The 53,384-nt window shown below is 39.7% G+C and overlaps 1 protein-coding gene and 1 non-coding gene across 3 annotated transcripts; one reads left to right on the top strand and one right to left on the bottom strand.

Moving 5' to 3' along the window:
• Nucleotides 1-650: 650 nt before the first annotated feature.
• anapc1 (anaphase promoting complex subunit 1) lies at nucleotides 651-50,411 on the bottom strand. Of its 2 annotated transcripts, none has more exons than XM_056396142.1 (53): nucleotides 50,259-50,411; nucleotides 48,979-49,218; nucleotides 48,548-48,712; nucleotides 48,346-48,388; nucleotides 48,131-48,228; nucleotides 47,497-47,579; nucleotides 47,257-47,318; nucleotides 47,023-47,168; nucleotides 46,783-46,940; nucleotides 46,536-46,667; nucleotides 45,903-46,121; nucleotides 45,394-45,489; nucleotides 45,031-45,121; nucleotides 43,806-43,871; nucleotides 43,554-43,691; nucleotides 43,055-43,198; nucleotides 41,837-41,897; nucleotides 40,153-40,208; nucleotides 39,589-39,720; nucleotides 39,386-39,460; nucleotides 37,979-38,101; nucleotides 36,883-37,052; nucleotides 35,321-35,412; nucleotides 34,584-34,732; nucleotides 31,748-31,826; nucleotides 31,009-31,045; nucleotides 30,582-30,655; nucleotides 30,028-30,206; nucleotides 29,429-29,515; nucleotides 28,774-28,913; nucleotides 28,285-28,403; nucleotides 27,661-27,791; nucleotides 27,160-27,300; nucleotides 24,577-24,729; nucleotides 24,320-24,401; nucleotides 23,520-23,611; nucleotides 22,777-22,911; nucleotides 22,446-22,528; nucleotides 21,335-21,413; nucleotides 21,099-21,173; nucleotides 20,065-20,117; nucleotides 19,768-19,915; nucleotides 19,399-19,595; nucleotides 15,444-15,530; nucleotides 14,835-14,952; nucleotides 10,427-10,504; nucleotides 10,187-10,254; nucleotides 9,868-10,006; nucleotides 7,910-7,996; nucleotides 4,993-5,088; nucleotides 3,869-4,058; nucleotides 1,855-1,986; nucleotides 651-1,353 (listed from the first exon to the last, which is right to left on the bottom strand). In XM_056396142.1, the coding sequence occupies exons 2-53, from the start codon at nucleotides 49,192-49,194 to the stop codon at nucleotides 1,211-1,213; spliced, it is 5,937 nt and encodes a 1,978-aa protein (XP_056252117.1). In that variant the 5' UTR covers nucleotides 49,195-49,218; nucleotides 50,259-50,411; the 3' UTR covers nucleotides 651-1,210. The 2 variants fall into 2 exon arrangements, with proteins under 2 accessions (XP_056252117.1, XP_056252118.1); XM_056396143.1 differs by having other exon boundaries at nucleotides 19,399-19,592.
• A 1,729-nt stretch (nucleotides 50,412-52,140) lies between these two features.
• trnar-ccg (transfer RNA arginine (anticodon CCG)) lies at nucleotides 52,141-52,213 on the top strand. The gene has a single exon. It is a non-coding gene; the product is annotated as a tRNA-Arg (tRNA).
• The last annotated feature ends 1,171 nt before the right edge of the window (nucleotides 52,214-53,384 follow it).

Genomic DNA, 53,384 nt, shown 5'->3' with positions numbered 1-53,384 from the left:
GGTATTTTTGGTCATTTCCTGTCTTTTTATGGTCGTTTTTGTTTTTGATCTGCATCTTTTTGTGGATATTTTGTGTCTTTTAGTTGAGCTCTATGACTTTCAAGCAAGAAATGTAAACCATTACACAATTTACAGAGGCTCTGGCTCCAGCCTCAGGCCCCTGGTTCTCTCAGGCACAGGTGCAGGGGTCTGAGAGGTCAGAGGTCAGGATTTGCCTTGATGCCATCACTTTTGGCAAATTGGTCAAAGATTAACACTCTTGTTCAAATACTGGCAAAAATATCTGTTCTGATATCGTTATCACCAGTATGTCATAAAAACCTGGCAGACAAACAAAATAAGGGCTGTCGAAATTTGACACCATTAACCTATAATATTTCAATTCTGTTTTCAGCTCAGTCCTTGGTTTCCGTAGCAACATCAAGTCCGTTTTATTATTTCATTTGGCAAAATATAGTTAGAACTAATTTCTTTATCGTCTTCATTGAATATTTTGATTTTCATTTTCTCCCATGGATTTCATCCTTCATTATACAGAGTCTGTTCTTTGTTATAACACTTTATGAACCTAAATAAGATTAAACATCTTGATCAGAGGCCACAGGAGAAGGTCACTGCTCCAGAGTTGTTATACAGAATCACAGAACAAATTAAAGGCATCATTTGGTTTATTTAACTTGTCAAGTGTAAGACACAAAAACAGTCAATGTTTTCTAAGTGCAAAAGTTGAATTTATTAAGTCTTATCTGCGCTGGACATTACTTTATTACAAAAACACCACTGGAAGATTATGGGATTCCTTTCATGTGGGGTCCGCCCAAAGTAAACCAACAGCCCGTTTTGATGTTCGACTCAATTCAAAAGATCTACATGCCGGCACCACCACAATCACATCTGTGTTAAACAATTAAAGACACGATGGACAATGAGCCAATGAGAGAATACAGCAGAACAAAAAATAGAGTTCAGTTCTCTTAGTGGTTTAATGAGCAGCAAGACCTCAGCTGGTCTTTGTCAAACGTAAAAATAACACCCAGGAAAAACGCAGGCCTAGATTGTCACATTTGGTCCCACTTGCCGAACACACACCTGAAGGACTCACAGGTAGAAATCCGCTATCCGTCCTACCTGTGCTCGCAGTGGGAACGTAAGGCTATGAGCTGCTTCTCTGAGACGTTACCATCCAGCTGAGTAGCTCTGAGCATCAGGGTCAAGATACTTGCAGAGGGAAGCCTGGCAGTGTCTGTGGTCTGGATGCAGAGTCCAGCAGGACCGGTACCAGCCTCAGAAGGTCTCTGAGAGGGATGCCGAAGTGTCTGCTACGTGACAACAAATCCCCGAGTGAGCTGCAGCCTGCAGAGAGAGAGAGAGCGCAGAGCTTCAGACGAGTTCAACATCAGTTACAAAAGTGATTTTATTCTATGGTTCAGTTGTTGTTAAGGTTTGGGTAAAAGAGACTCAAATATAATTTGATGAAGATAAATCCAGTGGTGGAAGAAACACTCAAATGCTTTAATTAAAATAAAATGCTGATATGCATTAGATTTTACAAGCTCATAATGTGTTTTTATATAACCTCTTAATCTGAAAAGAAATTTGTGACTTTAGCTGTCAGGTAAATGTAGTTCTGTAAAAACTACAATATTTCCTTCTGAAATGTAGTGAAGAAAAATATAAAGTAGAACAGACTACAGTAGTTGAGTAAATGTCCATAGGTACTTTCCAACACTGTCTATAGCAGTGTGTTTTTGAAGCTGCATGATGGAGTTAAACTCCAGTGTACTGAGCATTTACATGCAAATATACTGTAAGTGTATTCAGGTCCAGTTCAGTGTGAACATGTGTTTGTCTTACCCTCCAGCTGAGTGTGTGTGTTCCTGAGGCAGGGGATCGAGCGGTACACCAGGAAGCAGGCCAGCGTGATGGACTGGGTGTCCTTAGGGAGGGCCTCGCCCCTCATGTAGGACCTCAAAACTGAGCCGGTGTCTAGAGGAGAAGACACACACAAAAGCTTACAGGTGTGTTTATTTACAGTAGGTAGTAAATGTTTTATGTTTCAGGTAACTTCAGCTGTCATAAAAATAAATGTTTTACTTTGAAAAGGCAACAAATCCAAATCAAATGTTCTGTATCCAAAACAAATTTAAAACAACATTCAAGACACAGAAACTGATTTAACGTAATAAGAACTAGAGAGCAAGAAACAAAAAGGAAAAATTTGAAAGAAATATGCTTTATGTTATTTATGTTATGTGCACTTGTTTCATTTCAGCTCAGTGTGACAGTCTCTACTGCGTTTGCCATCGCTTACAGTGGCGTTTCTCTCCTCTCCTCTAATGTCTGTTTCACCATGTGTTTGTCTTAGCCCCTCCCCCACACACACACACACACAGCAGAGACGCTGAGCGCAATAAAAACTTTCCAACAAGTGTTATAAATCCCTCTAAAACCAAATACAGACATTCTGCGACCACTAACAACTGAAAGTCAAGCCAAAATATCAGCGTTTTTTTTTCTTTTATTTTAACACACAATCTGGCTGCAGCGGTGAGGATGCTAGCGGCTCTGGGAAGCTAGTCCTGGTCAGAGCACGGGCATCTCACCTGCTGTTTCAGATACAAAGCTGCATTTTTTTGAATGAAACTTGCCCAAACAGGGAACAGAACAAACGGCCTTATATGGCAGTTGTAGGGCTGTCGATTATCCCAATGCTGAAATCTCATGAACAGGTGACAGTCATCAGGCTGAAACAAGCTATAATGAACAAGTTTGTCTAGTTAAGAGAGTTAGTGACGACTTAATCCGACTTGAGCTTGAAAATCAGTGAGAACTGACTTCTGACCAAGTCAAGGGGCAGGGAGAGCAGAGGAGTAGAAACAAGAATCATAAAAACATAACAAGGATACAGATGTAGACACATATTTCAATCATGGGTGAGCTCCACAGAACAGTAACATTCCTGATGCTTGAGGTCAAGTTAGTTTGGTTTTTCTTTGAAACGTCTGCCAGAGCCGAGAGGCTTCACGAAACATGAAAGTGTGGGATCATTTCAACTGTTTACATGATCACAGTCTCGTCCAACTACTTCACCTGTTTCCCACGCCTCTCAGTGTGCCTTTAATACTGTAAATATGTGTGCGTGTGTGTGTGTGTGTGTGTGTACGTGCGTGTGTGCATGTACAAATGATGGAATGTGTGTTTGTTTGAGTGTATACACAGCCTGTTTAACTTCTAAACTATGACATTAGTGTGCTACACCCAGTACAGGGAAACAAGCTGAAACACATCCAGCCTGAGAAATACTCGAGCGGTGACACTGCTGCTCAACAGAGCCAACACTGGAATCCAAGCACAGTGTCAAAGAATGTTTGTCTATGTGACACTTTTTGCGTTGCCATTTTGGACGGGTCTCTATTTTTAAAACAGATGATGTAAAACAGCAAATAAACAGCATCTCCTTGCCGCCGTAGCCCCAATATCAAAAACATATATTTATCAATACGTCATGCACACTTACGTCTTATAACTGGCTGGATTTAGTCGTATCATGTTTTTTTCACTCTAGGTCGGCAAATAATAATCTTTCAATCATTTACTTGGTCTAGAGAATATGGGAAAGTAATAATAAAAAAAAAGTCTATTGCAATTCCAAAAGCACAATATGTGAATTAATTGAATTTTTGTCACCTCTCTACTTTCAAGGTTCTCAGGTTGAAATCTCCTTACTTAACTTTTATCAACATCTGTGCTTGAACATGTTCACATCGCAACCGTAGATGGAGTATCTGATATTATTACTGGAAAACTGACACAAACTACTGTTAGATTATCATTGAAGTAATTTCAGCACCATCCATCCTCTCCTCACCTTTGAGCCAGCTGTCCAGTGCTACATCCACCATGTTCTTCATGACGGGCAGAAACTCTGAGGTGAGCAGGGTGTCATGGCGATTAGCGGCACCCCGCAGCACCCTGTTGTCCCACAACTCCACCACCAGGCGCAGCTGCCACAGGGGGAAGGTCTGCAGCAGGTCACCGCGACGGAGAGCACCAACCACCTGAGAGACACACACGAAGACATGGGTTAACACCAGTTATTTCAAACCCCCATGAACAGATTTCTATTACATCTGATTGTCAAATGGGCCATTGACAAAGAAAAGCACGTTAAGATTTTGGTGGTGATTCAGACCTGGGATTCCTGCCAACGGAACATTATTGTTCGTTTTCTTTCTTTCATCCTTTCTTTAATAATTAGCTTATTACCTTCATTTTTGTGGTTTGTTGTGTTGTTCAGTGTGTTAGTCATGTAATATCTGTATTTCACAAGAAAAAGTTAAGTGTAAGCAGGTCTGCAAAACTGAAGGTTAAGCAGAGAAACATCATGTTCACAGATCTGGTATAGCACCAAGTAATACTAAAGCAACAAGTTATTTTCATTTAAATCGATTAATCCTTTCGTCAATAAGATGTCAGAAGACGTTTAAAAAAAGGCCTTTATAATTTCCCACAGCCCAATGTGACATTTTCAAATGTTTTGTCTAGATTTTCAGTTCACCATCATGTGTAACAAAGAAAGAATCAAATCGTCACATTTGTGAAACTGGAACCAGCAAATATTTTCCATGTTTGTTTAAAAAAATGAGTTTCAGATTAATTTTCTGTTGATCAACTAATTGATTAATCAACTAATCATTGCAGCTTTAACTAAAGGAGTAGAGCACCAGAGCAAAGCATATCATACTGATTAAAATGAACTTATGGACCTACAAAGAACTGGAGGTAGATAATCTTTCTTATGTATTCATTCAATGGAACATCTTTGCTCGGTAATATAACTGAACTACACATAAAACAATGATAGGTACGAGTCAGGTGGACTCAACGATTCAACAGTGTCATCAAACAGCACAGTGTGTGTGTGTGTGTGTGTGTGTGTGTGTGTGTGTGTGTGTGTGTGTGTGTGTGTGTGTGTGTGTGTGTGTGTGTCACCTGCTCGATAGCGATATATGTGGGCAGCATCTCTGGACACTCTTGCGTCACACATTCATACAGCATGGATGAGAACAACACCAGAGTATCCTCCCTCTGAAAAAAACACAACGGAGTGTGTGAGTAAGTGTGAATGTGGATTAACTGAATAAAAACACAAACATAAATTCTTTGTAAAATAACATAATTCCCTACAACATGTAGATATATCCGTGACACCAGAAACTCAAACGCTCTCCCTCTTAATCCAAGCTTATTTAGGTTTATTAAGCAGCTACAGCATTTCATTATTTTAGTAAATTTATTCAACATTTATTATTATAACAATTATTATTTTTCTCTCCGTGTCTTGGTGGGTTACAGTTTTTTAAGTTCTTGATTATGATCAGTTTTCCAGATTCATGTCTGGTTGTATTTTGCATAAATATGCAGTACTGATGATGGTGAAATCTGGAAACAGTTTGCACTTCTCCGTCTGAGCTCAAATCATAGTGTTAGTCAGAGCCTTTTGATAAATTTGCATTCAAACACCCCGATTAATTTGTGCGTGAGAGCTCCTATTTGATGTTGTTTTTTTGCATTTAAGCACAAACACTCCCTGTGTTTCCTACACACAGAATTAATGACTTTCAAATGACTTGAAGGTCGTGCACATGAACCTGAAGCAATGGAACGGGGTCAAAAAAAAAAAAGAAAAAAAGGAAATCGTCAAACCTCTACACTGTGGAGAGCCTCGCTTATTACTCCTTATCTTTTCCAGTCACAAAATCAGACTTACTGTAAGTGATTTATTTTTCCTCATAACGCGAAGCACTAATCTGGACACAGCCAGAGCTAAGGCGTAGTAATATATTTAGAAGCTGTAAAAACTAAATTAAATATTTTCAATGACACCTATTCGTTTTCACAAGCCTTTAAGAACTAGGAGAAGTACGAAGTCAGATAGGATGCAGCCAGTACATCCAGGTCTACACATGGAGCTATTTCACGCCAAATTAACAAAACCAGACAGCAACAAATCTTGCAATTACCTGCCAGGAATAACAATGTCCTAATTGTAAATACAAAGAACGTGTTTACATTTAATAAACAAGGAGGGGGAGGAGAAGCAGGAGAGGCAGAGCTGGTGTGATAATAACAGATAAACAGCAAAGAAATCTCGTCCTGTTGTCGTTAAATTCGATTACAGAAGGTTACGCTGCACAATGACTTAATTTCCTTCCATTTCACTGTGCGAGCTGAAACCAGCGACCCAACCAATTAACCTGAAGCTGTGATGAAGCAGCCTCTTCACTCACAAAATAGGAGTCAAGTGATTAACAAGCAGAAGCAGCACTGGTCATGGCAATCTATACAATCTAACTCTTAAAATTACCCAGTGTATGACACGTGCTTTACATATAAGTTGCTCCTGTTTAAAGCTGAAGGAATCTGCCACGTTGCAGCACAACAACCTCAAGTGCCCGCTTTTTTTCCTCCCATGAAATCTTGTTTGCAAATCTGGCTTTGGCATAGACTGTATACATGATGGTCTCTTGTTGAGTCTACCACTTTGGTGTGGACATTAAATTTTGCACAGACATTCTGGGTTGCTGACTGATGAGTCCTGATGACTGTGGTGACTGCTTGACTTTTCATTAAGCCAAAGTAATGACATTCCCATCAGCCTCAGCTGTATTTTGTGTTTAGTGTTAATTAGCAAATGTTGGCAAAACGATAAACTAAGATGTCGAACATGATAAACATGACAACTCCCTTCGTTAGCATCCTGACGTTAACATTTAGCTCAAGTACAGCCTCACAGAGACTTTACCACAGGTGGACTCCAGTCGAGGTGTCGAAATAACTTAAAGATGATCAAGAGAAATCGGTCAAAGAGTCTGAATACATATATCAATGTGATATTTCAGTTTTTCCAATTCTGTTTGTGCTTTGTCATTATGGGCTATTGACTGTAGATTGATGAGTTTTTTTGTTTTATTATTTTAGCAAACAGCTGCAACATAAAATAATGTGAAAAAATTGAAATGTGCTGTAAGTGTTTACAAAGTGCTGATTTACACATCACTAACTTGAAAAAGGTTTCACCACACACACACACACACACACACACACACACACACACACACACACACACACACACAAACTAGTTTTCACTTATGAGAATACCATGAAAATAATAATTAGTTGCAGCCGTACTAAAAACAAAACCTTTTACCAGTGCTGTGACAATATTTAGCTAAATGAACCAAACTGACCAAACTAAAGCTGTTAGCACCTGTTTACATCAAAAAATGGAATATGGAATGTGGTCAATATATCTTATTAATTATTTTAACTGGGTAGATTTAAATTACATTTCATCAAAATAACAGTGTGTACTGGTTAACAGCTAACACTGGTTAGGTTAGTGTAGTAGGAAATTTTCATCATTCCTCATTCAACTGTAGGAACACCACTATTAACTCACTTATTTCTCTCTGTACACATAAAAATAAAAGAAAGTAATACCCTCTGTTTACATAGTTGCTTTTGATTAGAACACACCAGACATTTCCTAACAACTGATTCACACAGTACTAAAGTGTTCACTCGCTAAGACCTGACTTAAGCAAATTGATTGTGTAAATCATTAGTTTGAAACAAGCTAACACTTGCTAAGAACTAAAAGTATTAAACAACAACTTGGGAATGGATTGACCTGGTGCAACCCAATCTTGGCTGTTTGAACCAAGCATATTATATTATATGTTGTTTACATTATCTTAAAAATAAACACTTATAGTTAATATTTTTTAGGATAGGATGGTGCAAGTATCAGTATAATACATTTCTTTAGTCTCTCAGGATGTTAAAAATGGCTGCAAGGATGTGGAATCAAGGAGCCCACATCTATTTCTATGTGTTAAAAACTCACGTATTTCATTCCTTCCGATGTTTTGCAGAAGAACTCGGCAAAGGAGACCAAGACGGGCTCAGAGGTGAACGTAGAGATGGCCTCAGGCTGCGAAAAATACATGAGGAAATTGTAAAATTATTTTGATTAACCAACATGTAAGGGAAGTATAGTGAAACAGGGAAGGATAAACAGGACAGTCAAGGCAGAGTAAGAGGAAAGTAAGAAAAAAGGGTCAGAGGGGTGAATGGGAGAGAATGGCAGAAGGAGAAGTGATCAAGAGAAGGAAGAAAGGAGGGAATGATGAATGCACAAGAAGAAAAAGATGAAGGGGAAGGACAGTAATGTGTGTTTTGTGGACCTGCAGGTGTATTGACAGCATATACTAAGGCCATCAGGAAACCAGTAATAGTCTGTCAACCACACAGCTGCCTGCTGAACCTGTAGTGACAACCTGCCACGACTGGACACAGCCAGCCACAGGGGAGGAGGTCAATTCAATTCCACTCTTTTCTATTTATAGTCTGTTGTTGGTGCAGAGTCATCTCTTAAAATGCATTGGTCTGTTTTCAAACTCAATTATTAAAGGAAAAGTACTCTATAAGCGATAAAAAAACATTGTGATTTTGGGTCTATTTTGTCAGTATATCAAGATATTTCCAGCAGCTGCAATGGAGTTTGACAGCAGGAAATGTTCCAGTGATTCAAGTGATCCACGGTAAATGTGAAGTTCTGGGCTATTAACAATCAAAGTGTGAAATCCATGGAAGAAAAAGCACAGACACAAATTTCTAGATGCAAAAAAGACCCACCGGAGGGCTCAACCACACACATATACTGTAGATGGTCATAAATCATATATCCCACCACTAACTTACTGCCTGTTTTCTGCGGTTGATAGAAGTCACTTTGGCAGATGTGGGAAATCACTAACAGAGGTACTTGAAGCAGGTTTTGGGAAGCTGGGTTTACCGCAGGGACTTCATCTTAACTGAATGACTGAACATTATAAATCTATAAAACCATCTTGCATCTGTGGGGCGACAGAATCTGATTAGCTACTGAGAGCTAAGGCAAACTTTCCTCAGGCTTCCTAAAAGATGTGTGCAGACTAAACACTAAGCACATGTTAGAGCCAGCTTGTTTAGATGCTAACTCAAAGGAAAAATGTCAACAGATGCAAATAGCAGAGTTTTGATGTGGTGGAAATTGTTGTGATCTCTGTCTGTGTGGCTTGACCAAAGTATTTGCACTTATCCTGTGCAGCATGACTTCATGAATATACGGAGACAAGAGTGAAAACAAGACGTTAAATTTGAGCATAAAACTGCTGTTCTCCACACGGGAGACAACCTGTAAGGTAAGGTCCAGCTGGGCAGTAATAAGTGGGCTAGTTACGCAGCTTTGCTTCTTTGTATTATAAACAAGTATTATAGGAGAAAGTAAACAGTGAATTACAGTAATCAGAGGAAATACAAATGCAGCAATGAGTCTATTAATCGATTAATAGATTAGAACCAGACACTGTCCTATCCAGACCCGGACCTATAACTTATAAATTGAGTGTTTATATTTTAAGTTGCGCAGCTTTTCTAGCCTTTATGGCACTGATTTAGTGGCCCAGGAAACAATTACTGCAACTCGAGTGACTCTCGCCTTGTAAGTCGTAGTGGCATATAGAGTCTCCTGTGTGGTGTGTGACAACTTTTTTTTTCCCCTCTTACGTTCCTCCTTTTTAACACCGTCTCAGTTTGTTCTTTAAGTATCATTACTTCACCACAGAAACTCTCAGTAGTGTGGGTGGATACTTCGGCAGTTTGTAGTAAATAAACACAGCCTGCAAATAAAAAAAATTTAAAAAAGGAGGAAGTGAATGGCCAAGCTCTCCAGATCAATCCCTCAGCTCTATAGAAACTAAATGGAACTCAAGTGACGAATGTTGGTTGTACTGGGTACGTGTGACATCTCCATGTGTTTACCTTGAAGGCTCGCACTCCGGAGTTGCGGTGGTTGACGGAGGAGGCCAGCAGGCTCTTCCAGCCCTGGGGGTCATCTTTGTAGGGCAGCTGGCCGGCCCGTAGTTTTACATACAACACCCCATCTCTTGACAGGATGGACCTGAGGGAGATGGAAAGAGAAATTGTCCTTTAAATCAGTTGATCAAATCAATGCATGAGATCAGATTCCACTAATCCATCTGTCACTTTCACACACTTGTTTAGTGGTTTCATTTGATTGATTACCTTTGAACCTTCGGCTTCAGTTTCAAAGAGATGCAAAGACGCTCTCCATACTTACTTCAGATGCTGCGTTTCTTTGCTGAGGTCTATGGACAGTTCCCAGTAGCGTGGCCCCTTCACCTTTACCTGCAACAAATAAATATCAAAAAATAAAAAAGGATGAAGATGACTTCACTGCAAATAGTTTGGGTGGCATGAGGAATTATGCACATCACACATCGTTAGTAGAGAGGGTGCTACTCATTCCACACTGGACGATCTAGTTTCCATTGGGCTACAAAGTGTTTTCAGGCTTTACCCGTTTGAGATGGTGCAGCTCAGGAAGCATGGTGGGAGCCATCAGTTCTACTGTCGTCTCATCGTACCACTTGGTCTCCTGAAACAAGTAGGAAAATATGTCATCACGACATACGCAACAACAAAGGCTCATACATACGCAGTGCCACACTCTCGCAGATAGTTAAATCTAACAATGGAGGCCTTAAAATTGATCAGCAAGAATTCAACACACAGCCTATGTAAAGGGGCTAATAAACTTGCATCCTGGAATTAATTAGGAGAAGTCTAGAGGAATGAATTCTGCACAGGATGCAGGCGATAGTGAGAGTCTTAACTTTCAAACTGCAGATAATTAGTAGTGTTCAGAAAAAGAACAAATCCCTTTCAGTAAGAGAATATATTACTACAGAGAGGCTCCTGAGTCATCTTAACTGAGTAGGAGAGGCTGTGGACTTATTTGTATTCAGGTAAAGGAAGTTAATATTTGACAGAGAGTACATGGCTGTACAGTGCATAGGAGCAGGAGTCATTTTCAAGTGTACACATAGCTGCTTATTGTTCATGTAGCATTAAAAACAGGTTTTTGTAGCGATACACAAGTCAATAATTGAACCTCAAAATATAATATAGAATAATAAATACATTTAGAGCCTATAAATATGCACGAATGTTTGAATTCCTCTCACAGAGTCACATAATGAGTGACTGACGGTCACAGTGTCAATCTGAGTTTTCTGCTGTGAATTAAATTAAAGTGAGGAACTCAGAGGTGGTCCTCACTGTGGATAACAACCTCCATCTTTAACCTTCAACCATCCTTCACCTGCAGAAATACTGAAAAATCGAGACTCCCCCGAAGCCAAAGCACCCAAAGCAGTCACAAATAAATTATGACATTTCATTACAATCTGCGCAGCATACAGCACCATCTGTCCTTAGACCCTCAAATGGCAAAAGAAAATCTCCCCCAAAAATTGTCTTTAGTGGGGAAAAACAGAAGAAACCCCAGGGAGGGCAACAGAGGAGGGATCCCTCTTTCAGGGCAGACAGACACGCTCTAGCTGTCATGTGTTAATAGATGTTAAACAACTTCATATTCATACTATGAGTTCCTCACATTCAGAATTGGAACCTGTCATTGGCTGGTGCAGCTTAAGCGCCCTTCATTTTCGCAGGAAACTGAGCTGCTGCTCCTCCACTTCACATATTTTTCCAGATGATCTGGGATTTAAATTCACAAATTTTCAATCACAAGTTCTCTTGCTTCAATAAAACTCAACCACCTACCCTCCCGCCTGATCTGCACATTTTTACTCTTCTCAATGTTTCCCATTCCTACATGTCACACAAAGCAGTGCACAGTGGTCTGTTTTTATTGAAAGAAGATTTCATAAATACATAATTTCTTTAATGGTTGAAATCAAAATTCTTAATGACAACAAAGCCACAAACAATACGACAAATAATGTAACTGGGACTCAGAGCAGCAGAAAAACTGGAGAACAAAGTGAGATCTCTATAAGCGCAACATCTAAACAGAGCAGCAACAAAAACTCAGAGGGAGATTGAGAAATTACTGCTCATATAATTCAGGAGCTATTTACTGCATCTGTAAAGACACAGCTATGGTATTGCAACAAAGACTGTTGAATGTACATGTCTGAAAAACTGGGGCACTCCAAATAGACTCAGAGAAAATAATAGCTGAGTAAATATGGGACAGTGGAAAAACATCTACACTTATTTTCATCTAAGCATCTAATTTTCTGGTTAAAAATTATAATGGAGGGTTATTGTTTTTTGTTTTTAAGATGATAAACCTGTCAGTTTATGCCTATTTCCTGCTTCACATGGAAATGGACGTGACAGAGCACATGATCCATATGACATAACTGTGGCTAAAATGAATGGACACACTGTAGTCTTGTGCACAGTCATGCGACACCGGATGTCTGCACCACAGTGGCTTCTCTCCAGGACGGGCTGATCAAAGACAAACCAGAACCAGTGGCTGGATTCACATTTTGTTTTTTTGGATTTGGAAAGCTACAGTTATGCAGAGTAATCCCAAAAAGGTTTCTCCGATTTACACCAATTTTGAATATTTGGCCGAGATGTGGCCTGTCAGGTGGTAGTCATTTCCTGCATTGCCTTCTGCAAAGTCAACATTTCCTTGGCACGTGTTTTGCATTATGTACCTCAGCTGAAATTGTGCAAAGCTGATATAATCTAGACCCATCAAAACCTCAATCTGACCTACAATTATGCTGGTAAAAGCATTTTATATAGCCTTAGTGAACTGAAGCTAGGCAGCTTCCTGTCCTGCAAGATGGAAGGATCCACTTATTTCTAGGGGTGTATTGAGAAGCTACTATCTGCATCTGTTTATGTCACTAAAATATCTGTACTTGTATCTTTAATTGGATCTATAGCCTGTTTAATTTTCTGCATTTAATTGTTTTCCACTGCGATTTATGCTTCTTATACATTCATGTAGCTGGAAACAAAACAACAATATTTCAATCATGTACATGTATTAATCAGATAATAAAATATGACTTGCATACAGAGTCAGAATATGTGTTTCTTTAAACACTGTAGGTTGTGTATATAATTGGAGAACCTCCAGTTAATGTTTGTGGTTTTAAAAAAGAGTCTATGGGAAAAAAAAGTGAAAGCTATTGACAAGCTCGAAAAGCTTGTATGCACTTTTAACATGTTCCATGACAGTTTCCAGGAGGGACGGGGTGAATATTACAGCAAAAATTCATGTGTTTTTAAGATCTTTTCAGGATGCACTTTTATGCATATAAAATATATACATTTGTTTACAATCCTACTCACTACCTAGAGAAGTCATATTTCACCATCATTAATAAAAAGCATTCCAAGTTCAATAAATGCACGCAAGCATTTTATTGTACCAGAAACACTAAGTAAAGTCAATTATGTCCTTCAGAATCTAAAATAAATTATTTGAAATACACAGTTCTTTATAGAGCTCCCTCTGACTGGAACCACTGGAAATGTTTAACAGGTTTTAATTTATGCCGTTTTATTCCTGTTGATTTGATCTTATTCATTTTATAGTTTTTACTTCCTCTGTGCTCATGTTCTTTTGGTTTTGTCTGGTTTCGTTTCCTTTTGTAAAGCACTTCGTAGCATGGTTAAGAAAAGTACTATAGAAATAAAGTTCATTATTATAAGTATTATTATACCAAACATCAAATAATTACTAATCAAAACAGTTTCAAACTAAACTGAAATATACTTGGTCTAATGTAAACCTTTTCGATTTTCATCTCTTTCTAGGGAATATAACAATGTGGCCTTATTTAATAATTGCATTAATAATTATTTAATATTTGTTTTATATCATATTTATGTTTTCTTCTCTCTTTTGGAACTGTTAATGTCTAGATTTTGTCCCATGTATATTTGTGTATTTACAGACCCCAGGACGGCCAGCAACCAGATCAGCTGAAGTAAAAGGAGATCCTATAAACAATTAACAATAAACAATAAACAACACTTCAGCTGGTTAGAAAATGGTGCTAAAAATGTAAAAAACACCTGCTCTCACGATGCGCTTCAGTGCATAAATGAAATGCCACTAATGTAGTTGTTTTTACAGCGGTAGGAAGTTACATTGGTTTCTACAATTTTCTATGTTTGGAACTAATTAAAAAAAAAAAAAGAAAAAAAAGAAAGTTCATTCATGAACCATGTTCATCTGATCGGAAACAGAGAACTGGCCATGACTGAGGGGCGTGAGCAGGTTGCAGAAAGTACACCTCAAATGTTGTAGTGGAGGAAGCGGCCCAGCTGACAGCAGTACCACTGACGAAAAGAAGAATGTGGTGGTTTGGTGGGCAGGAGTTTTTTTGTTTTTTTTTTTCCTGAAATGAACGACACTAGCACATTCATGTTCACGTTAGAGAGAGAAAGAGAGAGAGAGAGAGAGAGAGAGAGAGAGAGAGAGAGAGCGAGAGAGCGAGAGAGAGTGAGAGTGTGTGTGTGTGTGTGTGTGGTGTGTGTGTGTGTGTGTGGTGTGTGTGTGTGTGTGTGTGTGTGCGTGCGTTTCAAGAGGAAGTGTAGAGATGGACGATTTTACAAGTGTGACAGAGAGTGAGAGAGATAGAGGGAGGAACTTCACAGTTATGGAACAGAACATTCTTTACAAATTGCATTTACGGACATAAAGCTAATGCTAATGCTACGTTTCAGTCTATAATATTAAAGATTTTGAGCTTGTGATTTTGGATGTTGTCTGACCTCCATGATTAGTCATCCAACCACTAAACAATATTCAATGATTATTGTCCTGGCTGCTTTACATCTGACTTCTTTGACTCCAGTGGGAGCGCTTCCTTCATTCACAGGTTTGTGGCTACCTGTGTCAGCCAGATCAACCTTGATGACCTTACCTTGTAGGTGACCTCTAAGAGGGCGTAGCAGGGCTTCAGTGAGTCCACGTCCACGGGGACCAGCAGGCGTGGCTCAGCAGCCAGCACGGCCAGGTGCCGCAGGGCCTGCAGGTGGTAGCTGCAGCAACAAGGGCGACATCAACAAAAAAGGCTTCTGATTTACTTCTCCTGTATGATGGAAGCTCCTCTTTTACCAAACCTGATGAATTTATAAATAAGTTTACTTATATTGTCAATTTCATTTATTGATTTAACTTCACATTATGTTTTTGTTAAGGGTCATCTACAACTTCCACTATGATTAAATAGGTGAGGTGTGTCACCTCGCATTAAAGAAGCCATGATCCACACTAAGGTCTTCTCACCATAGAAGTTTCTATGGAGCAGTAGGGAGTTTTAATGTCCCATGATGTTGTGAACGTGGTTTAAAAAGTTTCTACACTGACAGGACCTAAATTCAGTCTAAATTTTTCAGAAATTAGATTTCAAAAGCGTGTCCTGATGCAGTGTTTTGTGTCTAAGACCATGTACAGCATCTACCTGTGTGTGTGTATTTATGAGCAACAATCAATTATTAATTGCAAATTAATTAGTGTGTGTCAGTCTCACCGGTTGTCAGTACTGTGAGCAGGGAAGTGTGGGTACAGGGCACACAGCAGCGCAGCGATGGCTGAATTGGAGGTGCTCAGGGTGTACCTAACATGAGACATTAAACAAAATCATGATCATGCTTTCTTCTCTCTCTTTTTTGATCTCTTACACACACACACACACACACACACACACACACACACACACACAAACTTACTCAACTTTCCACAAGCAACAGTAGTTTTGCATTAAAACTGTTGTAGCAGTTTAAATCAAAAAATACCGACCAACTGACACAATAACACAGTGACGGCTGAGTAAAGAGTGAGTGGGACAGGAGAATAAAAATAACAAAATGACAGTGTTCACGATGACAACAAGCCGCGGTCAACATTGCAATATTGCTCAAAATTAAACACTTTTTTATAAACCCTCTGTTCTCTGTTAACGAAACCAGGTGTGTGCTGTAATCTAGTGAACGTCATCACAGGCCACAACAGAGCCTATTAAACATAATAGTTGGCAGTTAAGCTCGCACTTTGACTAATGGAGTCATTATAATAAAGTTGGGTCAGGCAATAAAGGCTGCTCGCACATGGACGGGTACTTGTGAGAGCACTTATTAACGGTCAACTGAGGTAAATTATGTTGCTCTTCACTGAAATGGCTGCTTGGGTCATGTTTAGCATGTTTAAAAACCTCAACTTCACTGAACATGACATTCTTTTACCACAAGTTTACAATTAAAAAAAGACCTCAAATAGAGACTCGCAGTCAGTAAAGATGATGAAAAACAGGCAATCCTTGGGAGCAGATCTTGGCCAAATTCACTGGAATCGCGCAATGAATTCCAACGACTGACAAATGGAGATGGTTAACTGACAACTTTGATGTTGGGAAGAGTGAAATATTAATCAAACAGCAAATGCTGCTGCCATCACTACATTGGTACTTTATTGTTATCCAACAGCTAGTGAAATGTTGAGACTGTATGCACCAGTTGTTTCAAAATCAAGGATGAGGGAGAGAATCGGTAACAAAGAGAGGGTTACAAGGGTGACTAAAACTAAGTAAAATGAAGTCAATTGACAGAAAATTAATGTGATAATCAATTGATTTTCATTTATCAAGCAAACATATTGAACCTTACTTAGTACCAGCTTCTTAAATTCTAAGAATTTGTTGCTTTTCGTTGCCTTGTGTCCTATGAAACCGATCTTTGAAATTCGGGCCATCAGCATGACAAAACAGACGTTACCTTGCGCTCTTGGTGAAATGTGCAACTTTACAACTGAAGTTCAAACTGACAAACGGTAACACCAGTGACAGAAACTTCCTGCTCTGAGGGTTCGGTGCACTGCTGTTACAAAAACAGGACGATGGAGTCCTGAGTCACCTTCCTTTTATGCTGGACTTCAACTTCTGATGAATCAACTTCCAGTGTGTGCAGCAAAAGAAAAAAAAAAAAAGAACATCTGTTTTATTCTTTTCAGTCCTTGAGGGGAAAATCTGTCCTCTACATTTGACCCACACTAACTATTTTACGAGCAGGGAGCAGTATCCAGCTCTGAAGCCAGTGTCTTGGTCAAGGGCAGTGGCAGGAATAATTCATAATACCTGCACCACGTATTCATAACTTGATTTGGGAGGAAACCAGAGCACTCACAGGAAAACACGAGAAGAACATGTAAACCTGAACAATGAAAAGCGTCTTTCAGATATAGCGGCCGTTAGTCCGAATGCTATGTGTGACTTTAGGTGGAAGAACTTAACTTTCACTTCAGTTTCCTGCTAAAAAAAAAACGGAATAAATGGGAAGAGAAACTAACTAAGCAAACAGAAAGAGCGGCAGGACGGAAGGGTTAGATGAGGGAATCTCACCATGTGACAGAGATTATCAGTAAAGAGGAAAAACAAAAGGTGAGAAAATTTATGAGAAAAATACACAACAGCAATATAGCGATGAGGAAATGTGTGGAAAGAATTGTGCGGAAAGAATTGTGCGATACGCATAGTCATTTAAATAGAAAAATGTGTTAGAGCGACTGAATGACCAACGAGCAGAGGGAGCCACTGAGGGAAATAAAACAATGGCATGGCATAACTGTGCTCTCCAGCATCACCTTTACCCTCTGCAGACCCACATTTAAACACACTCACAGTAACACACCACAATGCATGACATTCAAAACTGAGGCCCTGCAGTTGCGTGGGCTTACAGCTGGCAGGCCGAAAATAAAACTCAACCCAAATAAAATCAAAAGGTTCATCTGATTGTGGCTGTAGGTGGAGAAACATTTGCAACATGTAATGAGAGAGCGCGAGCCGTTGTTTCCCTTGCAAATATACAGGCCAAGGTCAGCAGTTGGAGGAACCTGGTTTGGGTGTGTTCGTGTGAGTGCGTGTGTATGTGTGTGTAAATGTCATTCATTATGCTCAACGCAGCACTCAAAACAGACTTGTGTGTTATTTGTGTGGCTAACCCATGCACTGTGTGTGCGTACGTAGTGTACCTGGTCCTTCCCAGAAACAGACGTCCCAAACCTGGTGGGTGTGTTCTGGTATATGTGTGTTTTTGATTTGTTGTCACACAGCAATTCAGGTGCCACATGACAGGCTACACCTAGAATATAATTAACTTCAGTGTCCTCATTCAGTCATTAGCGTCGATCCAAAGTATATGTGTGTGTCAACATTAAAATATTTGATCAATTCCAGTGATGTTTGCATGTAATTTGGTGACTGAAACCAGGGAGTCAGATTCACAGAGACAGTTTGATGCTCAGTGCTTTGCTCAAAGGCTCCTCAGAGATCATTTGTGATAGGTTTTAAAACAATGATCACTTTTAACTTCTCTTCCTGTCCATGTTCTGCATTTGGTCTTACATACACACAAAATGCTAAGGGTGGAAAACTGTCCTGCAACAGTCAACAATCCTCCAGCAGTTGGGTGCAGTTGACAAAACATACTGTATTGCTCAAATGAGTAGTTACAGTCAGTGTTTCACCCCGTTTCCGCCTACAGCACAATTTAGAAAAGTGCTGGTTCAGCCTGGTGAAGGAGCGAGGAAGGCTTGTAATGATGGGGGTGTGTCTTTGAATCAAACATCTGTCGATCTGACGCAGTACTGGACATGAATCATTGTGGACTTTAAGAGATCCAGGAAGACCACACATCCCCCTCTGCACATAAACGGTGAGGAGTTTCAGAGTGTCAACGACATCAAATTCCTGGGAATCCATACAACAAAACATCTCATGCTCCCGACTCCCTTCAGCACCTGGTGAAGAAAGTTCAACTGAGGCTTTTCCTCCCCAGAAAACTCAAAAAACAGGCCAAACCTTACTCTCAGCTTCTGGTACACTTTTACAGAGGCACGTCAGCCGCACTGCCAAGAACCTGAGGGTCCAGGTGGTAAAAATGGTACAGAGGATCATGGGATCTGTGGACACAGTGAATGCTAGCCGTCTACACAAGACGTACTGTAACATCAGTCGAGTCTCACCAAACCCAGGTCACAGTCTGTTTGTCCCCTTGCCATCAGGGAAGAGATATAAAGCCATCAAAGCCCGATCTAACAAACTGAACAACAGCTTCTTCCCTAGAGCTTTAGCCTCCATCATATTTATTTATTATACACAAATAGAAAACACTACTTCTATGCTACCATCTATCTAATTTATTCTGCAATGTCATATACATAGAGGTTGCTACCTCTTCATAATTATCTTGTTTTATCTTGATTTCTATTACGGCTGGTCTCTGACAGTAACCAAACATCATTTCTTTGTATACGAATAAAGTGTGTTATGGTTTATGGATTAATATAGATAATTGTGAAGAATGCATACAAACATGTTTAATTTTCTCTGTGGGGAATCAGCTATTTTGTAACTAAATGTATAACAGTTTTCAAATCACTGATTAATTAAAAGCATTTCAAATGTCAACATGTGCGTGGGTATAGCTCACCTGCCCCCTCCCAGGAAGAGCAGGCCCAGTGCCATGTGATGAGCCATGTGGAAGCCGTAGTTCATCTCACCGCCAGTTCGCTTGTGGAAGAAGCGACAGAGCTGCAGCACCTTCAGGTTCCCGGTGCCGGACATCACCATGGACATGGCCAGCAGGATCATCGACAGACCGGTCTGCAGATTGTAATAACCTGTCTGCTGGGGGAGCCAGCACACATGTTGACAGACAGAGAAAGAAAGAGAGAACAAAGGGGAAATATTAGAAATCATTATTGTCAAATGAATTTCTCAAAGTAGAAGTTCGTGAAAACATCACAGCACTTTCCATAACTGTGACAAAGTCCAAATTAAAACATATAAAAACACTTACAACAGCAGCTGTACCAGTGAAGGACATGATCTTCATGAATGTCCTGGCAAACTCGTAGAGGCAGTCAAAGGCATCGGAGTTGGCAGAGCCAGCGAAGCGTAAGCCCAGTGCCATACAGGCCCCGGCTGTAATGTAGTCTTGGGCTTGGCTGAGAGACACATATATCATGACATGATCAGTCATGGTGGAGGGACAACCACAGAGGGCAGTGATATAAATTTACTTCCCTGAGGAGCTACAGTATTCAAAGTTTAAAGTAAAGAAACTTAAACGCCAGTTTTTGTCTTAAATACTCACGCCATTGTCTCCATGTTGATGTCCTCTGAAGGGTCAAAAGTCCCCCTCATGATCTGAAAACAAAATAAATGTAGAAAACAAAAAAACAGAAGTGAGTGGTCACTTTTCAGCAGCAACAGTCTTATTGATGCTTCACTTACATGCTGTATTGAAAACAGTTGTATCGTTTACTGTAAAAGACACAGTCACCTAGAATAAAATTATTTTTACCAGTGTTGGTAATGAAGTTCTCTTTTGGATTATGGATCAATTTTACAAAAGGTTTGGTTACTAGCATTTCATTTTGATAGATTTTTTAAGCAACAGCTTTTACATTACTCCAATAATATTACATAACTCTAAGAGACTCCCATGTTTACAGAGGAGACAAATATGCCCGGCATGTCGTTACTTCATCAGCGGAACCATTTCCTGACAACAACCCCATGAAACTCAACAATCATTACAGAAGACTAACTGGAACAGTATGAGGATCACTGCCTCTCTCCTCTGCGATAGCTGTAAACGAAGAACAAAGTTGTTTCTCCATAAGATCTGTGTTTTTTTATTATCATAGCTTGTGTGTCAGTTCCTAAGCAAACATTACAGAGGTGTTTTTCACACCACACTATCGCCAGAGACCTGTCAAACAAACATTCTTCAGGGGATTTTCTTTTTTCTTACAAAGTAGCTCTTGTCTTGTTTATCCAGGGTGGCCAGTTTCTTCTTTGTGTGCATCAGGGAACAGCTACTACACAGTGAGTGCAAAGCTTCCCTGAAGTGAGTAGAGCTGGTGTAACCATTATGTTACAACAACCATCACAGACAAAGTAACAAAAGCAGTGCATCTTCTGACACAAATCAGCCACTGGAATCGACTAAATGACCGAACCGAAAGGTAAACCTGCCTCCCTCCACAGATATGGACCAAACCTCACAGCTGGGAAGTCTTTCCAAATCATTATTGACTTGTTACCAGGTCTGGTGCTACATCACAGCTCCAAATATGTCCGCTCAGTAATGCTGTGTATGTGCATATGTGTGCAATTTCTCACCTGGGGTATGTTACTCTTGACCCACTCGGTATTAGGGAGGATTTCATCCCACATGATAATACACCGAGCAAGAGTCTGTGAGGGCAGAGAGGCAAGAAGAAAAAAGGGGGGGGGGGGGGGGGGGGTACCACATTAAGAGGAAGGTGAGAAAAATGATCTGTCACACACACACACACACAAATATATATACACACATACACACACACACACACACACAAAACTAGCGCCACACTAACCCTCAGCAGCAGAAACTCTGGCTTGATGAAATCCAGCAAGAACCAAGTGTCTGGAGGTTTCAGCCAATCAGCAATCGACCTAGGGGACAGAATCGCAAAAAGAGACAAGGAGGTGTTAATACCCTCTTTCAACGCCCACTGCACCAATAGACAGCCGGCATCAGATGAGCCCTGAAAAAGACGGGAACTTCTTGACCAATAGTAGAAAGCCAGGAGATGGAGAAGTCTTACTCTTCTGTAGAATAATGTGACAACTGGAGTCACTGAGGGATGAGATTTTTCACTAAGCAGGTTACGATGCTCTGCTCGATGATATAGAAAGCACCACACTTATTTATAATAAATTCATATAAACTAGACACAAGGGTTAACACAGTAATGGTGGAAAATTCTATGGTTGTTGTAAACTTTCTTATTCATAAATGTCATGTTCTGTATTTGCATAATGAACTGTACATTCTAACATCATTTTTTAATTGTTTTGTCTAAAAATAAAGCATCTATCACATCAAGGGTTAGCAATTATGTTCGACTGTGGGCCAGTTTTCTATTCTTTGTGTTGCCTTACAAGCTTGTTATCCACATTAAATGAACAGTAGCCTGTTTCATTTGTGGTGAAATGAAAGTAGTTTTTTATCAGCACACCATGTCTATTAGACTGTGATCCATTTGTGTGCGAGTGGCAAATCATCAATCATCATTAAAGATTATGAGGTTTCATTTATTTGGATTAACACAAGCCCTGTATTTTCATTTGTTGCCTCCAGCAGATTTGTGAAAAATAATGCAAATTTTTTTTATGCAAACTATAAAAAGGGAAAACATTCAGCTTTTGTTGTGGAGACAGATTCAGCCCAAGGGCAACTATTTACCTGCTACTGTAATAGACTGTTTAAACCTTTTACTGTAGGGTGGTAGGAACAATAATCAGTACATTATGACATATATACATGGCAACTGAAAGAGAAAAGAGGTACAAATTAATAACAGTGTCAAATACCAACACATGGAAAGAATAAGGAGCCATTAATATTATCTATAAAATTAGTTCCTTGTTTAGTTCTATGCTTGAAAAGATGGGTGGATTGATCAGCTGTTCGTCTCGTCTCACCTGTTGTTGGTCTTGAGGTAAATCATGGCGAGGGCCAGCGTGGCCCCTGGACACGTCACATCCACATTGATTGTATCACCTTCCTGGAATGACCATTAATAATGTTTGAAGAAAACTTAAGCTGTTGGTTAAATTAAATGCAATAACAACAGTGATATGTTGTGTTATTAGTTCGGAAGATTCATAAAAATGTTCTCAAGAGTTATTAAGCTGTGAAATGCAACTGCAGTTATATAGGTGTAGAGTTTTCAGTATTATATGAATACAATGAAATAACGCTGTTGAACATTTGAGAAATGAAACAGAAAAAGAAAATGATTTGTCCATCTACCTTGATTTGGTAGCTGGGGGACTTGTGTCTCTCTCGGTTGGCCCCAGCCTGAGCTCTGCGATGGCCCCCAACCATGTACTGATACAACTGCTCAGGAACATTCAGATCTGTCATCCCAATCAGGTTACTGCCATGCTGCAAGGACAGAGAGGAGAGAGAGGATGGTGATGAAGAAAATGGGAGGAAGAATGGAGATATGAGGCAGGATGGGAAGAGAGAAAATGATGAGACAAAAGTGGGAAGAGATAGGAGAAGAATCAAAAGGTGAGTTAATTCACAACATATTTACATGCAGCTTCTCTTACAGGAGGTAGCACGTGACTTTACAGTCAAGAAAAATCGTCTTCATCTTCCGTTACTGTTAAAAAACAACTACAGGTCTTTCTAGTGGAAGGATATTGTGGATCACTCTTCTTATTGAGGATACCTGACCGAATGCAGAAATTAAGCCCAAAACAGGTCAACAACAATGACTTTAAATGGCAGAAATGGCCTCTGTTCTTAAACATCAATGACAAACCAGAGGAAGAAATCCAGAGGAAAGTGGCGCTACCACAGTAAAAAAAAACAAAGTATTTAAAGTTCAAGTTCATGTCACACCCTGTCACCAACAATTTCCATGAAAACAATCTGATTCATTCTGAAATGAGCCCCACCCATCTGCAACTTTCAGCAGGTTAAAACAACAGCAACACAACAACATTTGTTTGACAAGCAGAGTGTTTTTATGTGCGGTGACTTACCCCCAGACAGACCATGCCCAGGGCTAGTCCAGCAGCTAGTGAATAGGACTCTCTGTCTGTACAGTACTCCATCTCCGGACCAGGGGGTCGACCTAAGAGACACACACACACAATCACAATTTTAGCAACTATCCATGACGATAAAACGCACTCGAAGCGAGATCAAAGGTCGAGAGGGGAGCACCATGGCACAGAGGCTCAACCACTTCCACCTGAATGCAAATAAAGGATATATTTTAGAGTTTGACTGTTTATAATACAAAGACAGTGCAGAAAATACAAGGTAAAGGAAAGTTTTTGTTAACTTTTACCAATGTTTCAAGCTGCAATCAACAATTATTTTCATTATCTACTAATCTGACCATTATTTTCCCGATCAATCGATTAGTTGGTCTATAAAATATCATAATATAAAATATAAAAAAGTGAAAAATGCTATATTTGCCACAGCCCAATGAAATGCATTAAAATTTTATTCAACCAACCAGAAACGACAGATATTCATTTTACTCATATCTGAGAAACAGAAAAACAATCTTGAGAAGGTGGGAGCAGTTTGGTATTTTTGCTTGAAAAGTGACTGAAATGACTGATTATGAAAACAGATTCTTGCAAATTGACTAATCAATGCAGCTCTATGTGTGCTGATGCAGCATTGTGTCAACTAAAAATCATGTGTGGATCTTTAATTGAAAGTTTGAGTTTACTTATATAAACTATAAACTTATAGTCAATCCGGGTCTTGTTTGAAAAAGTGTCATCCATCTGTCTTTCATGCACACACACACACACACACCTACCTATCTCAGACAACAGGACTTCAGCATTGTGTCTGTGTCCCGTTCCCTGGTACACCAGCCCGATGCCAATTACAGCAGCAACCTGCAGAACAGACCAAGAGAATCAAATGCTTTTATTTTTTCCCCTTTCCCCTTCAAAAGTCCAAAGTGCTTTACTGAGAGAAATAAAAAATACAATCCACAAATTAAAACAAGATACAAGAGTAGCAAATATTAAAATTTAATTAAATATTGACAGTATACACACTCACTCATACCTGAACATTGTGCGGTACGTCCAGCTCAGTAGAGGTGGGTGGGAGCAGGGCAGGGATGTGTATACTAAGCAGGCGGGTAATTGACATGTCCATGGTGCCCAGTTTGGCTGAAGACACACCCAGTAGGAGCCCAATACTGGTCATCTCATGGCCCTGACAAAGTGGAGGGAAAACAGAAAAGACAAAGAGACAGCCGAACAGTCGTCAGCAATAAATACGAATGACAATAATAACTTCCTGTCACAATATTAACACACAATACAGTCAGTGGAAATTTTGATAGCTGAGATCTGAGGGATTTCTTTCTTCACAACAGTGTTTTCCTCAAAGGAGTGGTCATTTTTTAATAAAATGTAGACATCAGTTTACATCAGACCATGCAGCACAATGTGTGTCCCTGTGGACTAGATACCTGCTGCAGCAGAACAAATGACTTCCAATGTAATCAGCTCTAACTGTAACTCTGGAGTCTGAGGAGACCAATCAGCTTCCACACCAGCTCCCCATGACCGACAGCCTTCATTAGACCCCTGTGGATCACCTGTGTGTATGTGTGTGTGTGTTTAGTAATTACAAAGGGAGACCATGTTCTACTTACGTGTTACAACACAAACACTCTGGAATAGTTCATAAATAATTTGACATTTTGAGTGTGAAGTAAAACACTGGACATTTTTGCTCATTTTGAAGAGGACAGTCAGAGATCAGTCACTATGTTTAAGACCGTAACTGATTGTCAGGTTAATCAGTTAAGATGCCAATGAACCAACTGCATCATCAAACACTCAGCAAATGAGTTAATGCCTCCATCAGGAAACTTTAAAAACCATAGTTTTCATCAACGCAAACCTGCCAATTTATTATAGAACACTGAAAAATACCAAGGAAAATATCAAATAACAAAATTTTGAATTTGAAGAAATCACCTCCCAGTGTGACTAGTTTCATTTCTCTAGTGGCTTCACTGACAATAGATTTTAAAAGACACATTTTTTTTTTTTTTTGTTTCCAAGACTGAGTGAACAGCACCACTCAGATGAATTTGTCTTTGTAAAAGGCTGCAGCAACAAAACGAACACACTGGGATGCTTAAAAGACGAGGGACGCACACACACACACATACACACATATGTATATGCAAACACACATCCTCTCTAAAACCACAACCATACAGAATTCTGATGAACTGATCCAAAGTATGTCAGTGTAATTTCTCTTTTACAGCGAGAATAGAAACCAACAGAAAACCACCAGCTACAAACAGGCTTCACTGTCAACCACGTTCATCACATTCATTCAGACTGGAGGCTGTTAGTTACACACAACTGTCTATCATGTTCTACTGTGCAACTACATAATGTTTGATGCAGTGTTATTTGGACTATAAATCAGTGTGTGTTACACTGAACTGTTAATATCTCCGTCCGAACGGTACTTGTGTATTAACTGTAATCAATGAACGAGCGATTGAAGATTTTAAATTGCACATGGTTATTTCACATATAAGTAATGGCTCTTCATTTCGACTAAAATATAATAATAATGAAACAAAAAATATGTATCATTGGTGAAATTTATACTGTACAAGGTGATATGAGCTGGTTAAGGGCTTTGATGTGTCACTCAACACACCAGGACATTAAGTCCTTATCTATAGCACTGTGCAAAAGGTAATTTGGACCAATTTCAGCATCAGATACATACAATCACTTTTATGGTCATTAGTAAATAAAGCCATCTTGTGCCTTACAAAAACAATTCTTTTTAAGCTGGAACGAAAGAAGAAAAGAAATCAAATCTAAGATCAAATGAGTATTTTGGACCCAAAGTTTAAACCTTTTTTTCCTGCAGCTTATCGAAGGGATCTGGGTTTAGACAGTCAAATCTTAATTCAGCCACTTTGAACTTTAAAATCTATATGAGAACACTCTCACATCTCATTTATAGAGAAATGACTGGTATAGAAAGCTCACCCGTCTTTATGAACTGCTGCTCGTACCTTGAATCAAAATGGGAACTGAAAATGAATCAATCTCAAACCCACTGTGGACACTCTATGTGGATTTGGTGCAAGGGTTCCTCATTATCTTCAACCACATCTTTACACTGACTTTTTAATTGAGCAGAAATAAGGTTTGGCTTGCAGCATCCTGTTGTTTTTCTCACCTGAAAGTGGGAAGGACTCATCTCGTTTCAAAGTTCTCAGAGGGCAGAGTTTCGTTTTGACTGGCTGCCTGGCTCTGATGCGAGTTTACATCTCTCATTTACAGTCATCTAGAGAAAAAATGTGTGTTTGTAGGGGTGTGTGTGCTTGAGTGTGTGTGCATGTTAATGAGAATAGATGGGAGGTACCTTTGCGTAAACTGTATTTAAGTTCATTTTTGTTTTACCTACAGTGGGTCTGTTTATACCACAGTAAGAAACAGTAATTTAGAGCACCGCCTACAGTAAACTGAGCATTAAGGTAGCAGACGCAGGTCTGCCACCCGGGGTTATAAATAAAATGTGTGTATTTGCTTTTTTTGTGCTGTGAAACTCAAAGGTGTGAAACCTTGAAACGCTTCTCTGTACAGGTGTGTGTACCTTGGTGAGGTAGTCATGTATGTTGAGCGTGGCCAGCTTGGTGAGGTGTCCATTGAGGCCCAAGGCCATAAGGAAGCCTGCATACTCATTAGCCAGCTCAGGGCTCTTTGGCTTGTTGTAAGCAATCCAGGCTGAGTCCACCTTAACAAACAAAGAGAGAGTTTATTTGTACAAGAATAAGCAAGGTGTGTTTATGAAGTTTACAATCCAAGATCAAACAACTGTGACCAGAGTTTCTATGAGTTTGTCTGAGTATTTATGAGTATTATTTAAAGTTTTAAGAGATCATGAATGTCCTGAATATATTTCATGTTAATTATTTTTTCTTGTATACAAGTATAAATTTCAGCTTCATGGAGACATTGGAGGACATGTTAAAGCTTCAACAAAAGCAAAAAAGTCCAACAGGGCAGACTGAGGAAACAAGTGAGTAATCAGCTGCAGGTATGTAAAACTAAACACAAGGCCTGATGAGGAGGTCACACACACAGGAAGACTGACCTGTGAAGCTGGGGCTATTTTGAGTCCAGCAGCTACTCCATTATGGAAGCTCGGCCAGCCAGTCATATTAGGAGGAACATCAATATTTCCACTGTTCAGATCAACCATAGTGTTCCTAGGAGGGGCGCGGCCTGGAGTAGAACAAGAGAAATAAAGAGTGAAAACTAGAAATAAAGAAGTACACAAACTCTGAGCAGCCTTCGTATAAGACATTATAACATCACATTCAAAAAATGTTTCACGGGAAATGCCTTTGTTTCAAACAGTCAGGTTTTGTCTCTCATGTATCCCAGGTCCTTTTTTGTTTTCTTTTGTTGTGTTGTATGTGATTGTTGTGCAGCTATATGACACTTATCTTGCATTGCCATTTTGGACAGGTCTCTATTGTAAAAGTCCTGGTTGAACAAATAAAATACAACTTAGGGGGAATATTTAAACTTCATTGCAGTGTGTTAACAACAAAACTCACTGTTCTTGTATTCTTATTAGGTTATCACCTCCCTAATATAACTTGAGCTACCCTGGGAATTCATCAAAATGGTTTCAGTCTTCCTGTCTAGAAAAACAGTCAGCCAATGCATAGACACAGGTGAGCATGTTCCCATTTCAACATTATCACATTACCCGTCAGGTTGAGTTTGGGGACAGGTAAAGGTTCAGTCGGTACAGGGTGATAGGAGAAGAGAGTGAAGAGACCTCGGCCAACTGGTAGAGCCATGGTCCTTTGACACAACTGCAGGAGTCTGGGGGGATTTTAAAAAAACAGTGCAGGGGATTAAAACTAAGGAAAAATTACAGACTGAGTCAGAAAGCAATATGTAATTTATATAAATCCTGGATTACAGCAGCCAGAGACAAATGGAGGACAGAGCATGAGACAAACAAAGGAAAACAGTGAAAATAGAAAAGTCAGCAGAAGAACATTGTTGAGAAACACAGAGCGATTTGAAACAGTACAAAAGAAAAAAGAAACCTCAAAAGAATGAGAATAAAAGGCACCAGTGGACAGAAAAACACATTCTGCATATATCCCATGAAACCGCAGTGTTGCTGTCCGTGTGCATCTATGTTCTGAGACCAGAGACCGTCAGGACACACATACATTACACTCACTTGTTCTCTTTCTCCTCTATGTACTCGTGGTCTGAAACCTCCGGTAGCTGGACAACACTGACTCGGACGGGTCTGGAACTCTGCAGGAGCCTCCTGACCTCCTGGACCCTCAGATCCTGACTCCAGATCAGCCCTGTGACCTGGAGAAGAGAGAGGGCATGAAAACCATAAATTCAAACAGCTTCAATTAATGGCTGCGTCTCAAGTTATAAATGGAGGCATGGTTTACCTGAAAGAGCCTTTAAAAAAAAAAAACAATCAGACTATATTTATAAACAGGCAACATCCTGGTATTAACAGCTAGACTTGTCTAGATCAGTGATCTCCAACCAGAGGTACTTGTACACCAGGGGGTACTGCAGTTGCCATGGTGTAGCTAATATGCTAATAAGAAAAAGAACAGAAATAAACACCTGAACTAGAAGGTGTAGTATTAACAGTTAGCTAAACTAAGTAAAGGCGGATGAAATGGACAACTGAAACATTAGATTGTTAGCTAAAAGTAATGGATAAATGGTTGACATATAAGTCATAAGTAAATAAGTATAAGTCCTGAAAGCCACTTCTCTGGATAACTAACAAAGGTACGAGAACATGATCTATTGAGTGGAGACAGACTAATATGGCAAAACAAGAGGTTTATTGAGTCTGTTACCTCTTGAATTATGTCCGACATCCCGTCTTCCTCCTCATCTGCTTCTGTGGTCGCTTGAGGCTCCAAGGACAGACCTGAACCGACAGACTGGGGAGAGACACACACACAAACACATATTTATACACATATTTACATACATACAACAATAGCTCTACACCTTTAGACAAAATTGTGGACAGTTTTCAGTGACTCGTATTTTATCTCAACAACCTCACTGATTTTAAGATTTACTCCAAAGATGAATGTCTATTCATTTGAGGGGAAACAATGGAAGGATAAATCTACAATGAATTTGGCACTTTTTTGAATCTTGCGAGGACTGTGCTGAGCTGCAAGCCCTCTGCAAACTGCACAAATCCCTGCAATATATCTTACATTGCGCTCACAAATGTTATAATTGCAAACACCTGGGGGATAAAGGTTTGGACAGAAATCCTTCACCAGCTTGGAGCAATACAAGGTCAGTTGCAATAAAATATCATGATATTGTCCATGATAAGATTTATAGTTTTATAGCCAGCTGAGATGAAACGGTGTCTCCTAATCTAACTCTTAATGAATAATAAAAGGCTCTGGTTTTTAATTTATTTCACACTCACAGCTTTGCTCTTGGCCAGGGTCATCTTGTGGGCTTGTTTGGTCAAATCCTGTCTCCCAATCAGCATACAGACCTCCTCAGACCAATCAGAACACGGCTGCTCCCGGCAGCGGTAGATGGCCTCCCGGATGGGCAAAGCCACGCCAAACGGGACTGACTCCAGGTCCTTCAGGGTGAAACCTAAACCAATGAAATGAGAATGATGAGTATTTGCACAAGATGCTGTGGCTTAATTTAGAGGCTGCCTCATCTGAGCTTACCAACAAACTCACCATAACAGGTAACAAAGCTTCTTATTTCATAAGAAATTTTAGTTTTGTTTAATGAGGCACTTAAGCCTTTAAAACCACTGTTTTTGTTTTGTTTGGAAATGCTTTACACCACTCTTAAATCATTTTTGTAAACTTTAAATCCTGTAAACTTTCATAGGTTTTATTTTGTATCTAGTTTGTGATAAGTGTCCAGTCATAAACAAAACCTCTAACATTCCCCGTGATAAAAAGGATGAGGCTTCAGCACACCTTCTATTGTACAGAAAAGAGCTGCTTGTCTTACCTTCTGAGGTGAGCCAGACCACCAGCTGCTCAGCCAGACTCTCAGTGGAAAACTTGACCTTCACACTGCTCTGTCTAAAATATATACACATTAACATTAGTAAGATAAATTATTCCTGATCTAATGTAATATAAGGCAGAAAAAAGGAATATATATGGAATAATCAGAAGTCAATGTAGAACTTTAACGCCTTTTTAAAAATAACTTCTTAATTCTATTTCAACTAGCTCAAGCATACTGCCTCAAAAACTTAGTTTTCTGCTATTTGATTTTTGAGTTATTAAAAGTTTGCATACTCCTTTTTTTGTTTTTCTTTTCCTTTTTTTAAATTACCAAGCATAAAAAAAATTTCAAGGCTGTGATTTATAGCCATTTTACTATGATTTTCAAAACTCTTATTGTACGTAACTACGTTTAGCTGAATTACCTTCTGTAGTGCGGTTCGCTGTCACAGGACCTCTGGCCTGAGAGAGATGAGGATGAGAGAGAGAAAAGGGGGTGACAGAGGGCAACAGCAGACCACAGAGGTCAACAGGTTCAATAATATGCTCTCTTAATGCTCATCTCATTGAACTCTCAACTGTATTCCAGCATTTTCAAAGCTACCCACTAATTGGTCGTTAAAATTTGTCACCAAACAGAATGGGTGGTAAAATCTAGAGGTTAAATAAAGGTGACATTTTGTTCCTGATGAGTTGAGGACTGTGTTTATGTGGGATGACATCTGTTGTTGTTTGGTTTTGTTCTATCACTGAAAAGTGGCAACATAGAGCTGGAAAAATAAATAAATAAATAAATCACTCTGGATGCTCTAAGACCACCCACAAAGTTAAAATCCAATTCTGAGTCAGTGGGAAAAAGGCTGATCAAAGACCTGCAGCGACTGCTGTCACCTCAGAGTTTTTTGTCCAAGCAAAAACAAATAGCAGAAATCAGGTGACACACAAACCTGCGTCACACGTCTTTCTTTCTGTGTTACTGGTCCCTGAAGCAGAGAACTATGTGACTGGCAGGTAATAAGAGCTGGTTGTCAATAAATGTTCACACACACCCACACACAAACACAGTCAAAGAGTTCAGTCAGAAACACACACACAGTCCCAGGATACAAAGAGGAGTAAAATGATCTTTGAAGCTGGTCACAAAACACACATGCACAAACAGACCTGCAGAGAGCTTGACCAGGTACTTTGACACGTCTGTTGACGTAGCATTTTCATCTCCAGCGATGTACAGAGCGTAACTCTGAGAAACAAGAGGAACACACAAACAAACACAAAGAGGAAAGATAAGAAGCAGGGATCATTTGTATAGAGTCAAAACCTCGACTTCTTAACATGAAGGTTTTTGGAACTCAAATATCCGGTGAATGAAAAAAACCTTTAAGATTATACGTCACCACAGTTTCAGCTCTTGTGTGAACTGCGATGATCTAATGTGATCAATACTCTTGTATAATTCAGGTTGAACACTAAATAAGCAGGGTCTCTTCTGTTTTTTTCTGTCTATACTTTGGAGATGATGAAATCAAGACACATTGGTAAAATGAAAAAGTGGAATCTGAAGAATGGGACTGAAGATACTGGCTGCAAGGAAGAAAATGTTTAAGGGTATGTGTCTGTATAGTGTTTTTTTTCCAGAGCAAGAGCCTCTTTCTTTCAACTGTTCCCAAAGCAGTGAGATCACATGTAGCTGCATGTGGCCACCTGGAGAAAGGTGCTGCACAAAGGATCTATTTTTCTGAGCACTCCGCCTTTTTTGTGCGGCCGTGCTCCGGGTGCTTCTAGTTGAAAATCTCAGAATTTAGAGAGAAAGGCGCTAGTGTTGTCAGTGTAGCTCCCTTTCAGGCAACCAATCAGATGGGGCGGGAAATTGAGAAGAAGCTTGTTCTGGAAAAGCTGTATGACATGTGAGACTGCGTGGGAGCAGATCGGCCGGACACTGAATGCTGCTGGCGAGTGTTGTGCTTTTATCACTGTATCATTAACAATGTCAAACAAATAGTAATAAAAAGCAAAGTGGCAATCCTAGTCTATCATACATACATCATAGATGTGGTGGTGATATGTTGTGAAGATATTGTTGTCATAGAAACAAAACCCACATTCAGCGCTGGGATGAAGCATTCCCAAGTACCTTTCCCAACACTTCTCTGCCAGAGAAAAACACTAACACTGACACACGCACTAACTCAGGCATTTAGAATTAAAGCAAGGTGAACCACAGGGTTAGCTCATAAGCCATTTCTACTATAATAGCATTACTCTTCTACTGCAGACCCTGGCAAATATTACATCCATCACACTATAAACCTGCAAAGTGTATGAGGGTCAAAACAAAGTCTAGGTCCAAGAGTAAACAAAAGCATGCACAAACAGCACACGTTCACACAGAAGTGAGTAAAAAGGCTGTAGAGGCCCCGTCTGTTTGTTTCAGGCTGTCCAGTACTCCGCCTTCAAGAACAGTGTTGTTGATATGAAGCCAGCATTATCCAACTGCAAGCTGCAGTGTCTGCAGGGTCAGACCTGCTGGCCAGTGCAACCTGCGCCACCTATAGGCAAAAAGATTTACAGCAACAGCAACTGCAAATACAGATACTGATGCCGTCCCTCCACACAGACTAATGCCTGTCTCTGGTGCTGACTATTTTAAGTGTCATTTTAGGTGCTGTTGTAATCATTTACATACCTGATTTATGGTAGAAGAAGCTGCTTTAAAATTAGTCTAATGCAACATACATTTTCACAGAAACAGAGACCAACTTATTTTAAGACCAAAAAGCGTAAAATGTTAGCCACCTTTCCCCTAGTTAGCCTTGGTTTCCATGGTAACATCCTGCAGAGTTTGGGAAGCAGATTAAAAATTTTTATCATGCCATGGACCAAAACATCACTGGTCAATTGACAATAAATTCACATTCACCTCTGTGCCTGGAGTGTTTGTCACTACACATACACAAACTGGGGCCAAGTCGTCACCTCCGTCATCATATAGAGGAAACGGTAGGAGGTGAGAAATAAGACTTGTTTTCAAGTGTCTTTCCTTCATTTCTAAGCAAAGGTTGAGTCCATCAGCCCCGCACACACACATGAATGTGCACTACTCTAACCACACCTTGACGTACTTGCTCTTTATGTTCAGAAAAAGAATCACAGACATGCTGCACAAACAGATTATCTGACCATGTCTCAATCAAAGCTGAACTCTTTACCCTCACTATCCATCTCTCTCACACACACACACACACACACACACACACACACACACACACTCAGCAGAAAGCCTGGGAGCAGGTGGAAAATTGACTTTACAAAGACCAACACAAACTCTTAAACGTTAAGAGGCAGACATCAGCTCGACCCCCTAAATACTGCATCAATTCTGACAAATCAAATCTGCTCTTACAAAAATCATCATCGCTACTGTGAAATGTTTAACTTAACCCCCACTCTTTGTGTCTTGTAAAATTATTAAAATACATTGATTGATTGACGTCCCGGTTTAAAGATGTTTGTGTGATATGGGTGAAGTGGAAAGTAAGTCCCGTTTTCTTTTGTATTGTACAAATTACCATGATTTAAAAACAGCTAATTTTCCATGAAATTGCTTGATAAAACCCTGATATATTCTGGTGTGATCAAATCTGTGTTTAAATTTACGTGAGATTTTGTCTCAAAAACCTGGAAAAGAAGGCAAGATGGACAATGTCATTAAGATTTACTATATACATGATTTCAGTCTGCCTCTTCAGTTTACAAGTAGATGAAGCTAAAATACCAGCAACAAATGGCAGAATATAACCCAGTTTTAGGAACTTCAGTATCATAATTTTCATAATTTTCCCCTTCAATATCAAGATAATTTGTTCCAGTTTGTGCGTTTGCACATTTGAAGGGTATGGTTGGTCAAGATTAAGTGACAGAAACAACAATAGCAAATTCACAATAGTGACTTTAGTTCAAGTGCTTAATCTTAGAAAACAAAGAGGTTCTTTGGTCGTACCAGAACCAGCAGCCTGGTCCTCTGACAGATGCCGGGCAGGTAAGGGATAGGCGGCACCTCTTCTCCTCTCAGACAGCTACTGAGCCAGCTGAACACACAGGGAGGCTCCGCCCTCAGGAAGGAGGGACGCTGCATCTGTCCAATCAGAGCTGACGACGGACACGTGAGGATGAGGGAGAAAAAGATGAGGGGGTGAGGGGATGGAGAAGGACAAAAAGGAGAGGAGAGCGATGACAGAGTGTGTAAGGAACACAGAAGTTGGGGTGGAAGTGAAAACAAAGAAAGATGGAGGAAGGAAAAGGGAACGAACACGATACGGATTTTGAAGACAGAGAGTGAGGGAGGAAAGAAGGAAGCAAAGGAGGAAGGAGATGACAGAGGGAGACAGTAAATTATATAAATAAATAATGTTGAAACTGTTGATTCAGCTTAAAGGATGAGGCTGGTGATATTCTGTATTTTTTACAGGTGTAGATAAGATAAACAGTGGTTACAGGTGGAACTTCACCAGTACTGACTGATTACGTTTTAGGTGCCTGTCCTGTTGCGTCCACTTGTCCACAACTTGTGTATATTCACTGTTTAAGAGTTGTAGTGCAAGAAATCCTGGACGTACAAAGGAACCCTAGAGCTGGCCTTTATCAGCAGCAGAACATCCAGCCTTATCTGTGCCACTACAACATGTCTTGTCTGTTTCCTGACTTGATGCAATTATTAAACTATTAAACAGGTCTTACCCTGGTCTATGAGGCAGCTCTCAGTGAAGCCACTAATTAATGAAGGGTAGTCTCTCCAGTACAGATCCACATATTCATCCAGCTGGAGGTCTCTGCAAATAAAAACAAAACAATAAATATTATTATTCCTCTACAGCAATGACTCCATGTACATGAACACATCACATCCTGAAATCTGGAGGACCTTGAATCAAATCTAAAAATGGCTCTACATTCTCCAAGAGCATCTATGGCATTTAAGTTGTTCTTGAGCAGCAATTACACACATACCCAGAGTAATTAACAGCTGTGAGTCATTACCACTCTGCTTATGTCAGATAATCAATAGCTTTTAATCCTGGTACCAAGCCCCGACTTCCACACAATCTTCAGATGTGTGTGTATGTATGTGAAATAGTTCATGTGTGTACAGTTATTCAACTGTGTAAAACTGATGCAGGAACTCACATGTATTCCTGTAAAACTCCTCAATTCCCTTTTATACTTTTGTATGATCCAGTTACGTTGTGTTTCTTTATATATACATATACACATATTTATGGTTATTTGTTTATTTATTTATTTATGTATTTCTTACCAATTCAACATAATGTTTTAAAGCTTGTAGCTTTTGATTGTTTTGTGATTAATAGAATAGTTTTATTGCAACTGAATTGAATGTAAAAAAAAAAAAAGTAATAATATTCAGTTTTCTTGTAACTATTTCTATAACCTTCCCTGTACAAGGAATTTTATGACAGGAAATATACTTTTGTTACAAGCAAAGCAATGGGACACTATATGTCGAGGCTGCATTTTGTGGTGGTCACATCACTGTATATTTGCATGAGAACCTGATATTCTCTTTATATAACTGCTTTGAAATCTGTTACATGAGATTTATTTTTCAAAAATTGTAATAGAAGGATGTCTGGCAAGAATTAAAATCAGTTTCTTTCGAAAATATTTTGAGATAAAAAGGTTTAAAAAATGTAATCACTCCCAAACAATATCTGATAATACACTCAGGATCACCATAAAGTCTGATAAAGCAGACAGAGTGTAATAAATTGCACCATACTTCACAACAGCCCACACACTAACCAACACAGGCCAATTACTCTGTAGAGCGCTTCACTCTCCCACTCCACCTATTCTGTTAATGTCATTGCCACCAATCACAGCGGTCACTTGACAACCTGTTCAAGTTTATTTCTAAATACACACCACTAAAGAGCCTTGATTACAAACAAGCTTTCCACTGAAAACAATGAACCATCTGTTCACCTTTTCTTCTCATGGTAAGAGTTCAACGTAGTTGGTGGTTGGGAAAAGTAGACCAGGTTTTCTTTTGTTGTGATAAATGTCGCAGGTCTGTTCTCTGTTTTGTAACCTTTATGTATTAAAGTAACAGTTCTTTCTTTTTTTGCCATTTCATATTCATTCAGTGTTATGTGAGCATCCCTTTAATCCCATTATCAAGTTGTACAGCACAGTACAAACACTGCACTTGCCATAAGTTATTTACTTTCCTCCAAGCAGCTAATACACACACACACACAAACACACAGAGCAGTGGTTACCTGGCCAGCTGCTGCAGCAGGCAGACCAGTGACGAGGCTCTTGCTCTCTGCAGCTCGTCCAGCTGCAGCTCCTGATAGAGCAGATGGAGAACGTAGAAAAGTGCAGGAATGTGGGGGAAAAGAGGAGCTGAGCTGTCCAACTTCAGAGATGAACTGGCGGGAGAAGACACCTATGACAAAGGAAGAAAAGATGATGAAGGGAATACAAGGCAAACGTCAGTGTACAGAAGTAGTGATGGGAGATACTGTCTCTGTATGATGTAGCGGTAAATTTGTAAATTATCGATCATTTAGACCAGTGATTTCCAACCTTTTTGTTTGACGTACCCCCACAGCTCTGTCAGATGAGCTCCAGTACCCAATTATCATTGTATTGATTTTAAACTGGATCATATTTTCCTCCGTTGATGTATAATGTAGGTTCGGTCTCGTTTACAGCAGTTTTGGTTGTTTTACTGATCACTATTGATTTCCACTCCACACCGTCACTTACTAACTAGTTCCCACACACTGCAACTTGCAGAAGGTGGTGTTCTACTGACACAGATTGGTGGATAAATATACTAAAGATTAGCCTCACAGCAATATGTAACCGTATTTGATGCAATACATTTTTTTGTATTTTATAAACACAAACGCGTGGATATATACACTCAGTTTTATTACCTACCTACCTAAAATGAATGCAGTCTGATACCACAGTGTAGCAATAATCCTACTTTCAAGAAGGTTATAATGTTCTACTTTTGTTCAAATTGTTTAACAGAGGGGTTGATTCAACTAGGATACCTTTTGTTTTTTGACTTTCATTCATATAAATGGGTTGGACAAAATAATGGAAACACCTGTCGGCATGACAAACCACCAGGAGGAAAGATAATTACTCTATGCAACAACATGAGGAGGGGGAGGAGATAAGGAGGAGGAAGGGTGGATGAAAACATGCATCAACAAAGATGCAGCTGAATCTACACAACATCAAGTCTTACCAAACAAATTGCATCATATCCATCATGAGCTAACCAAACTTTGCAGAACAAACAAATCAAATCAAACAACAATCACCAAACAGCTCTGCCCGGACTGAGATACATACAGAAGACAGGCCCTCAGTTTCTGTGGTGAGAGTATTGTTGGAGCCACTGGAGTCCAATGGACCGCAGGCAGTTTGGAAATTCATCTGACGGTGGTAATGAGACCCCAACAAGTAGTCCCAGTCCTACAGAGAGAGGAGTTAAAAGCCAGCATGAAGGTGGGTTAGCTCTCTCACCAGTTACAGAACATGCAGACATTTCAAAGAATCTTATACACTGTATGTATTGTAGCGTAAGTTCAACGGTGAACCATGTGGAACACAGAGCTCAGAGGTCACGGGCTGACAGAGTCAACAGTGTGCTTTTAACTGACTCATGCAGACGCATACACAGAGAGCACAGCCTGAGCCTCCAGCTGATTGTCTGTGTTCTCATCAGAGAAAAACATGACATGTCAAATGTCAAACAGAGATACCACCTCGCGGATGTATGCCTCCGCCAACAAGCAAAGATGCAGGAAATAAGTTCACAATCTCTCCCTCCCTTAGTTACAGCGCTGAATAATAGCCAGAAGTGTTTTTGCGGAACATTATGATGTCACAGTGAAGTTGACCTTTGACCATTTGGATATTAAATGTCATCACTTCATAATTTTTTCCCTCTCAGACATTTGTGTTTAATTGTGCCTTAATTAAACACAAACACGCCAATAAGGTTTTTTGTGAGGTCACAGTGACCTTTGACCACCAAGTTCTAAGCAGGTCATCCTTGATGGTGAAGTCCAAGTAAATGTTTTTGCCAAATCTGAAGATATTCCTTCAAGGCATCACTGAGATATCGCATTCATGAGAATAGGACATACAGACGGACAGATAACCTGGAAGCATAATGCCTCCAGCCCCGACTGTCGCTGTCATGGAGACATGAAAAGAGCGAATATGTGTGTGTGTTTAGGACCTTAAGAAAGACTACAGGTTATTTTCTCTGTTATGTCACTGCTATTTCAGAAACACACTTAAAGTGTTATTATAGTACTTTATTATTATTATTCATTTATTTTCTCACCCACAGGAAATTACAGAGAGCAAAATGATTTCTCTAACTGACTTTCCATGCCACATGAAAATGGCTGCTAGATTTGTCTCTGTTTAATTTAAATTATTTTATTCAATAGCTATGCTAAATGTTTCAGGCTCTCTTCTAATGTCAGGGAACTCCTTTAACCACCAAATGTGTTAATATTTCTTCAAAACCTAGAAACTTTCTGACGAGCTGAAAGATTTGTTACAGTAGTTGAGATACTGACAAATGAAGGAATGAAAAAAAGCTTTACTTTTCAAGGTGGTGCACAGTCTAGTCTTTCCCACAAAGGTGCAATATCCTTCAGAGATTTCAAATCTACAAGTAAACATCAAAGTAGTGCTAACTGTGCCACAAACATCACAACAGATCATACTTCAGTCACACACCTCATCAGAGCCTCCATCAGAGGGACGAGCCTTCTTGGCTGCAATCACTGGAGAGAGAGGCACTTCAAAATGCAGCTGCGGAAAGGGGGGGGGGGGGGGGGGGGGGGACACAGAGGGCAAGGTCACGACACATGAATTAGTGATCAAAGCTAAAACATGGTTTTACAGGTTTAGAACACAAAAGACTTCTACAGATGACTTACATTTCTTGTCCAAGTCAGGCGCTCAGTGTTGTAACCCATCAGTGTCATGAAACAGGTGACAAACAGGTTCCACTCTGCATGGGCACTGGGACCCCCAGGGGCGTTGTAGATGTTATACCATTTCACCAAAACCTGCATGATAACATGAACAGTCTTCAAAATTGAATTTTTTACTTGACTTGAAAATTAAATGCAAAAAGAGTTTCTCAATTACCACAAACATTATATGTATTATAACAGCAAATATATCAATTTAGATGTATGTCATTTTAAATAAAACAAGAACATAATAATTCAGGCCTGGTATAATGGTTACTTTACATAGCAGACAGAACATCTGGCTGCATTGTGCCACCGGTTCTCTTAGTCTCTCTGCACACCGTAACATGTTCAATATGTGCAGGTCACTTAAAAAACAACTATGCCTGCATGGTATTACTGACATATGATAGAGAATGGCCAAGCCAGCATCAGTTTGTCTGCAGGTGTCTAAAGAAGTATCCATTCAGCCTGATGTGGTGTCTTTTTGCACTGTTTCCAGAATTAACCATCAATTCCACAAACCTTCATGGCAGCTTCCTTGGGCAGAATTAAACGAATGGCCTGAAGGCATTTCCTCACTGAAATGAATTAAAAGGAGAACAGGAATAGAAAAGGTGACAATGGAGAAATACAAGAAATTTAAAAAGGCAGTGGGAAAGGATGTACATATCGGGGGGAAAAAAACAAGTGTTAATGGTTTTGTTGAAGTCCCAAGTTCTTATTCATATTACTTTAAAAAGGAACAATTATGGGATTCTGATGGACCAGGGCTTTGTAAGAGAAGAGGATGAACAGCACTTGAAAAATAAAACTTAATTCAGTTTAAACAGCCTCTTCTACTTAAGATCGGAAAACAAAAGAGGAAATTGAAAAAGAACCACCACTATGACAGTAATTAGTGTTACTGTTTCTCCTAACAACTCTGACCAATCAGATTCCTAATCAACGTCACCAGGCTATCTTAATTGGACATCCAGAGAGGGAAAGGTCAGGGAAGAGGAGGATAAATGCCATTTCATTAGAGGGAGAAAGCCTCGTCTGTAGGATCGATTACTAAATAATGGGGAGCAATGCATGGCAAAGACACAAAGGCAGGTACACACAAAGCAGACAGTCGCACTCACACAGGAAGGCTTTAAAAAGATAAATAATTTTTTGTTTTTAAAAAGGTGAGATTTAACAAAAGCTGGATGTGATTAAGAAACTTCATTCATTCATTCATTCAAAGTTCATGGTCTGAGCAGATGTTGATATTTGAACTGATCCAGGGACCCATTAGAGGGTAAACAACCCAAAAGAAAAGATGTAGCAGGTGACCTCTTTAATTGGTTAGAAAGTAAAATTTGTCAGTGTCATGTATATTAATTATTAAGTACTTGGTCATTAACTAGTTTTTGCATTTAAGTCCCCGCAGCTGCAGTAGCATAATTTTCAAGCTTTCCATTTAACCAGCTGGATGAACTTTTCTACCACCAACAAACAATCAAAAGCAGGTATCTGTTACATGACAGAATGTCTGGCATGGAAAAACTAAACTTTACAGAATTATAGTCTGGGTCAAAAGAAGCTTCACTGGCAGATACCGTAACAAGAATGATGATGTGGTAAAACCACATGCAGAGGTTCCCATGTATTACCCATATTATAATATTTCCCATGTGAGTAGCTCTTTACATTCCACTCTTATTCTTCCAGGAGTTAATTATTTACATGTCTTAAAGGGTTCATTTTAAACCTATTAAAAGGCAACACATTGAAACTTCTCTGATGTAGTGGGTTAATCATTATCAGTGGTGTGTGTGTGTGTGTGTGTGTGTGTGTGTGTGTGTGTCTGCCTTGTAATGGCATCCTCAATACATCAAGATTATACGTCACTGCGTAACAACATAGGGCAGCTCTCAAACCTAATTTCCAGGACTTAACTGCTCTGACTCAGCCCTGTGTGTGTGTGTGTGTGTGTGTGTGTGTTGTGTGTGTGTGTGTGTGTGTGTGTGTGTGTGTGTGTGTGTGGTCTCATAAAAAAAAAAAAGTACACATTTTAACAACAGAAAGCATTACTGACCAACAGCGGTGACGCAATGTCGCAATATGAATGGGCTCTGTATATTTCTGGATCCATCTTACAGGTGTGTGCGTGTCTGCGTGTTCGTGTACTTGTATGGCTACAATACAAACGTTTGTGTGTGTGTGTGTGCGTGTTTCTCACCCAGCTCTGAGGTAGCAATCTCTGGGATAGAGATCCTCAGCATTGTGCCACTATTTAGTTCCTAGACAGAGAAAGAGATTGTACATAAATTTAATTTATACAATTCAGTTCAGTTTCATATCAGTGCGGTATAACTGGATCAACGACAATAAGCAGAGCTGAGTGCTGAGAGTGTCTTTGACAATACATTATCTACGGTAAATCCTATACTATAAATCTAGAATCAGCCGACAGGAGCAGACATTTTGATTTGTCATAGGATGAAAAGGACATGTGTTACTAATAACATTAACCCTGGCCCTGATCTAGCATATCTGGAAAAAGGCAGTTGGCATACTCAACATGAAATTTGCATGAAATGGGGTTTTACACTATGGACTTGACACAAAAATGTTCCACATCTAAAACCTGAATTATCACAATTTATAACGTACTGCAGCTAAAAGAATCACATCCGAATTTCTGAGGACTGAAGTCTGATAAACACCTGCAAACACTTACAGGTTTTGCAACATCTCACCTCACAATAAACATCCTAGAGAAATTTCTGAATAACATTTTTAACTGAAGGAGCAGCTCTCATTTTTTTTAAGATTCCAAATAATTATTATTTAAATTATTTTAGAATAGTTGATTTATAGAGGAAAACCCGAACATGACATCTTGTTACTTTAATGTCATATTTTCTCCAGTTCGGTCGGCCCCGTTCTCGTCATCATTTCACTGCACAGCTGAACCGATTAGAGAACCACTAATGAGTAAATAAACCTTCGATCTGACAACACACACAGAGTAGCCTGCGCTTTGACAAGTCCAGTGAGCGACATTAACAACCAGTGTCCAGACTGACTCATCCATTTCTAGTATGATTTTCCTTTTAATTTCTGCAGTGTGTATCAGAACAGCAGCTCCCTAAAACCACACTACATCTTGTCCATAACGACAAGTGTGGGATCAACCAGCAAACTTTAATGAGTCCTGACACATAACTACTATCAACTGAAAACTTCCAGACTTCACTTCACAGTTATTTTGTTATTCTGGTGGACAGCTTTGGGCAAATTCTGTCAACATTAAGTCCAGTTAAGTCAGAAAGAAATTGGAAAAAAACAAGAAGTTTTCTGATATACAGTAGCACAAACCTTTTGACTAAAGGTCACAAGCCATTTGATTTGTCTTCTTGAAAACACACACACACGCACACGCACACACCCCTACCAGAGTGACCCTGTTGCAGACGGGGTCCCGCAAGGCATGGATGTAGGGCATGGCTTGTTGGAAGCTGTAATCTTCCAAAAATGACGCTTCATGGTGTTTAATGTTTGGACCCCTCAGCTCACACACCGGTGAAGGCATCACAGCCTGGAGGACAGAGGAGAAGGAGGTGAGATAAAGCAAAGGTATAATGTGTCTGAGAGGTTATTTCCTTCAAGCAGCAGAATGGAATAATTATAAAACAGGAAACCAAATCAGGCCTCCATGTTTACTGTGACAGATTATCTTGCTCTGTGGAAATTGTTTCTCAGACAACAGCAAGAAGGGAAACTGATATTTTCAACAATAAAAAGTGTGTGCAGTGTGCAGATAATATGAGGCTTAATGCACAGAGGGAAAGATAACCTGAAAAAATACATTATTACAAAAAATACCAAAATCAAATTATTAAATCTATCTATGTGAACAATATGAACAATATGTTTTCAACACATAGCAGTACCTCATCCAGTCTTGAAAGGTACCTACTACCAGTGTTAGCCGGCGTGCTAATGTTTTCGGCCTGCATGCTGACGTGAGGGAGGTGGTTGGTCAGGCTGAAGGTGGGCGACAGGAGACCGGGGACAAACACCTTACTGACCTAGAGGAACACCAAGAAAGCAATTGTATGACTTCAACACCCAGTAATAACACTTTTACAACCAGAAACCTCCAATAATTGTTGTTGTATCAACAGGTTAGAGTCCGTCCTTACCCTGGTGACTCCTGTGTAGAGAACCAGACTGCCACAGGCCTCCAGAACCAGCATGGCATCTATATTCTGAGAACCAAAGTTTAGAAACATGTTGAGGGCTGTTAATGACAATTATTTTCATTACTGGTTAATCTCCCTATTATTTTCTCAATTAGTTGATTAATCATTTGGTCTATAAAGTGTGGGAAAAATCAAGTCAACATATCTAAATCACTTGTTTTGTCTGACCACCAGAACAAAACCCAAAGATTTTCAGCAAGGTTCATTCACATTTTTGGCAAATTGATTTCCAGGACTTTAAGACCAGTTTTCGTGACATAACATTCTGCGATTTCTCCGTATGCATGAAAAGTACATATAATAAATGAACCTACTTGATCTACATTCAATTAGGGCTGAAGCTGATGCATCTCCGTAGCACCACAACGCTTTTGGTACTAACAATGCGACAAAAAAAATTGCATTTCCTGCGATTTGGATATTGCACTTGTCCATATTGCGATTTTGATTAATTGTGCTGCCCTAATTTTAACCTATATCTTCTGTGTTCACAGTAATTCTCATAGATCTTCATTGATGAATCTAACGATGATGATGTTCAACTCCTCTGAGGCAGAGACTTAGCTCAGCTAAAAATACACACACTGGTTTCTGTAGGTAATGGGAACAACTAAAGACCTAATTATATCTTATGGAAGTCATAAACATCCGCTTGCATTAAAGAGGATACAGTAAGGCCTCCTACATAATGTTCATGACTTCCCACACTACAATTTGACGTTAAATAAATATGCTGATGCTACAGCCCAGACCAGCAATACAGCCAACCATAAAGATATCACAAATACAAAGACAGAATGAAAGCAGAGGAGTCTGTTTGTAAACGTTCAGAGCTGCATTGTTTTCTGAATCAGGCCCCACATACTGAATATTTCTATTATCATTTATCACAGTTTGCAGTGGCGGCAGCGTCAAAGAAACAGAAATACCACACTAACAACTATTTGCAGGGATATGAGATGTTCATTAGTCTCATATCAACACTTTCATTTGTGTATTTTTCAAATGAAGCACCAACTTTTGCCATCAATAAAACCTCAATGACCGTCGCTGTTTATTCTTCTTCTTCTTCTTCTTCTTAATAATTTACTTACTGAATAAACTAGATGACTGTGTGGTTATTGATTAGGAAACTTAAGTGTTACTATCCTTCAGTTCAATGTACCTGCAGAGGTTCTGCATCTTTAGCATTGATGGATGTGACAGAGGCGAAGATGAGCAGAGATGTGTCGTTGCTCTCAATAAACTTCACACATCTGTAGAGACAATGAAAAAGACGTTAAAATAGTGACCATCGGATTTTGCAGTGAATTTAAGTGGTTTGTCCAGTGTTGTACGTATTTTAGCGATCATTGTTTCCATAAGGATCGTTCAGTAGCTGTTCGACCGCTCTGCAGAACCTTAGATTTAAATAACTTTTTCAGTCTTGTTTTTATGGGCACCTTGATTCCATAATATTTAGCATGTGCATGCTAGTGTCTATTTCAAAAAGGCATTGTGTAAGAATACACTGTGTATGTTTGGTGACCTGAGCTGTTGATGAGACTCCACCAGGAAACAGAGGTAGCGGTTTTCACAGACATCAGAGGTCAGGAATACTTTAGACGCTTGGCTGCTCATCTCCCTACAAATGCAAACAAGTGAAGATTCATGTGTAAAAACAAGAGGAAAAAAAACAAACAACACAATAAAAATATTTCTTTAAAAAACTAAGGATTCAGAAATTATCTTTTGAGCTAGAAAAGATCAAGAGCTTCGATGATGATGTGAGAGAAATTAGGAGTACATAATTACAAATGTACTAAGATTAAATTAAAAGTGCAAAATTTTAAAGAAAATTATCTTACATAACACAACAGGGGATTTCTGGAAACAACGTAGGCTTACATTACTGAACTCGCCAGAACACGAAGTTGAAATCACATTAAAATAAAAAACTATCGATTACTCACTCTCAATAATTGCCCATCACTGGTATAAATGTATCATGGGCCAATACTGCATCTGTTTTCAGTGAGGTCCAGTCCTGGTTATTACCTGTGACAGCCTGCGGTGACCGTCTCACTCCACAGCTGCTCCATGCAGAGGTCAGGTATGATGGGTTCCATCTCTGGCACCAGCATCGTCTCATTGACCGTGCTGTTAGGGGAGGGAAACAAGCCATGGTGTCCCCTGGAGGACGGGCTGTGGAAAGACGTGTTGAAACGAGCCGCACCTGAAAAGGATGGAGCCGCCATGCCCGGGGAGTGGGCGCGGCTGAGATAGAAGGGATGGCACAAGAGAGAATAGTGTACAGTAGAGTTTTTGACCACTAGTGGTGTTGTGGAGCAATGTTTCAATGAGCAGATATTAAAACAGGTGGTAGGTAGGTGCATTTCTAACAACTGCAGGAGGAGATGAAGCAAATGTATGTAGCTGGCAAAAGACTGAACAAAGTAGATTTACAAAATAATTACTCTGAATTCTGCGTCCTTGCTGATCTTACCAGTTGTGCTAGTAAGGACTTATTTGGCTTTTATATGTAATGTCATTATTCTTCATCAGGCTTGAAAGTTCAGTTAGCAGCTGGATCTGCATCTTCAACTGTCCACTGGTCTCACATACGGCACATGTTCTCTCAATTGTTTCTTTTTTAAAAAATGTGTCTCTTCACTTTGAAATCAAACTCACCTGAGAGCAGCCATGTTGGATATACTAGGGGAATGAACACGGGAGTGTATTCCTGGTGAGGACGTCATGATTCTGCTCTGGTGGCTGTGCAGAGCGCTGTAGTGGAGAGGAGAGCCGGTGCCAACAGGACAGCTAGAAGCAGAAAACCAAGGTCATGGGTCAGACAACAGCCAGGGGGCCACAGAGGGTCAATATTAGCAACAAATCAAACCATAATTGCAGCTCTATGCGTATACACTTTCATTACCTTGTTCCAGTACCAGAAGCGAGCCCGGCTGGCCCACTCCCACCAGGGGAGTCCAGGCGGGAGATATTACGGAGGTGAGAGGTCAGGAAGCCTGAAGCTATCAGACCCAGTGGTGTGCCGACTGGCTCTGCTGGACACCGCAGGACTGTAGAACGCTCCTGATGGAGGTAAGAGCTTAGGGACAGGTAGACTGTGTGTGTGTGTGTGTGTGTGTGTGTGTGTGTGTGTGAGATCACTTACATCATGTGTGACCTTGCGCAGGGCCCAGACAGAGTGTATTCCCTGTACAGTGTCATATGAGACAACTATAGAGGGCTGACAGCAGCTGAAAAGTATCTTCATGGTGGAGTCAGACGCATACTGCACACGTGAGCCTTCAAAAAGGCCTGGAAAATACACACACATAGATTACTCATTCGTGGGGAGAGAGACAGAAAGCATTTGTAATTGTGTGTGTCAAACCTGAGGGCTTACAGACTACTGGTGCAATCTCGTCTAGAGGATGCAGCATGCTGAACAATGTGGGCAGAGGTTCCCTGTAGGAGAAAAAGAGCTCAGTGCCTCAGTAAAAAGCTAGATCACAATGGTGTGTGCATACATGAGTGTGTGACTACAAGGCCGTCTTTAATGCAGACACACGTGATCAAATTTTGAGCTTAGATCTGTTTGCCTGCATCTTTGCCATGTGTGTTGGCGTGCAGAGTAAGTGCGTACCTTGGGGGGGCGAGTTGTGCGTCAGCTGCTGTGTTTTTTCGTTCCAACAAAAGTCCAAACTTGGTCGCCCAGACATCTGAGACCTGGAGGAAATGATAGGTTGGACAAGAGAGACACATTTATTACATATTATTGCATAATTATGACGGCAATCATCTTTAATCTTTCAATTTTATTTGATAAATTAACACTAAAAACATCCAGCATATATGTAAACGAGACACAGCTAGAAAATTTGATTGTCAGACAATATGACTATGACTCTTCTGCCTTTTCTAAAATGGATAATCCTTTAAGAATTCAGTCCTTCATAAACAGGAAATGTAGCCAATATCAACAGAAGTGGTTGTTGATGCTCCAACTTCACTATTTCATGGCCCCAGAAAGCAGCAGCAACATGCAAGTTAAAACACGTTTATATGCAGAAACCCTTTAACATCATGTACATAATCTGCATACATCACCAACATGTTCATTAAAAGTGGGTGGCCAGTGGTGAGTTACACCAAAGAAAACCGGAGAGAGGAGAAAGGTTAATGATTCCGGCAAGCTGAAACCTAACAGACGCTTTCTGAGTTTCTCTCCTCGTCTTGACTCATATCCTGTGAAATAAAAGGTTACCAGTTTCCCTCACCTGGAAGGGTAGCGGTGAGATGAAATCTTTCCCGGTCACAGTGTGAACATTGACACAGCTACTCTGGAGGATACACACTGTTTGCTCCACTTCTTCCTCTGCAAAACAACATTAAAGACAGTGCATTTTCTTTATGAAACGCAACAGAACTAAACATAAATCAAAAGATAACTCGAAACAATATTTGCTTTTGAAATCTTTAAATTATACTGTACCATCTTTCTTGTTCTGAGGAACAGCAAAGTTACACCATAAGGCCTGTGAACAATAAAAGACTGCTTAAAATGTTTTGCCCGAAAAAGACCGCATTATATGATACAAGAAAACAATTCTTATTATGCTCGCTCAGATCCATCATCAGACACTAGAATGGCATTGGCGTTAGCTTGAATCTGAAAACAGGGTTTACTAACTGACCTGCTGCACTGGGCTGTCGACAGTGAAGGCCTTGTATACATTGGAGGCTTGGGTCCGACTGCCCTGGCTCCAAATGACCACATTTCCTGCTGTGTAGAGCTCCTCTTCGAACTCTACATCCTCCTCCTTGACTCCCATGCAGCCTTTCCTAAGCTGCCAGCATTCCTGCCAATCAAAAACATCCATTGGGTCAGCACAACAAGGAGTGAAATCAAAAATACACAAGTGATGCAACAAAGTTTGGTACTAAATGACTCAATTTGTGTAAAGCAATAATACATCTAATAGAGAACTAAATCCAAGTTCAATTTTACTTTTTTGTAATATCTATTTGTTTCTTTATGCACTACAATTGCTTTTATACTGTTTGGACAGAAGTGCTTGTATAGCTGGAATATTTGTATCATTATGTAAAAGCCATGCAATCTCACCCTCTCTCTCTCCTGCAGACTGACTTCCTGCAGGGACCCCACCAGGCCGGCGGCACCATCTGACGACCAGAGCTCTGAGGCAGGCTGGAGCTCTCTGAGTTGCAGGTTGAAGGCATTTGGATGGTTCCTGCAGTGCTCGCGGCCAAACGGGACAAACGACTGCAAATCCCCTGCGGCGATCATCGTGGCTGTCTCTTCATACACGACTTCCGACATGAGTTACAGATATCAGCATTATTTCTGGGAAGAATATGGGAAAAATGTTTGCAAATAAGTGAGTTTTTTTTCCCATTCACTGGTCACAGCACAATCTGATGAGTTTAATGTATTCTACCAGACATTTCACTGTTGTGCATGTAGATGAGATCATTTAGAGTGCGACAGGAGAGCAAAGGGGAGGAGAGAAAAGAGGTAGGACTCTTGAGACATAACTATACCAAGCCGGATCTAGCTTAACATATTCAAACTTTACTACATGGGAATAATATGTGCGGCCCTGAGCCAAGGTACAAAAAAAAGAATCAGAGGAGAGTAAAATTGAAACTTTTAAAAGAAGCTCAACTTAAATGTCAGAGAGGAGTGAAGGGGTGATCCCTTTCAAAACAAACAAATGTAGAAGTGCAGAAATTAGTTGATCAACAGAAAATTAGTCAGTTACTATTTTGATGCTCAGTTAATAGTTCTCATATTCAAGATTCTCCAATGTGATTAATGGCTGTGAAGGACAGAAAATAATTGGCAGATTAACTGGTAATGAGAATAGCTGCTACTTACAGCCTTAAACACGTGCATTTAAACTATAAACATTCTGAGCAGTTGTTGTCTGAATAATTTCTCTACTTCCACAACACTAGGTTAGCCAGCATGAAACAGCCCCGAACCAGGCGATAAATTAGCTGCATTCCTCCCATCCCATGACATTGTTAGAACCGTCAGAAGCCACGGTACAAAACCACATGTAATTCACTAAACAACAATTTGCAGTATTTATGTTATTTCTATCTACTTTTACGTGGTATTGTTGACTCTGCTAGCAACTACATGCTAGCAGATCCTCAACTTTAAGATCAGGCTAAATCAAAGCTCAGCATTTGACAGTGAATATGACGCTGTGGGTAAAATAAATAAAGATGTTGACAGTTGTTATGTGTTTGGCAGGTTAGCATTGGCATGCTAACGCTATATACGCATTGAGTACCGTTGATTTCTCCGGCACGATTAGCACGCAAGCTAACGTTAGCGTCAGCTAGCTTTGAATTTGAGACAATTTGGCCGCTAACCTGATAATAAGGAATAGTCTGGCTCTTGTCGCGGAGTCCTTGTCTTTCCCTTGTATGTGCCTCCACCGGCGGCAACATATAAACAACTCGGACCAGCAGCCAAACTGCGGATTTGGCTACAGCAGGTTTTCAAAAGAGCGCGGACATCTTTGCTGTCCCGACACCCTTTTTGTTCACGAGTCAGCCAATCAGCGGCGAGGAGCAGGGCAGGACAGCGCTGATTGGCTGCCTTTCATCCAGATGCTCCACAGTCACTCTTTCCTTGCTCCCCATATCTCTTCTGCTCCACCTCCCTCATCTTCTCCTGCCAGGGGTGGAGGAAAGAATTTGTTTATTAGATCGGACACTGCGCATGTTCAGAGGAATACATCATCATAGTCACATTTGTATACTTTAAATTAATGATTTAGTTTTGGCAACAATATTATATTCTGGCTATGGTCTGAGGTCACTGCACCTAAAAATAATATGTTATTTTATATAAACTCACCAATCACTTTATTAGGCTGGGTGGGGCCTCGCCTTGCTTTTAGAACAGCCTCAGTTCTTGGCTTGGATTACGCAGGATGTTGGAAACAAACAACCAAACACATGAAATCCTAGGATTTGCCTTTAAATCGTATAAATCTATTAAATTACAGTTAATTAAATGTATCAATCTAAACCTCTTGTAACAGTATGCTGAATTCAATAATATTAAGGTCATTTTAAATAAATTATGATGACATGATTATAAGAAGAGGCCTGAATACAAAGACCATATAAATTTCAAACAGTGATGTTTACTTGACTTTCAGACTTGATAATATGGTTAAATGTGGATGATATTAATAAATATTGTAGAGAGAATCACTGTCAACCCAATTAAGAATAAATAGGCTGATATTTATATGGGGAAGTGATGAGTAATTACCAGCATCTCTTTAAAGTCACACCAAGATTCAGACTCAGACAACAATTATTTAAGTATTTTACATTCTATTTTTTTATTAGATCATTATTTTTAGTTATCACTGTATCTTTATAATGTGATATGTACTAAGTTATTTGAAGAAGCAAGTTAAAAACAATATAATGTTTAGATCAACACTGTGATTAGCAAGTAGAATAAAATGTTATAATAATAATAATGTATATCCTATGCTACAAGGTAAAATCAAATCCATCCAAAATAAAATCAGGTTATCTACTATATAATGGGAGCATCTGATGTAGAATAAAGTTTGACACCGTTGACAGACTGCATACTGTACTGAATCATGTAACTCCTGCATCTAAGAAATCAAATTCAGAAAAAGGTGGTCATGAAAAATTATATCTGAGGGGTAAATCAGGAGTCTGGGTAGTGCAGGTGTTGATGGATATGATGGATGTCGCACAACGACACAGTATGATCTGACCGAGTTAGCTCTCCCTCACAATATCAGTGGAGCTCCCTGGGTGATCTGAGTGTGTGTCAGAGAGAGAAAGAGAGAGTGAGAAAGCTGAAGACAGAAAACACAAATGGGGAAAGTGTGTGTTCACAGGTATGAGTCAAACAGATAAAACAAATTATTGTAATAATTTTTCCGGATTCATTATTCCCTCTCTGACTCACACTTGTTCCTCTATCCTTCGTTTTGCATCGCTGTATCTTAAAATCAATTCAGTGATTGGAGGTGACATCAGTTTTAAGCTGCCTCTGTCCTTGAAGAGCTTCTTGATTTCAGATGAAAACATTTTGTGAAATTCAAACAGATGTTTAAAAATGATTTAGGGGGGAAAAAGCAACTGCCTTTAAAACATTTCAATCAGTTTAAGCTTTGATCTCTACAAATTATTTTCTTAGCTTCTACCAAGATGACCGAATGAATTTCTTGGGATTAACATGCTTTCCATCACAGACCCAGTGGCCTAATGGATAAGGTATCAGCCTCCGGAGCTGGGGATTGTGGGTTCGAGTCCCACCTGGGTCAATTACAATTATTAAACTCATTATACAGAACTTTAGACATATCTCATATTTAAAACTGTCACACAAAGAATCTATACTGTTACTATCAGTCTTTCTCAGTACACGTATACAGCACATCCATGAGGAAAAACTGGACAAACTGTTAATATGTCAGGAAACCAGGAAATAAACTTTAGAGCACTCCAACTCAACAACCATACAACCACGACAGACATCATCCTCACTTAGCCGCAGCAGGTTGGGTGTTTGAGGTGAGGTCATCCTGCCATAACAAGTGCTCAGATTTCATTACTGCAGGGCTGCTAAAGCATCCAGAGCAACAACCGTCTGTGGTGACGCACTGCAGCTGACTGGGAAGGGACAGTGATAGAGTCGCATTCTGGTGGTAGTGGTCGTACTTAGAGAGAAATGGCTTAAATAGAACAGCGAAAGAAGAACCTGCACAAAGACGATGCCCGCACGGTGACTTTAATCATTTGTAATGTTTTGGTCCATGTCTGACCTTGCTCAGGCACAAAGTTTACAAATGTATCACATAACCCTGTACGATCTAGTGTAATTCAATACTTAAACAACACATCCTACCTTTCTGAAGAGACCAACTGCAAGGTCATTTTTAAGTAATTAGTGGTTATGTTATGTAATGTTTTTAAAAGGAAATGTTTGATACTTATGTATACATAGTACATTACTCTAATGTATGTATAACTATAAAGGACCAACAGAGATATAATCAAACGGCTCAAAATGGCTCTTAAAATGTCTGCAGTGAAAAATGTGTGTATAGATAAATATTTTGCTGTGATCACACACTACTTTCCCTAGATAGATAGATAGAGAGATAGATAGATAGATAGATAGATAGATAGATAGATAGATAGATAGATAGATAGATAGATAGATAGATAGATAGATGGATGGATGGATGGATGGATGGATGGATGGATGGCGATTTCCCAAACATGGAAAGTAATGTAATCTGATTGGTCCCCATGAGCACCAGGCCGGTAAAACATGGATAGGGTTTTGCTAGTTAATGAGACCTAATGATGGAAATGTGTGTGTGTATGTATGAGTGTGTGTTGTGCTAATTAAAGTCTCTAGATGGCATTGCTGTACGTAATGTCTACCATGGGGCTCAATCCAGGCCAAATGTATTTATGTATTTAGTT

The sequence above is a fragment of the Seriola aureovittata genome, chromosome 14, assembly GCF_021018895.1.
Source record: "Seriola aureovittata isolate HTS-2021-v1 ecotype China chromosome 14, ASM2101889v1, whole genome shotgun sequence".
NCBI classification, from domain to species: Eukaryota; Metazoa; Chordata; class Actinopteri; order Carangiformes; family Carangidae; genus Seriola; species Seriola aureovittata.
Note: the sequence above shows the minus strand (reverse complement) of the source record. Positions and strands in the feature narration are given on the sequence as shown.

Excerpts from the sequence above, each read along its gene's own strand:
- anapc1 (XM_056396142.1), bottom strand. The coding sequence starts at position 49,194 with ATGTCGGAAGTCGTGTATGAAGAGACAGCCACGATGATCGCCGCAGGG. Across the intron at positions 29,516-30,027 it reads CCCTGGCCAAGAGCAAAGCT|TCTGTCGGTTCAGGTCTGTC; the intron begins GTGAGTGTGAAA and ends GTCTCTCCCCAG. Across the intron at positions 10,505-14,834 it reads TCTTAGAGGTCACCTACAAG|GAGACCAAGTGGTACGATGA; the intron begins GTAAGGTCATCA and ends TACTTGTTTCAG.